Below are 72,089 nucleotides of genomic sequence, written 5' to 3'. Positions count from 1 at the left end.
AGTTACAACCAGAATCAAATTTTCAGATGATACTTGAAGTTTTTCTTAATGAGGATCTTTGTTGCTGTCAAATATGTTTCCACTGTCTCTTGCTGAAGCCAAATATCTTTATAAAAATGCTACAAAAATCATTGGGCTTTGTTTTGTTGGGGTTTTTTTCCCAGAGAAGAAAATCAAATACTTTTATTCTTGAAAAATTTCTGAACTTCCAGAGAAAAGATGTTGATGAACTAAGAGCAAGTGTGAGAAGTATGATTCAAAGAAGGAAATGCTGAATTAGACTATATGAAGACCATGAAATAATGCTTAGCAAGCAGCTGAAAACTTGCATCCTCCCAGATGTCAAAACAAACTGGCCCAGAACAGAAAATTCGGTTCCCACATCTCAGCAAATAACACTTGAGCCATTCCTGATTTTCAAACTCTACATTCCCTTCCACTAGAAGTTTTTTAAAAAGAAGGAACAGCAAAGAGCAAAAATATTACAAAAATTTGCTTTAAATCAAGAAAAAATATAATTCAATACACAACATAACACTAAGGATCTTGAATAATTTGATCTTTTATCGTAGTTCTAACATTCTGTTCAGCAGCAATTAACATTGGCCATATGTCTGCAAGACAGAGCTCTGGAGACAACTGATATATTTTGAGGACACCCTCATTGCTTCCGAGCTTGGGATTGAATACTGTGAGCCTCAGCTCTGACCACTGCAATGTGCAAACCAACTCTTTTTAAAGAAATGTTTTACTTGCAATGGTGCTCCCAAAATGTGTTACATGTAGTACCAAAGGGAGACAGGCCCCTTCAAAGTGGCAAACAGTCTGATAGCGGAGGCACCATCACCATTCTACTGCCACTGATAATGTATTTACACACGTAGCTCACTTGAAAGCTGCTTGCCTTTTACTCTGGAATTGTTTCTTATCCAGACATGTTGTAACAAGTTCAGCACAAACAAGAAAAAAGGGACTGACAGGAGGTGGAACCCAAAATGCTCAAAACCACCAACTACCTTATGTTGCCACTGTACTCTCAAATCAACATGGAGAGGAAACTAATTTGAGAGAGAACAGCAGTAGAGCTGCATCAGCTTCTAATCCCTTTGGGTTTTGCTGGCTGTAAAGGCAGATATGTATCACTCCAAGAGCTTTGGATCAGAAAGCCGGAGCTTGAAACTCAATTACTCTAAATCCCACTATTCCACGGTGATAATTCATAATGCATTTTATGGCAGGAAGCAAATTGGTTGCTGCATAGTACTTAAACAGAAATTTTAAGATCAGAAGAGGATGCAGCGAAGGGCTATTCATACAACTGTCTATTCTAGTTAAACAAATGTGATAGCTGGGAAAAAAACCCAAACAGGGGCAGTTACGACCAGGCTAGTGTTGCCCTATGCTGCAGAACCTTCTCCAGCCCTGTTTCATGTTGGTAGAATATTACCTGCCTACATGAGGACAGATGCAGGCCAGCAATGTCTCTACCCTGGCTTTTTGTCCATTTCCATTCTCACCCAGAGCAGCAGCACCAAAGTGAAAGCTACACAAATATGTAGTGTGGAAATTGGTCTACTCTAATGCAGCCTGTCCTGCTGCCATGATCTGGTGGGGTCAAAGCTTGTCATCCCACCTCACTGCCTTTGAGGGCAGGATTTGAAAGCAGGGCTGCTAGAGTGACTGAACAACTGGATGGTTTTGCTAATGCAAACTGAAAAAAAGCTAACAGGAATCCCCAAGACAGGTCTTCCATTCAGCCTGTAGAGCCACAGTGAATATTCTCAAACTACTGCAGCTGGTTAGGTGAGTTAAGACGCACAAGGAATAACCCCCCAAAGGAGAAACCCAGAAGACCACTTACAACATAGTTACTGAACATTGTCAAAGAATCATCAGGACCTTTCAGAGAGGTGGATGTAGCATGCCTGCCTCTGCCTTGCATTATCCATTTTTCAAACTAATGAGAACAACAGAGATCCTCCAGGCAGAGTAATTCAGGACAATGCTATACCTTTTAAGAAGATATCCATTCCTAATTGCTGAAAAAATAGCTCAGACATCTGGACAGATCTTGTACCTTCAAAGTCAGCAAGCTGGAGTGGCCTCCTGAACTTTATTTAAGGATGCTTTCTACTTGCAGGTGAGCTGGTCAGGTTTTTTCATCATATTAGATCAGCACAAGCTTTGGCAGTTATTTTTAAAAAGCTTTTCCTGCTCCTAGTTTTAAATCCTGTATTTTGTTTTGCTTGGTGCAGTAAAATGTCTCATCTTCTCATCCTCACATAAAACTCCCCTGATACCAAAAAGAGTAATTCAGTTTCTACTGTAATTGTGAGCTTTTAGTAGAAAGACACTAACTGTGAACTTTAGGCAGAGAAGACTGTGCCTGCAGACCTTTTGCAGAGAAGCAAGGCATGCAGAAATTGCTCTCCAAGTAAGGTTGTTAGAAGAAAAAGAGGACACATTTGGCTCAGGAATGCAGCTACAGCAAAACAAGACTGGGTTTAGGAACTTGGGGAACATGGAGAGGGTTTTTATGGTAATAAACAAATTATAATATGCACGTAGGGACTGAAAATTAGCAACATGCTTGTAGAAATTGGGGGGCACATTAGGAGGAGTGATTCCCCACACCTTCCAGGCACCTAAATAAATTATGCCCTCTTTAATACAGAAAAATTGGTGTAAAGAGGTCTTATTTTGGTTTTTGGAGATTTGGTAACAGTGACAGGTAGCAAGTTACTAAGCTATGACCTGTACTTTACATTTTCAGAGTAAACCTGTATTCAAGTCTCACCATCAATTTCAAAGCAAGGAGTAAGTCTGGTAAAAAGAGGACCTTCTAGGCTGACAGTAAATCACATTTTAGAGATTTCAACAGCAAAAAAAAGATCTCCAAGTTTTACAGCTATTTGGTTTCATAAAACTCACTCGGATATCAAAATGTCCTTCTCCGTTGGAGGCTTAAATTCCCAAGATCACTGCCACAAATCACAGAATGATTTGGGTTGGAAGAGACCTTACCTAGTTCCAACTCTCCTGCCACAGGCAGGGATGCCACTCACTAGAACAGGTTGCTCAGGATCCCCTCAACCTGGCCTGGAACACTTCCAGCAATGGGGCACCCACAACTTCTGTAGGCAACCTGCTCCAGTGCCTCACCACACCCTGAGTAAAGAGCATCTTCCTAAGCAGTGGTAACTGGGAGCAAGAGGCTTGGCTGGCTTCATACCAGGAAAGAAGCAAATTCAACCATGTACATTTAGGCCTTTTTGGGTTTTTATGAGTAAGCTCTGGCTTAAAGGCATATTTGTGATGCAGCCAGAATCACATATCAGCCGTCAAAACTAAATTATTTCTGCAGGGCTTTCTGAATGTAGCATGACAACCACATTGACCAATGGGTAAGATTCAGGTGGAAGTCTCGAGTTTTCAAAAGAAAGGCCTTTTTGTAATAATTGCGTGGAGTTGCAACATTTTATACAAAGCCCATTCTGACATAATGAAAGCTTGTCTTTTTCAAGTTTAAAGATCTCCCTTGTTATTTGGAAATTTGGAAGACTGCTTATCTGTCTCCTGTGATAGGCATGCAAAACCCTTCAGCAGTGCTAATCTGATTAGAAACACAAGAGATACCAAACCACAGTGGATGGTCCATACTAAATAATTTTAAAATCACTTTCAGTTGGCTCTCACAAGAGATACTGTAACAACAAAAAGAACACTTGAAGGCTAAAATCAGAATTCATCCCCACAAAAGGCTACTTCCTTTAGAGACGCATGGTAGAAATTCTAAAGAAGACTTCTTTTGAAACATAGCAGAGATTATAGTTTTGGATGAGTAAGAGGAGCTTATCATCTTGCTACTGCTTACCCTACATATCATTAGCTGGTGTGCTTGCCTATGAAATATTTGGACATACAGTGGATGATCTGTGGGAGTCCATCTGGAAATAGGTCACTTTTCTTGTCTGCTTTTACTGGATGATTTCGGAGAAGGCTCATCACATCACTGGTTTGGACCCGTGGATAATTTAGTGTGTTATAGTAAAACAAACTGCTGAGCCTTATTTTCCATCATTTTGCATTCATGTCATTAAAAATGTGTTTAAGTGTTCCAGATGTGTTGCAGAGCAACAGAGCTTCAAGAACCAGATGTTCACCACAGCTCTTCCCAGCAGTGTTGACGGCAGCAGTTTTCCTGGTGGTACCTCACTTGTTTTCAGCCTCATTTCAGATAATAGACACAGAAATTTCTTTATCTTGCTCTTTGGCTGTAGAGATTTTTTTCCCCTCTCTTCCAATATTTTTCTCTGCAATATCTTAATTTGGCAACATATTAAGGGAGATGTCTTAGTAAGTCAGCGCAAAGGGACAGAACAATTTCACCTACGCAATAAGAGATATTAAAAATTCAAAGGCTGCTTTATTACTTGTTTCAGTAGAAGCTAGTTCCAAATTCTACTAGCAAAGCGCTAAAGTTATCAAATACATGCCCAGCTGAGTAGTAAGAATCATTATGACCTACCTAATAAGGATTTATGCTGCACTGACTGGAATGTAACAACAAATCCCAAACACATGGAGGCCATATACTTGGAGGGGAGAGATGTGAATCCTTCCAGGCACATATAAGCCAGAGATGAATGCAAGTGCTAGTGTACTCATACAAACAAAATTGTCCCACTTTCACCATTCTGCCATTGGCAACAATGCCTAGATTATCCAAAACCACAGCCAATTACAAAGCAGAAGAATTATGACTCTCTAAGAATCTCTGTGCTGGAAGCATTACTGCAAGTCATGTTGCTAAAATAAAGAAAATAGCTAGAAAAAGTTAGATTTTTCTTTCTCTATTTTTTTCTTTAATAGAACAGTCTGCTCATTTAGTATTATTATTAGCCCTGTTTATTATTCATTCATTTCTCAAACCATTTATTTTTAACTAGGCAAAAGATCACCAGATCAGGAGAAAGGCTCCATAAATAAGAAGAATGGGACAGAATAGAGCCCTTTCAGACATGAAGCATCTGCTGCTCCCAGGGAGGTACGTGGGTTTGGGATTGGCTTCATGGATGGCCTAAGAAAGCCCTGGGAGTTAGGTTGCAGGATAAACATGTCTATCCAAATCAGATGCAGTTTTGCTTCTCCCTCATCACTCAAACCCAAACATTGTGTTACAATTTAAAGTCCCTGCAAAACATTTCTACTTCCCTTGGTATTATAATGTCTTCTGGTATCTCTTCACAACAACCACCACAAACAAACACAAACAAGACAACAACAACAAAAAAACCCCCCAAAAATAACAACAACAAAACTCAAACCCAAAAGAACATATCCTCAAGCTTATAAATAAACTACAATTTTTTCTTAAATGTTGTGCTTGCAAGGGAGGACTGTAATTACTGCTTCACAGGTACTATGTAACACAGGCTGGTTGGGGCAGCTTTAACCTGTCTTCCACAGTTTGCCTAAAACCCAGATGTCCCATTTGATTAAAGCTTACTAATTATGAATTGCTAAAGAAGGCAGATTTTAAAAGATTGTATCTGACCTATACTATCAGGACACTTTGCTGGAGTAACCAGTCCAGCCAAAGCATCCCTTGTGCAGATGTAACTCAGGAGCAGCAGAACCACTGCATTTGGCGACCCTTCTGAAAGTCACCCTGTAGCTGTATAATAGTTTCACTGGGGCAATTGCATTTGTATTAGGACATTTTCCTGGCCTGGCTCCACTAGCCAGAGATGACACATTCTTGTACCCTGGCTCATATTGCTGTGTCAACAGAAGTCTGTAACATAGATCCCTTCCTAGAGAGGGAATTGTGATTCTCTAGGAGAGGCCCAGACACTCCAGTGCAGACCATTCTCTTCCCTTACACCAGTGCAGAAACAGTGCAAGCCAATTAATGTCTTTGGATATGATCCAAATTTACATCTGTGTAAAAGCAGAAGACACTTAACTCTAAATCCAATGCTGCTGCAGTGTTTGGTACTTGCAATACCAAATTCTGAACTACTTTCCACTAATGTTGACTGGTTTGCAGATGGATCTAGATTCATGTGGGGTTTTTTGCCTAAATTACCACAGTGTTTAGGATTTTTGCCTCAAATTGTTTTGCAATTATCATATGATTTACAAAAAAATGAATTAAAGACTACAAGGGAAATTAGCATCAACATTTGTTTTCACTGCCATGATTTATACCAGCTGCAGACCTGACCTCAAAAACCGACACTGTGTAAGTCAAACTGCACAACACAATGCCATTTCTCACACTACTAAACCCCTTTCTAGCAGCACTGTATTTCTCTTACTCTCTTGGGAGACTCATCAGTGACAGAGTTTGGGGTAGATATTAGTTTCTTCTGGTTCTGTGGACTTGCTACTACCTCTGCCTCATACACACAGTGCTAGCAGGGCCCTTATATTCGTTGGCAGCACTGACAAAACCACTAAGCCATACAACCCTCACACTTTCCAGATTTGCATAGTAGCTCCCAATTTTTTCAGTTGTCACTGCATGGAGAGGTGTTTAAATAGTTCTTTTCTTTCCTGGATGGCAGCCAGCATAATACACAATTTCAGACAGGGTTGATGCAGAAACAATGCTCTGCTTAAAAGTGTGAAAGCATTTCATGAAAGGAAAATAAAAATCAGAAGGAAATGCCTTATTTCTAATGGCTCAATCCTTTCTGCTTTTTAGCAAATGACATCAACAGCTAAACCCAGAAGTCAGAAAGCAAAGCCAAAGCAAACCTGTGAGATTTGCCTTCTGACAAGCACACACACTTCATTCCGCTACCCGGTATGCTGAGCACAGCACCAGAACTAATGACACTGTGAACTGAAAAGAGAAGGGAAAGATCCAGAGGATGAAAGAGAGGGTCTAAGGATAGGGGGGATGAGAATGGATGTAGAGGGTGTAGAGATACACTTCCCACAGCCTGAGCAATTTGCTTTAGCATGTGACTGCCCTGCCATTGACTTACCCGTGCCTGAGTCACAGCTGAGCCTATTTGTTTTTATCCTTGTTCTGATTTAGTTAGAGAACCACAAAAAAGACAATGGGATTTGTGAAAATCTCCTATGGTGGTCTACCAATTCAGGTATCCACTCAGTCGGGCCATGCAAATTGTAAGGCTGGGAAAAAGCCTTTAGAAGTAGATTTCCTGGAAGACTGGGGGTTTACTTCCTTTGCCTGATGACTTGGCTCACTCACCACTTGCACTCTGGAAAAACTATTGTTTCTACTATGCAGCTTTAAGTCACCAGCTAGGTCTTCAACCAATACTTTTTACTCAAGACACACTTGTCATCTCAAACTCTTCTCCCAGACACAAAACAATTGGGTATTTCCCTCAAAAATCTCATATGCTGTTAATGGCATCACCCAGCAAGACTAGAATTTGTGGTGAGAATTAGAAAATTAAGGTAGGAGAGAATCAGAGCTCTGGAACAACAGGGCAGGAAAATGACAAACTCTCAAAACTGAATTTAATAAATTCATCAGCATTCATTTAATTACTGGGAGAAGAGGGGTAAGACAAAATCACCCAAGAGATCCTTTGCAGCCCTGTATTTCAGAATTGATAGTTTTGTGGTGATTTCAGCTGACCACTTCAGAATTTAGTTGCCTATGTAATTGAAATATATTAATGATGTCCACTTCTTTATAAGAGGCACGTTTTCCTAGTACATCTTGCTCTAGCATGAGACAGGCAAGGACACTGGCTTCACTCCTAAATGACTTTTAAGGGATAGAGGAAAGGAACGTTTCTTCTATGTAGGACTCTTGCCAGCAGTTCTGAAAGCTGGAGCTGTTGTCCTTATGCCTAGCAATACACATATGCAACACCCTTTCATTTCACTGTAAGGACCATATGGTCTGTCTAGCATGAACTTGAACCACTGCCATTTCATTCTAGCCTGGCTGTTCTGTAACAACAGAAGAATCAGATTTTCAATCCATTAATTTTGTCAGTAGTGTAGTCTTAAACCTATACCAACTCATCACCCAGCTAGAGGCACGGCCACAGCCAGTGAAGTTTAACTTTGCTCTGCAGCAGCACAGGAAAAAAGTGACCTGCCAGCACTAATCACTGAATGCTTTAGGTTAAAATGTTTGCTAAAAAAGGATACTAGTGCATCCTATGTAATTAATGTTTAGCCATAAGGTGAAATGGTTAACTTGACTCTTCTGATCACTCTCAGAGACTGAGAATTAAGCATTTTACTGTATCTGCATGAAACTCACTGTGAGCAAGAGGTTTTCAGCAGTCAGTGAGATGATGGTCTCATGTGTCAGACAGGGGGAAGCAAACAAAACTGGTGCAAGCATTTACCCAAGAAAATCATAAGAGGATGGCCACACTAGATAAAACTGAGACAGGCTGAAAACTTAATCACATTTGTTTATTATTGCTATAAATAAATACATAACTCCTTCAGAGAAAATTTATAAAAGAGCAAAATCTGGTCAAACACGTGCTCCTTCTGCTTACAGTTTTAAATCTTTTGTGATGCTAGCTTGCCAGGCAATTTAACATAACAGAGCAGCCTTGATGCTATCCCTGTGCAGGGCAAGGAGTTGAATCAATCAGGATCACTAATCACACGAGAAAAAGCCACAGCACAACACTGTAGAAAGAAACAGCTGGCAATAATAAATCTAAATCGTTCTTCATAGAGAGAAAAATGGGATCATGTAGTGATAGACCAACATCTTCCTGAATGCACACAGTGCTTGGCTTTGAGCAGGGCATTTGAGGATCTCAAAGGAACAGCATGGTTCAACAAATGCTTGCTAATGAATGCAAAAGTTGTAAAAGGAAAACTAAATATAAATATAAAAATGCAACTTCAAATTAGCTCATTCTACAGCTTGTACTGAAGTAGCATCTTCCCAGCCACAGTGGAAAAAAACCCAAAAAACAAAAAAACCCCCAACAAATTAGTTGATGCTGCCATCCTTACTTTATCATGCAAAGCAGATAGGAAACTGGGTATTGCTCTCTTTCTGCAGGATCTGTGCCAGCTAGAAAGCATACTATAGCCAGAATCTGACAATTCATTTAGAAATGTTTTTGACCACATAGATTGTAATTACAGAGTGAGGAGCTAGAATATGATGCCTAGAGAAAATGCCCTGTCATTGGTGGCCAAAGAATTCAATGTGCTTCTTTTATCAAAAAACAAATCATGAATGATCCAATTACAGCACACACACCCCTCATTGTCAAAAATAGCTAGTCTCAAAGGGTTGTTTAAGTTAGCAGGAAAATGCAGTGTAAGAATCAATAGCAAAAAGTTAAAGCAAAAAAATAACACCAATTTAGAAATAAGTAACATTTCAGTTGTGACCTATTGGTAAGACTTATTATGAAACGAAGTAGTAAACTTCCTCTTTTTAAAGTTCAAATTATAGAGTGTTTTCATAAAAGCAAGGCATCTCTTGTCTATCAGGAATTCTGTGAAATGGGCTACAGAGAACATGCCAGGTGGGAGATCGGACACAGGCACCTTTCTGTGCTTTTTGGGGTCAACCACACTATGAAATCAGTCATTTCTCAATATTCATCACCACACCCCTTAGTCAATTTATTGCCAAGTTTCCCATGAAAATAAAACTTAGCTTTGTGCTCTACATAGACATGGGCCTGTTCAGCGCCTCTTAGTAATTCTGGAACCCAGTAGCAAAGTTTAATGAATTCAACAAAAGGTAGGTAGCACTGCTAAATATGAAATGCTTAAAGAATTTGTAAAAAGAGACAAAAGAGAGAGGATCACAGAATTACACAGAGAATCAATCAGGTTGGAAAAGACCTCTGAGATCATTGAGTCCAACCCAAGAGCAAACACAACCATGTCAAGTACACCATGGCACAAAGTACCACATCCCGTCTTTCCTTAAATACCTCCAGGGATGGTGACTCCACCACCTTCCTGTGCATGGGAATGGCAATCCATTTCAATGTCTATTCACCCTTTCTGTAAAGAAATTCTTCCTAATGTCCAACCTAAACCTTCCCTGGCGTGGCTTAAGTCTGTGATAAGGTCACCTCTGAGTCTCCTTTTCTCCAGGCTAAACAACCCCAGCTCTCCTCATCAGACTTGTGGTTCAGCCCCTTCACCAGCTTTCTTGTCCTTCTCTGGGCTTGCTCCAGCACCTCAATGTCTTTCTTGTAGTGAGGATTTCTAAACTGATGGAATACTCAAAGTGTGGCCTCACCAGTGTCAGATGTAACTCCATATGGAATTGTTGTGGCCAAAGTGCAGGACCTGGGACCTGCCCTTTGTTGAACCTTCCGCTGTTGGTCTCAGCCCATTGATCCAGCCTGTCCAGGTCACTCTGCAGGGCCTTCCTGCCCTCCAGAAGATCAACACTCCTGCCCAACTTGGTGTTGTCTGCAAATTTCCTACAGGTAGACTCAGTTCCCTCATCCAGATCATCAGTAAAGGTACCAAGCAGCCCAGCCAGTCCTTAACACAGAAGACATCCTCTTAACCCACAAATCTCTTATTCTCCACAGAGGAATGGAACACAGATTTAGACATCAGAGAATCTCCTTGGAAGGACATGCATCGTGCATATACACACTTTGAGAACAAGCCTTTAAGTAGCTTTGCTGTTCATGAAATTGCTTGAGACCATTAAAAAAGCAAATTTTTGCTGTGGCCACGGATAGCATACAGTCCATGTTTATCTCAAAAGTTATCTGGGAGATGTTGCTGTTACGACCTCTTTTCTCCTTAAAATCTATGCCATTGTGTTACTTTTTCTTCAGCTCTACCATTAGTTGAATTCCTTCACCAATCTTAGTCTGAGTAGCTCTCTAAAACATAATAGAGAAAAACATGATGGACAATACAACTTTTACTTATGAAAATTACACATTGAGCCCAAGACTGCAGGGACTTGGTTTTTTTTGAAATACCACTACAATTTTCAGATGATTGCAGAAAGGAATTGTAATAACTAATTTGACTATTGACAGCACTTAATTTTTTCTGAAAACACAACTGAAAAGGATCCCATGCCAGATCCTCTTGCAAGGCTGGGTTTGCAGAGAGCAGAAATCACCTGTTAAAACACTTCCTGCTGTGGCTACACCTAGGAAGCAAACAACTTGCTACCCCACCACCCCAACCAGAATGGGATTGATTACTTCCAGGAGCAAATACAGTCTTCATTGCCTCTAGAAAGTATTCAATTACCTAATTTTAGGTGGAATGCATTACTTCTTAGGCCACTAAAGTTTGCAAAGCTCAATCACACATCTGGCTCCAGAAAAGCTTGAAGTTAGTACAAGACCAGGTTGGGAAGAATCAGCTGCAGCCACTGTGACCTCTTGCAGCAGGGTGTGGAGTAAAGCCATTGTTTGCAGAAATGGTACCAGCATTTAACCATATCTATCATCTACAGGAAGGAAAGTACAATACAAGGAAGGCCATGCTAAGTCCATCCTTAGCAAGCATGGTTTTTTTCCCTGAAGAGATTTCCTCAAACCTGTAACAGGACATGTTTGCCTCAGTTTAATTAGAGACAGTTTCTATCAAAAGATCTGTTTCTGCCTGTTCTGCCAGCAGTGACTAAGACAGGTTTAATTGCACGCTAGGAAAGGTGTGCTGCATTGCTCACTTTCTATTAAGGGAAAAGAAATTAAAGCTGCCACAGGAAAATGGAATGGAGGCACCTCCACACAGCAGCTGGCAAGTGAAGAAAGGGCATTCCAACCACCAAGACATCATTTCCGAAAATCAGACAACAATCAAGTGCCTTGGCCAGTTGCACTGACTGCGGCAGAGGAAGTAAAGCTTGCTTAGTATTTGGTTAAAACATCATATTAGCTTGTTGCTTCCTTGTATTTGCACACGAAGAAAGAACAAGGACAATGAAACAGTAACACAGCTATTTACCAGTGCACGGCCTTTTCTAACACTGGACACACCCACCACTATAAACTGGGAGCCAGAGAGAGACATGGTTTCACAGCAAGTGCGTCAGGAGCAAAAAACTGGAACAACTCCCTGAGCAATCTCATTCTGGACAAGGGCTGTTAGTACGTGTTACCTCAGTGGCAGGGCCGAGGACACGGAGCCACGCTTTCTTGCCAATCCATACTGGCAAGAATACTAAAATTCTGGCCAAAGTATTCTTCATGACACAAAAGAGGAGTGCTACAGATCCCTTTCCCCGGGGAAAAGAGTTACTAACAAGCACAGCAGCGCACTCTGTTCCTCAGCAAGGCTTGAATCACCACCTATAAAGAAGAAAATTATTCTGCTCCTGCTAACAGCTATTACTCGGTACAATTCAGACCAGAATAAATTAACACCAATTAGATGCAATCAGCACTTTCAGCAGCAGTTTACAGGCATACCTTTGCATATGCCTGGCTGGGAACACAAAAAGAGCTTCCTTCTCCCAGGGCTATGGTGGTTTGTCATTGCTGTATGACCATATTACTCAGAGGGTGGGGAATTATCAGGGCAATGACCCAAAAGAATGCTGAATATACATTTACAGCATTGGACTTTCACCTACCCTACCTCTGTTGGTTCATCTTCACAAGCCATCTCTTAGCACATATTTTTTGTGTTTAACAGCCCACAGGGAGCTGCTTATTTAGAAAATACAGTGTAAATGAGGAAACATAATCCATAGATATTTTCAAGATATTTTCTGCCAACACTGCTGCTCGGTTTGTAAGCAATTTATTCCTCTTGGCCTTTTAGATTTCCCATTATATGTAGAATTACCTTGGAACAGGAATGTGAAGTTGGAAACACTGATTTAGGTGCAATGCAAAGCAAGAGTGTACATCATATATAACACTAAGTCCTGTATATTTATGACCCAGAAAATAATAATGTACTACTACAATGCACTGTCTTGCAGAATTTAGAGTTAACTACATATAATAGCTTTAACTATTGGTTCTTCAACAAAAATCATATTTGATCAGTTCTATCTGGTTCTCCTCCCTACTTTTAAAGTTTTTGTAGCTATCATGAATTAGTTTTCAAGAAGAATCTTCTAAGGAAAGAAGGGAAAGAAGTAATTTTTCTTCTCTATTTCTAACACTGTCCTAAAGAGGACAGTATCTTTGAAAAGACTCGGGCATGAGACAGAACTGTGTTTCCTTGCCTGAATGACTTTGAAGCCACAGTGAAAAAATTTAAAAACCTTCTTCTGCCTTATGTTATTGGAATATGTATCCCAATATAACCAGTTAGATGGTGCCTAGGCCAGTTCTGACCTTCGCTGCTGGGCCAGAGGCAGCACTGCGGTGTTTTACCCCAGAGATACCTTGGCTGGCGGCAGAGTGCAGCGGGGCACAAGACAGGACTCCGTTCTCCTCAGGAGAGAGCTTCTGGCGATGGTGAAGAGAAGGAAGGGAGCGGATTCTGCTAGAAGGTAGCCAGATGTTTATTCCATTGGTACAGAGATGACTGCACTGGGCCACTGCTGCTAACAGAATGCCGGCCGCATGGTCTCATTAACCTTATAAGCTCGGGGACAGGGGAAGGGGAGGAGACAGGTGAGTTACCAACCAGGTGAAGGGGGCAGGGTCTCAAGGGAGGATGACACTTAGACAGGCCAATGACCCCCAGGCCTGAGGAGCATCCTTTGAAATCGACGAATCACACGACGCCTTGCTGGTATGTTAGCCTGATTGACAGGGCACACTCAGCAAGGGGGCCAGGGGGCAGGGAGAGAGGCATAAGCACACCTGGGAAGGGACTCGGAAGTTTAAAACAGGATATTGCAACACACCACAACATTATGTTACCTCTGCCACCCCTAAAGGAAGGGCTCTGACCATGAAGATAGAAGAACATCTGAAACCACTGCTAACAGAGCAATCCAGTCACTATTAGCCATTAGAAAAATAAGAGAAAGTCTATACAACATAACATTTAAGATATGTTACACTGAATGATGTGACCTAAATCCTGTTCCATTTAACACTGCATAATTGAATATTCTCTGAAACAGAAATTGGGCTCCTCATGCATAAATAACACTTTCATACAAGCACTTAATGATCCCCATTTCCAAGAGGTTTTAATCCTTCTGCACTCTCTTAGGATATCCAGAATACAAAACACTGTCTTACTGTGCAAAGAAGTCTTCTGAACCATGACAAAGTATCTTCACAGAGATAAATAAATTAAAGTAAGGGCACCAGGACTTTCCCAGGTTGTGTCTCGTCAATGGAAACTCCAGCAATGAAAGCAAAGTTAAGAGTTGATGAGTTAATCATGACCAGCTGGAGGTACTTCAGTCTGAAGATTGGGGCTAAAAAGCCAATCCTGTGTTCAACCTTGCCTCTTGAAGGCCCCCTACTCAATGTGAGCATCTTCTGGACAGCACTCTGAGGCCCCTGCCTCACCTCAGTACACACCCATGCTGAAACACTGGGCTCCTATGGGCACTCAGAGGTTGGGGTCCTGTGTTCCTCCAGCCTTTGGGCACTTCTGGAAGGATTGCACATCACTCAGGACTTCTACACCTAAATCCTATTGTATTCCTAAATTCTCCAACTTAGATACGTTCTAGGTGTAAATTGCTCAGGCTTGACCACAAACAACAGGAGATTAGGGGGGCAAAAGGGGACAGCAATAAAATATCATTGGCCACCCCAATCTATTTCTCTTTTTTCTACAAATCTGCAAGCTGTGTGGCAGGAGCTCATTTACTATTTTAATATCTATACATTACTAATATAATTTACAAAATTCATCTTGGCACCGTTAAATGAGTTCAAAACAAGACTGATGAATGCATACAAACCAAAAGGATCCAAATTAATGAAAAAAATCAACCTAGCCCAAAGCAAACTACAAGCCTTCACGCACTTAGACACCACTTTGGTAACTGTCAGACACCCTTAGTGAAGTCAGTAAGATATTATGTTTAGAAGAGGCTTAAGGTGTGGTTTTAAATCAATTTAATTAAAATAGTACGAAAAGTTGTGCCCATCTTGTTGGATAGGATTAGAGGTCCAGCTCACAAATTAGCCAGGTATCAGCCTAGCCACTGTGGCTGTACATGGAGGCCTAGGCCTGTGGTTAACGTCAGGCACAGTGTGATTAAACCCAGGAAAATCTGGCAAGAAATGTATGTTCATTATCTTCTTTTAAAGTCATTCCCTACTAATAATCAAATTTAATAGGTATGGTGAGCCCTCCAATTAATATCAACCAAGCAAAAAGGAAACTAATATTGTAATTCTAGGAATACAATATTAGAATTCTCAACATTAGTGGGTACCCCACCTTGTAATGGTATTTCATGCAACTTTTATAATACACAGTGACAGTAATTTCCAGATGATTATGTAGATATGAGATGTATCTTAATTTATAGGAAGGAGCTCACTTGGGCAGGTAGTGCTGATGAAGAAAACCAACTACAAATTTGGGGAATGTGTTGCATGTTCAGCATGTAAGCAGAATCTGCCCCTAGAGATTCTACTGAAATCAATGAGCCTTCAGAGAGGGATATTTCCATTCAAAGTTTCCAGTCAAAACATGCATTATTTATAGCAGTAGAACCTTTGCCTGAATATAACACAAGAGTCTTTTGTCAGCTCTGCTACAGCCCTTAACCTATGCTGTGCCTGCATTTTGTGGAGATACTGCTCTATGAAAGGTCTTTCCTGACAGCAAAGTAGGAAGGACAGGGAATGCAAGGACCAGTTTGTTCAAGAGGAAGCACAGTTAACACCCCAATACCGCGCTCAGAGTCCCCTCAGACTCACAGAAATTGACATTCAAAGAACCATGCACACCACCACCACCTTCTTTGCTGGATTACACAGAGAGAAAATAAAGCATACTAATTCAGATATTCCTTGAAAAATTTGGCTTGGAGTCAGAAGCAGACCTGGAAGATTTCTACTATACCTTGCATTTTGACTAGAAAATAATTGTTAGTAAACAATGTACATTTAAAATATTTTCTATTATTCAGTGATAGTTACACATGAAAGTCACATCAGACTTCCACTACTAGCTGTTCCTGAAATACCAAAGTGTGTTAACTTCTAATAAAAGGCTGCTGTTTCAAGATGTCTTAAAAAGCAAACCAGAAATGTCAAAATTATTAATTTCTGCACCAAAATTTTCTTCTTTTTCTAGAGTGCAAAGAAATAATTCTGATAGAATCTGTCATATTCAAATTGAAAGATCACTTACAAGGACATACCAAAATCCTTCACTTTATTTCAGAATAACTATGCTCTCTGGGGTTGGGATAAAGAACAGATTAGAATTTGGCTCTATAAATTATACCTTGTATTTACAAGACCTATTATCAGCAGTCAGTCTTTTCAGTAAACTAATTAATGCTGAATATTTCTGCCTTCTTATAATAGGATAATAAACACACACACAAAAAAGAAATAGAGCACTTATTTTGTATTCAAGGTCTCCTTTCTAATTAACTTATCAAGCTTACTATACAGCCTTCCTGAACAACAATGGGGAAAAAAAATGAGAAAAAACCCCCCCAGCATATTAAAAATTCTAGTGGGCATGCAACTGCAGCATGTTACACTTGCAGCTCTGCTACTCCAAGCTACTCTTGCCTGTTCTCAAATGCTTGGTGCTTATGTGAAAGATGTAAAAACAGGGCAGAATGCTGCCAGAAATAATCTCTAGCCATTACTAGTAATTTAGTAAGTAGTACAGACCATTCTTCACAACACTACTGAATAAATTCCCTAGAAAAGCAGATTCCTTACAACACAATTGCCAAGGTGACACCAAAATGAAAGCTCAATTCACTTACCAACTATTACAAGTCTCTTTGTGCTTTTTGCAAGATTGGGACTGTTGATCTGAGTTTTGGCCAAATTCCAATTTCTTTAATTACATTCCACATAGCTACATCTCCCTCACATCCCTTTGCTGCTGCTAAATGCTATTAAACAACCAACACATTACATCAGTGTCCTCTGGGCCCAACACCAGCAAGGATCAAAACATTTCCCCAGAGCAGGCAGTGGAAAGCCACTGGAATCCTTCAGAATAAAGTACTGCTGTTGTCATAAATGAGTACTTACCACTCAAGCAATTTCAAGTTAAAGAACCATCAGACTGTTGTGCAAACAAGTTAATACAATTCACATGGCAGTATTTTAAGGAAAGAAAACATTTCCCATTAGTAATACTGTATGTACTCAGTTGCAAATGTCCAACTATTATTATTTCAGAAGAGGGATAAAGTATTTATGTTTGGTATGCATCTACAATCTTTTCTGTGCCAAATGTACAACAGGAAGATGAGACTGTGGATGCTTACCAGTTTCTTACTGTGACAATTTTCTTCTCTTAATTTTTTTCTTGAATTCTTTCATTGAGATTCTACTTACAAATTGCCAGTAACTTCTCTCCACATAAGCCTCTAAATAACATTTTCCTGTAAATCAAGAAATCTACAATTTACCTGAAGGAAAACTTTTATCCTGTTGTAGTAGTATATTCTTCACAATTGTGTTTCAGAGAACAGTGTTTCTGTCTTGTAGAAAGTTGTGATACTAGGGTTTTTTATCCCCACAGGTTTTTTTAAACCACAGTCAAATAATAAATGTGGAGTCCTAGAGTAAAGCCATTTTAAAAACCAATTTCTATTTGACTAAATAAGATTCAGGTATACTTAGCCACTGAATTTTTAAGTCAAGTTTATTTGATATCATATTTCAATAGTTTATATTTTTATTTCAACATTGGAAAAGCTTATGATAATATACTCATTTTGTTATAAAAAGTAACCATGGAGAGATTCAGTGAATTTTGTTTACTCCATCGAATGCTACAGCATCAGTACATTTTCCTGAATCATTTACTGTTCTATATAGAGACTGTATTGAAAATGAAAGATGAAAAGAAGAAACCACTTGTAAGGTTCACTGTCAGCTTTGACACATTTCAACTGATCCTGCCTTGAAATGTCAAGCTTTTGATTTGTAAGTAAGCAGAATGTATCAACAAGAGGTAACCAGAACAGAAATCAACACATTCACCCTTTGGACAGGACAAATCCCAGAATCCTCTCAGCATTGGAGTTACCACCTGTACCATACCCCATGCAAAGCACTTTGGAAAGACCACTCTTAGTGCTTTTAATTGCTGCAGAAGAACCATTTCTTCTTTTCTTACATATAACCCCTGGCTTTCAGCACGAAAGCCTGACAACACCAACAACTTCCTCCTTTGCTGGAATGCTTGGGGGAAGTTAAGGAACCTAATGTACCACAGGAAGTGGTTTGAGGGTAAAGATGGCCTGGAAACAGGTTAATGAGATTCCTGAACTCAGGTGATATTCCTTCAGGTATTCTCAAAGAAGTTGCTTGTCAGGGGAAGAAGAGCAGCAAAAACTACGGCCAAACACCTAATCGCCAGCGTGATGTCAGCCTGTGTGAAAGTCCAAGCTCTTCAGAAAGCTGTGATAAAACAGAATTATCTCAGTGATGACTACCACCAGCAGCAGTGAGCGAGCACTGCACAAACACAACCTGTCAATCTCGAGCTGTAGTGCTCACAAATCCAAAATACCCAAACAGTGGGTCAGAGCACGAGCCATCCCTAGCAAGATCTCCTGGCTCTGCCCAGCACCAGAGCAGTTCTCCTGAGCAATTTCACTGACAGCTTGGCTGTATTCCCAAGTGAGAGATTCTACACTAAAGTGCCTCTCCTTTTACACAAGCAAGATGATGCCTTCCACCTTTTTCCTACTACTGGAGTAAGTTAGAGACAGTTGCACCATGTTTTCAGCAGTATTTCTATTTCAGTTGTGCAGCTGTGGATGTATCTGTTCTTTAAAAATAAAACCTTCACAGAGACAATAAAAAAATCTAAACTCCTACAAACAGAAATGTCCCAATTTACTTTACCATCTTAATAGAACCTATACGCATTTAGATCCTTCAGATACAATTGCTCCAGCATGCAACTTCCTACACCAGAGCTGCACACTTTTGTGTGTGCAGATAATTCCAGTCCAGTGTAGTGAAAGCTACAAACTGCTCTGAACTTCTAGTTGTCATATATTCTACCTATTTTGCATTATGACAGAAAGACATACATCAGAATAAAGAACTTAAACATAACACAAATACTGGATTGTGTCAAGGATTTATTCTATATTAAAATGTGAGATTTGCCACACATTTACTATGGGTCAAAATCCTACACTGAGACAGCGTAATTATCCTTTGATACTAATCAAAACTTGAGTTCTTTCATTTTCAGGAATACCAAATCAAGAACCCAAACCTTTGGGTTCTGTCACTTCCCTCATGCAAGACCAGCCAAGAATACAGCTGTACGCAGGTTACAAGAGAATTCAGTCTGTGACTTGTGAGTTAGTCTCAGCACTTGTGACCTAACATCAAACAGCGAGACTCCCAAACTTACCAATCTGTAACATCAACTTCTCTGAATTTAAGGTTTCCATTCAATAAATATTGAGGATCCAGTTATTCTGGCAGCACTCTGCAGACCCACAAGGTAAGATACTGAAAAAAATCACCTATAGGAGGATACACCTACTGTTAGCAAACTGGTGTATTACCTTCTAAATTTTACCTGCAAAGTTAACTGTTGGCAGGCAGTAAGAAATCCTAACAGGTGAATAGCCCACACATTTTAGTGATGTTTCATATGAAATTATGATGTCTTGTAGCAATGCCCATCATTCTCCCAGAGTGTAGAAGGGGACCCACTATAGAGGCCAGATTAAACAATTAAGTTGGCTAAACTTAATTTCATACTGATTTTTAGACTAATAAACCATACTAGTTTAAAAACCTCACAGCTTGTGATGCCAGTATTAATGGGTTTTCTCTGTTTGGGGTAGTGGTACTTGGGTGGTGTTGTTATCCTATTTCTAGAGTCCCATACCTTCTGGGTGGTTTTCTCACACACAGCTCTTCACAGCAGTGTTTCTCCTGCTTCTTCATCAGAGCTCCTCCAAGGCTCTCCCTGAGCAGCCAGCCCATCCCCTTTTATCCCAGTTATATTCATTGGCCACAGCTGTTGCCCAATTAAGGACATCACAGCTGCAGCCCATCAAGAACAACTGGGACCTACCGGGGCAAGGCCTACATACAGATATTCAAGTATAACACTGATATTTTACTAGGACTCAAAGGCCACCTCTACTATAGGGTGGTGGTGCTATTACATGAATACAAGCCACAAAAACCCCAAAACTTCCTTACAAGTATGCTTAATAGGAAAGCATATATCCTTTTCCTTCACACCTAACAAAAAATTTAATTGGTTGATCTAGCAAACAAAAAAAAAATCCATTTTCATACTAAGATTTATACAAAAGATGAAACATTTTCCCATACGTTACTTTAGAGCAGCACAGAACCCTTGCCATCTCTACTATCATCAGAAACACAGAATTTTCAGGAAATTTTCTTGCAGTCTTTGACAGCAAAGCTACAAAAAATGTGAACCTGTCTGATTCTGTGCCATCAGAAGCAGTCATCTGCCTCTTCCAAGTCACTAATATGGCAAATATCTCAAGCAAATTTACATCCCATCTTCTACGCAGCCCTAAGCTCTTGATAAGACAAAAGCCTTAAAGTAAAAGATCATTGTGAACAGCCCAGTCACATACTCACACACATATGTCCAAGTATCAACACATGTAAAGATGCAGTCTTTTCTAACTGAGTATCAAGAAACAATTTCTATTTATTCATTAACTATATGAGAATACTGTATAGGTTTATAGATTACACTTTTCAGGATATTTCATCACTGCAGTTATGCCATCCTCAGTCTTGCTTACACTCAGATCTGTGTGTTATTTCTGCTCTTTACACCTCACTTTTGAACACAGCCCACTGAATCAGCCACTGGGTTCTGTGTGGGTGCAAAGTGTACACTTGGGGACTGGGTGAGGTTTGTCTTGATTTTTCTTTCTTTTTTTTTCTTTCTTTTTTTTTCTTTAGTATTCTTAAATTTTATTGTGTTTTTTATACAATTTCAGAAGTAGAGGGTGTTACATCCTATTGTGCTTGCAAATCTTAAGACCAACACAGACGTGAAATAATCTATGTAAGAAAAAAAAAAGGCAACACAACAAAACCCCAGCCTTAACTGTATTTACCCAATTCAGGCAGTGTCTTTCACAAGTGGCAATTCCAAACATCCCAACTATTTAGGTCAGGAACATTATGCAGATAAGAACTAAATATTTTTTAAGTACAGATTTCACATACAACAAAAGAGTACTTCTAGACAGTGTAATTGTTTACTTTAATGAACACTAGTTAAGTTACTCACTTCCTGATCTCAAAGACTGTCCTTATAAGGTTTTGACTTATTAAAGAAAAATTCTATTCATTTCCAATGGAACCATTTTCACAGCAGAAGTGGGGCATGCAAGTGTTTATAGTATCATGATGGCTAACATGCACCTAACAGGGCAAAGCAGGCTGGTGGAAGGAGGCACATTGATAATTTGCAAGCAGCCAAGTAGTTGGTCCCTGTAAGAAGGACCGATTTATTACAAGTAAATGAAAAAAAAAAGATTCTAAAGTAATACTGCAGAAAGAGACAAAATACCATGACAGATATTACAGAATGGCTTACTTTTAAAAGGAATTTTAGTTGCACAGGACTTAAAGAGTATAGCTCCCTGTCATTAAGTTGTATCCAATCACTAAGGAAATCGTTGTAACAAGTTCAGTAAGTCATCATTCCATTATATGAATTTCATTCAGTTTTTTGTTACAACACTTGGATAATGTTTACAATTCTGCATTTTTGCCCACCTGCCACAAAAGCTAGGAAAAAGTGTTTTAGCCTGTTATTCCATTACCAGATATTGAAAAGCTCTGGGTGAAGAAGGTTACTTTAAACTCAAGGTGTTTTATCACTTTTGATAAATGTGTTTCCAGATTTCAAAAAGACTCTCCAAACACAGCACTAGTTTTGTAATCAGAGCTATCATTATTATGACAGCTAAAGAACCAGAATAGATTAAGCTTTTTATTCTTTGTTACATAAGTAACAAACCCAAGCTAATCAAACCTTCTCTCCACCAACCACTGCACACCTTAAGAAGTGAACTCGTGGACATTTGCTTATCTTAGTTTAAATCTTTCAGCTTTGGGGGAAAAAAAACGAAAAAAAAAAAGACTATTTAGTGTAAAGGGTTTAAACAGACATGAATTTAACATTTAAACATCCGATAAGGCTGCTAAGTACGTATTTGGAACATGTATTTCGGCTTTGCTAGGACCAGCTAGTGCTCCCACTTATCACAAGACACGCCCTGCCAACACTGCAAGAGGAGATGTGTTTAGCACTACCAAGAATGCGATCATTTCCTCAATCCGCGGGGGCGGGGTGGGGCGGTGGAACCAAAACACAACAAGCGAAGTTGCAGACAAATCAGTGAAAAAACTGTGTAGTGAGCCCAAAGCACCAAATTAAGACATAAAATTAGTGAATGAACACGTTTTTGGTTTTTTAATGTAAGTTACTACCACTTGCCCCAGTACCCCTTCACACACATGCACTGATACTGTCACCTACTGGATATTTTTGTATTTATCCCATTAGTGTTCCATTCATGTTCCAGCAAGGTCTATGTGGTAGTTAGATACAGAGAGAGCTGTAAAGAAGAGCCAGAAGGCAATTCCCTTGAGCAAAAAAGGCTGCACAGAGCCAAGGTCCCAACAGGAATATATGTAAATGCTTGGCTTGAGTAGGAGTGCATACCTTAAAGCGTGGGATTTTGGCATTTTTTACAAGCCAGCAGATTTACAGAATTTGTCTGGCAGAGGGATTATTTACACTTACCAACTCTACGAGCTCAGCCAACATTTGTAGGGCCTCTCACTTGCATGTGTTTGCAAGTGCCACCATAGTGGCACAAGAGCAGCACTCACATTTGGAAAGCTTCCCGCCTACCAGGAAATGAAAAGCAATAGGAAGGATGCTTTATCTTCCAGGCAAACGCCAAGTGTGTGGGAAATTCAGGAGAGTATCAGGGGATCAGCATTTACAGCACATCCTCCAAGCCACAGCTCATCTTTCACATGATCCTGTTGCTAATGAAGCATGATCTTAGGCACTGCTCTGGGCACTTAAAGGTTGCAGTCTGTTTTGCCAGCAGCAAACCTACTGCATCTAAATTTGGCTTCAACCACAAGTCTAACCAAGATAGACTGGCCAGAACCATTTCCAAATTGAGTTTTGATATTTTCTTCTGAATCAAAGTTCAGAGGGACAGCTTCAAGTGTATTCTATGCCACCAGCTAAAACCAAACAAATTCCAGAAAGTGGAAATGTAGCAGAACAGGAAATTTTCAAAAAGCAATAGGAAATTACATTAAGGTACAATAATTTTAACTTAATGAAGAAAACACAAAGAATTTTCTGTAAAGCCATCAAGCAGAACATTTAGGTCACAAATACAAAGGAAAAGAATGACTTTCAAAACAAAAACATTGAGAGGCATGTTCTTAAAGGACAGGCCACCCCTTTCATTTACATTCCCACTGACAAAATCTAATTTACAATGTTTAATTTCACACTTGTATGAAAATTCTGAAATATTAGTCTTACAGTGGAGAACCTGAAACGAACCTAATCAGGAAGAAAGCACAGACTGCAAAAATGAGACAGAATCACAGAATGGTCAGAGTTGAATAGAGGACAAGCCCCACATAAGCAAAACAATTCTCATTTTTATGTCCAAAAATAAAACAAACAATGAAAACATTTGAGTTAAAAAAAATAATGAAAAGTGAACATATTTTAAGAATCAAGTAACAATTCTCCTCAAGCATTTCACTCCAGCATAATTACAAGCATCTCTTCTGTACCAGTTCTGCCACTGTTATCTTTCAAGAATTAATGCATTGCATGACCACTGCATAGCCAACATTCTTTAGGTTTACCTCCAACTGTCGATGGGGAAATGAACAGGAAGAGGCTGACATCATGTTCATGAGCAGCTGTCAAGGTAGCAAATTTTATTTTCCTAGGTAATAAGTAGCTTCCTAAAACTAGTTACATGTGCTTGCTGTGGGTCACATAGCAGCATAACGAAGAATAGAAGGCAGTTCAAGATTTGCAATTGTTCTTTTCAACAGTGACTGTCTTCATTTTTTTTTTTTTTTTGCAAGAGTTTAATTTATTTTGCAGGGATTTGGGCACTTGTTTACTTATGCACCTAAACACCATTAACAGTGCCTGGCCACACTGCCCAGACACCTCCCAGCAGAAGCTGTTTTGCCCATCACTTTCCTTCTCCTGTAACTTTTGAAGGCCTGTCAGTTGGCTTCCACATAAGCTAAGAATATTTAATAGAGCAAATGTCTGTCTCTGAAGACATGGCACACTTGCTACCACAGAGACTGAGAGCCATCTGTCCCAGTAGCAAGAGATGTCTATCAGCCCCCTTCACACCCAGGTTTCCTGCCAGGCATCTGCCTACTCTCCTGTGGCACCCTGAGTGATGCCGCGGCTCCAGGATGCAGCACCACCCACAGCACTCCAGTGTTGGAGCGCCACGCTCCTGCCAAGTGACTGCCAGTGTTTCCTTTCTTCAACTCAGGGAAAGGTAATTCTGCCACTAAGGACAAAGGTGGATATTCCCCATCCACTACGCTGCCAGGTCCTATAGGACAAGTTCTCCACAAGCTGTTTTATTTAAGTATTATCACAAGCATCAAATTGGCTCCCACTGTCCTGTCCACCCATTCACTGCACACCCCAAGTAGGTTTTGGGAGAGCTTTAACCCAACATAGCCTCTTTCCATCCTATACATTCACTTAACCTTATTTTCTAATCCTGTAAAATGCTCAATTCAGAAGAAAGAAGGAAAGCTTCACTTTTTAAATACCAACAAGATGGAATGGAGCCAACAGTTCTATAGGGGGACAGAATATAAGTAAATAAAGATAGTGTAAAAAGTAATCTTATCCCTAAGGAGTTGCAGCTGGGCCAATGATCAAAGATTAGGAAGAGGCCTGACTTTAACACGCCACAGCTGTAACCAATGAGAGGAGTGCTATAAAAGAGTGGGTGGCTGGTTGAGAAGGGAACTGGGCTCAGTTGGCTGCTTTGTGAAGAAAAGAAGTGTTAGTGCTTGGAGGAGCTGTCCACAAGAAACCATCAAGAGTGTATAAAACTTCTGCGATAGGAGACAACAGTATGGAACCCCTGCAATAAGATGACAACACAGTTTCAAGCAGATAGTGCTACAAGGTACTTTCTTCTGTGTAAGTCAGAATTTCTAATGTAGCTGCCTTTTTTTTTTTTTTACCCTCAGAATTATGGCTTTACTATAACCATGGCAATGCAAAGTTTATTTGAACAAATCACTTAGTTGAGTCAGAAAGACTGTCAGAGCATCAGTCACAAGAGACTGGGCCTTTGACAGAGGTTCAATGAAGTTCAAAACAAAAGGCTGAAGTAGGAAGCTTTCCAGAAAATGAAAGGGAATGTAGTCAAGGTGGAAATCCAACTCTATGATATTGAAAATCTTCAAATATGCCTATATGTGCAAGTTGATTTTAGAAGTCTTGAGAAGACATTCCTATTTCTAATCTGGCTGTAGAGTAGCAGAAGAGGAAAAAAAAGGTGTGGTTAAAGTCCACATCCCTCTGAACTAGCAAAGACACCCTTTTCAGTTATCAAGGCAGGAACATAAGCAGTCCTTGTCTTTGCAGTGTTTATATCTTTACATAGGTGTCTTCTGAACACAAATTCTAAAACAGGATCAAACACATCCTTAAAGATCAATATCCCAAATTGCCATTAAAAAACCATCAGTTAAAAATTCACCTGTTTTGTTAAATCAGGGTCACAGTGTTTGGTTTTTGCATATTCAACATAAGAGAGAAAACTACCAGTAGGGGAAAAATACCCTTTTTCTCTAGAAATCCTTTTCATGCCACAAAATAATCACTCCTACACAGCACTCAATACTCAACAGTAGAGTACTATTTTTCCTCCCTGAGCAATTTACACAAGTGGTAACATGAAGAGGACATCCATGCAATTCACCTATGTTTGCACCTGCTGGGTCAGAGAGACCTTGTGCCCTACTCCCAGTGAAGGGCCTTGATGCCAGCATGCATTCCCATGGGTTTCTGGAAAGCTAACTACAAGAATGCTTCCTGTCAGAAAGGAAATGAACCCTGTCACAGCTGGAAAATCATCACCTATTCTTCCTGTGTAAGTGGTCTGGAGGGATTACATTTCTCAGTTGCTGTGTTAATTTAGGCTTTTAATGTGTTTTATCATCAGTATCTAAAGCTATTAGGAAAGATTCATACCACTGTGGGAAAGATAAGAGCACAAAGATTCTTATCAGACCTGTATACAATGAAATACTTCAGTTTATTATGTTTCAATTATTTATTTATATTCCCAAAATGCCATGGTTTGCTGTGTTGAATTAAATTCCTAGCAGCCAATACTGCATAATGCAACATGATCATATTGGATTATTCTATTTTGATGTTTGAATGGTCTGCCAAAGTTTTCTAGAATTTTTTTTATTGCTGCTATATGACCTGTTACTCTTGCAGGCCTGCAAATGGAATTTATTTAAAAAGGGGGGAAAAAAACTCCATATGAAAATTATGTATGTGCTAATATACAAAGAGAAAATTCCTTGGAAGGGAAATGGTAAAAACATCTGAAAAAGCCAATGCAGATTACAGATCTGTTGTCCCAAATTCATTGATTTTTCTGGATTATCCCCCTGACCATCCTCAGTATACCTCAGGAACAACAGAGGAAGCACTGGCTGCTCACAAATTCAAGCACAAGTCTTTATGCTTTAAAATCACATCTTTAACACACAATAATTTCAAAGAAAGAATGCAAGCATGGAAGTTTAAAATCCTTGTCCTGTGAAAATCAACTATAGCAGGTTTAAAAAGTGCTTACACACCTATCCAGACTATGGACCTTTCCAGCAAAAGGAAACAATGTCCTTTCAAAACACACTGTAAATAATTAATAACTGAGTAAATACTATTCCCAAAAATATGCAACACATTCATATATTAGATGTAATAAACAAGATTACTCATCCTTTAAACACTCTATAAGGAAATCAGAGCTATTTTAATGACATATTTGCAAAGGCAATTCAAGTCCAGACACTCAGAAAATCAAGTGTTTTAGAATACTATGGAATTAATTTATACTATGCTCAAGACTTCTACTGGTAAAAGTCTTCCTGCTAATTACTTCACAAAGCAAGAATGACTCATAGAGTTATTTTATGCAACAGTATTCAAAACAAGAAAGAGGAAAAAGGGAATTTCATCATCAGTTATTTGTGTGGATCTTTCCTGCACTAGAAAAATAAAGCTTACATTGCTCAAAGAATAAAAGCCCTGGACTTGCATGAGGGAACTTAAATACTCAGGGGAGTTGTTGAAGTGTTTGATGCATAGAAGGTGCTAAATCAGTGACTTCAGTAGAACCATAAAGCCTATATATAAAAATCTGTGATTTAAAGAGTGGGATTTAAGATGAAAGGCAACTCTGAAAGGCAAGTTGTGCCATTCTGAATAAATCTTTGTCATTATCTCCTCCCCTCCTCTTAAACATTTGTAATCTTTGAAAAGGAAAATCACCAGAAAAGAAAAAGTCAAGTCACTTGATAAAGTTTTAGGCTCCATAAAGGTCTCACATGCATTACAACATGATTTTAATGAAAATCATCAAGGCAAGTCTATCAGTGAATCAGTCCTGTTAGGAATTAGTTTAATTCTTCCCAGTTAGCTACTGAACGCTGATTACAGCAGCTGATAGTCACAGAAGCCACTGTGTTTTTTCTTTCTTTATATAAAGTACTGGATAAAATTTAGCAGCTGAAAAGTCTTGACTGCTCTCTCTCTGTGGCTCTTTGTTAACTGCTTGATCTGTAACCTAAACAGAATTACAGCCTCACAATTTCAAGAAATTCACAATGGTATGTAATAATCAGCATTTTCCCTACAGTTTTAAAAGACTCCACTGTACTCCCAGTCAGTAATATTGTACACCTCCATAAAGTTTTAGATGATAAACCTGCACTTTGTGGCTGAAATAATGCAATAAAATTTGGTTATATTCTTTAGCATCATTAGCACTGCTGTGAATTGAGGGTTTTAACTCCCATGCTCTGTCAGCAGAATGCACAAGCACAGAATGTACATGAGCACATTCATTACACACGAATGAAAAGCATCCCTAGATTCAGTGCATTCTTAGTCTTTTCTCTCTCATCAGAAAATAAAACTTTGAGAACATTATTTTGACTTGTAATATATAACTTGATAGAAAAGAAGCTCATGGTGTTGGGTTGCTTGGTTATTTTATCCTCTAAAATATATACACACCTACTGCCATGTCATAAAATCTTAACTCTCAATACTGAACTGCCCTTTCCATAAACTTGAGATAGATTTTGCTGAATATATTCTACTGCTTAACACTGAACAGAATGAAGACTTCCGATTCATGGATTCCAGCTATCGTTGCAGCAAACAGGTTGGAATTATAATTTTAAACCCTCCCGTAGGTATGGAGTCCCTGCTGGGATTCACAGGCAGAGGGGGACACTGGAAAGCGTTTGAAAAGTAAGAAACAGCCCCTGATGTTGTTCATCTGCTGCCCCCTCCTGGAGGAAAACAAACAAAGCGCCAGAGGACGGCCAGGAACACAGCTGGATTTTCAAGTCCAGCACTTTGCTGGTAACCTCCTGACAGCAGATCTTTCTCAGTTTAAAGGAATTCCTTGAAGTTTTGCAGTATCCATAGACTCTAAAATATACTTCCCATGTGCATCAGTTAATCTGGGCATAAGGAGAGGGACGAAGAGAAAATGAGGCTGCTTGCTCTGGCACTCTGGAGCCGTGTGCAGGGCCCAGCCTGTGCTCTCAGTCACAGTGAGCACAGCAGGGTTATCCTCACACCCTTCTGCCACCAGCTATTCCATGTGTGCTGCAGGACACACCACTGAGCTGCCTGTGATTCCCAACAGATCCCATTCTGCTCTGGGGACAAGGCCTTGAGTGGAAAGAATTACAGGACAGCTGCAGGCTGGGACTACAGCCAATGCCACTTTTATGAGTTTGCACCTCAGGGGGACTGTAGGAAATGAAAGGTGTTGACATGAAGTTTGTTTTGCTGTACAAAAGTCAAGCAAAGCTCAAGTAAGAAGTAGGTATGAAAAGTTCAAGTAAATTCTTAATCTCCCTCTTCCAGGGAGAGCTCCAGAGATCCAGTCCATAAAAGCTCATTTTTCCTTCAAAACAGAGCTGTAAAAATCAGACACATTTCATATGTAACCTCAGATAAAATTTGGGTTGTTATACTCCAGTGTAACTCCACAAGCAACTGTTGTAAGGATGTGAAGTGCTTAACATTATACTTCTGCCACTTAAAACAGAGATAATTCTGTTAACTGACTACTTGATTTTAGAGAAGCCCCTAAGGCAGATGCCTGTGTGCAAGGTATGTCATCAGCACACTGGTCTGCTCCCTGCTTGCTAACAAAAATGCTCAGCCCACTTCAGGCAATTAGATCTTTGACTAGCTGAACCCAAATTTCAGTTTTGCTTTCTTTTTATTTCAGAGAGCTGCTAAAACATGCATTTATTTCTTTCCACATGAGCAATAACAACTTCAAATGAGAAAAGCCAGATTTAGTATAGACCAATTATTTAAGTCCTAGAAAACAGTGGGATAAAGAAGCCTTTGGGGAAAAAGCTTTGATGATTTGAATTAATTTATGATACACAACTGTGAAAGTAAGAAAGTGACTTCTTTTGTTAAACTATCATAAAAATGTTTTCTGACAATGTAACAGACATGTATGTCCATAAACAACAACAAAAAGAGAAAACACCCCAAGCCAAATGTACATACTTAGAAGAAACTTGGAGAAAGAGATGTACTCAAGCTTCTCTACCTAAATATTAGAAAAGCTATCAGAATATTTTGTAATGTCAACTCGTGGACAGGTGGCTGCTAGAGATTATTATCTTCTTTATCAAAGAAAAAGAGATCTTTTCTGAATAACAGGAAAATATCAAATGCCTTCTCAAAATCTCTTAGGAAGAAAGGATGCACTTGAGGTAAGGCAAAGTTTTGATGTTAACTCTTACAAGTGCAGATAAGTAGAATTTTACATTAACTGATAAAATTGGTGCTTTAGTTAGTTGTCCTCTTAAAAATGCAGCCATGATGCAAAGGAAGCTGATTTTTCACCTAGTAAACTTGCAGAATTCCAAGAAGTCTCACAGCATTTGTCTTGGCTCCTGAAAGAGTCTATTTCAGGGGTTGTACTTTGTTATTGCCTGCAACAAACTGCAGCAGAAAACCTTAGCTGCACCTTTTGATCAGCAAATGCTTAATTTACTCCAAAGACTGGTAATATCACAAATCAAGTAGGAGGCAGCTCTTTTTATTTAGGCTATCAAAGAGCAACTTTCTTACAAAAATATGTAAGTAAATCAGCAGATAAATATACATGCCAAATATTCTGCAATTAAGAAACAAAATAGCAAGTTTTGCTATAATATTGATCATACCTACTGTACATGCTACACTTATATTAGCTTGAATCCTTCTTTCAAGTTGCTTTTTTCTTGAAACACACAGGATTATCTTCAGGCTTTTTTATTCTCTTTCATTTGTGGGTTTGTTGTTTCTTCACAATAGATTTGTTTGTGATGTCCTTTCAATTGATGTCTGGTTTTGAATACTTCATCCCAAAATGAAGACAAAACAGTGGTAGCAGCTCTGAAATTTTCCATATGCTCCTTCAACTCTTCTCTGGATTGCCATTTAAGAAATAAGCTAAGTAAACTAATTGAAAAAGAAACCCAAAATACATGATAACAATATTTTATAATTCCATCAGTCATGGGAAGACTTAAAAAATGAGATATGAAAATGTCAGGTGATGAAAGACAAAGCTGTAGAGAACATAAACCTTGCTCCTCATTCTGTGCTATGTTTGTGACACAGACATAAAATAGAGCTTCTCAAGAAAAGTAATTTGTTTGAGTTGGTTTTTGTTTGTTCGTTGTTGTGCTGTTTGGGGTTTTTTTAACCTGTAGGGCAAAATTAGATGCAAGTTAAAGATAAGTAATTTTGAGGAATGAACTGCTCGATTTTATTTTTGTGTATACTGCAAATACAATGAATTGGCAAGTGATTTACAGAAATGTTTAACTGCCATTCACACACATCTTGGAAATACAGATTATCATTACTGGATGCACAGTTGCATTATAAAATTGCTAAAGTGCTGCTCAGCACAACAAAAGATAAAACAAAATTAGGTAAGCACAAATTATAGTCATAAAAATGACAGCATTTGAAAAGTTACTATTGTGTTTCATGTACTTGCCATGACAATAAATATGCCTTTCTTTTTAAAAGTGACAATGCAGGAAGGAGAAACATGATTTTCAGGTTTCTCATTTGACCTGAATCACTTTGTTCTACCAGATTACCATGTTTTTATCATATAAAAAATTTATCCTACAATGCACATTTCTAACATTCCTATCTTTTCTAAGTTTCCTCATGTTAACTTCCAGTGATTATAATACATGCAGATAAAGAACAACAACCTTTTAACATAATACGGCTACCATGCTACAAGGAGTTTATTTTCATTATGTTATGAATATCCAAAAATTGTTAAAATAACATAAAATGCTAATTACATCGTTAAGACTAATACAAAGATCAGTGAAATGTCAAACTAAGATATAGTCTTAAGAAATAGAGTGCTGCATAGACTTTTAAATATATAGACCATACTTTGTAAAATTACGAGGGAAAAAGCTCATTGCATGATTGAGAAGATACCCAGTGTTTGTTTCAGAGTAAATTAAATACTTTCAACCATGCAAGTATCATTTGGCACATAATAACTTAATTTGATTCATTTTTTGGTGCTGACATAGTTTGTATATTACTGCTTTTGTACAAGCAACAAAGTACCAAAATACCAAAATTGTCCTTTCACCACCCTCCCAAAAGCTTACAAACAAGATATAAAAGCTGATGTTAGCTGTTATATAAATAAATCAATCTCAAAACAGAAGTACCAACTCTGAAGATAATTTGTAAAAAGCAGAACTTGATCATGTGAGATTTCAGCAGACAGCTGTTTACAGAAAGAAAAATTTAAAGACTTTTTCCTCACCCAGTGTCACCAAGCCTTATTTATTAATTTGCCTACACCTTTTAATGTGATGACACAGCAAGCATCAGATTACAAATACTGCTGGATTCTGGAGTTTCTAGTGACTAAGAGAAAAGGGAAGATAAATTGCCACTTTTGTGACCACGTACAGATTAAAAAATATTTAAGAATATTATTGCTTTTTTCATGTACTGTATTCAAGCATAAACAAACACTTACCTGACTCTCCAATTCAGTGTGCACCAGCATGGTTTAGTCAAGATACCACCAACACATGTAAGGATGTTGTGAGGGAGCTGAAGCCAGGAACTCTGAAGGGTCTGCATGTCACAGGACATAGGGAAGAAATATGTGAACTTTTATGTAGCCACTGTATGGCACATTCATGGGGTATAGCAATGTAGAACCTAGGAACTCAGAACATACAGCAGTACATACTGCTAAAGCAAACAACATTTCTGGTCATTTATTTTAGCACATTAAGGAAAATTCCCAATGTATTTCCTACAACATAATATAAAAGCTGTATTAAAAAACTCTAAGCCTCAACTCATTAATGTTGCTAAGACAAGAAATAAAAATTAAATACTGCCAAAATTAAATTGCAAAAATCAGTTGCCTTGGTAACCTTAATCTCATTGTTTTTTGTATATCTACTCTGCTCTCTCAAGAATAAAGCAAGGCTAATGAAGCACTACCCGTTCTACACACTGAATTTCAAAAGGATCACTGGGAGCAGAAATTTGCATACAGGCAAATCAGGCAATTGAAGATTTTGCAAGTGTACCCACCCACACAGATGAGTGCTTGGCCTTTTGACCTGTATTGAGAGCTCTCTTAATTTCTTCTTTTTTTTTGAGATTTTGTTTTCTTTTCAACACTCGACAAGTTTTTTGTTTCATTTTTGGAATCAAAATACCTAAAAAGTTAAAACATTAACGCCAGGTTTCACATTGGGGAATTTTTATATATATACACATACACACACACATCAAAACCCTCTGATGCTTCAACTAAGTGTCATTTGAGTAATGGCAGCAATATTAAATGGAAGTGACTGCGCACCCTGTTAATTTAATGCTGGTTCACATGTTTGAGACTAAATCCTTCTGTTCACTTCAGACCAAACTGTGGCCCAAGTTATTCTCATTTTCTGAGACTCCCCATTATTTTACAATTTGCCCACTTTGCCATGACCCATTTTCACTTTTCCTAACACGCCAAATTCTACTTAAGCTCATCTCCTCATCTTGTCTTTATCTCTGGCAACACCTCACAGGTTTTCCAGCCCCACTGGTGCTCAGTAGCCAACAACTTTTCTATGCTGTCAACAAAACAATTAAAAACCTTTGCTAGCAAGGTGCCAAAGGAAACTGGAAAGTTTTCCTAGTTCCTGTCCCTGCCTCCCTAAAACAGTCTGTCACAATTAGCTTCCTGCAGTAAGGTATTGTCATTGTTCACTGCATTTTTCAGAGACATTGAAAAGGCCAAATCTCAACAGATTTTTCCATCAGGAATGTGGCCTTTCAACTGTTCTAACAGAAGACACCTCCTGAAGAATGCTTATATATTTCCTTCAAGCCAGGGACTGTTAGGGCTATCCAACCTAGCAACTATCAAATGCCAAAATGAGCTCACCAGAAACTCAAATCAACCTAAGAAGTACTCAAAACCCCCATCATGTTCTGCCATCCAGATTTCCTGCACTGAAGGTTGCCTTTTCTCCTCTACCTATGTAAGAGCTGCTCAGCTGCAAGCTCAATGCAGCTGCCACATCCCAGCCCACCTACTGCCTTGGAAAGATGGGGATCCTTGCTGACTGCCCTCAAGTAAACCCTAAGAAGTCCCTAATCCTTCCTCCCTGCCCTTCAAATCACTGTTCTAATCTATCTCAATGAGTTTTAAAGCCTTCTCCCATCAATTAAAGCAAATATATTTGTATGTACACTTGTATTACACAAATATTTAGCACTGAAAGAGAAAAAAACAACTGCAAGAGAAATAAACAACTGCAGAAAACCTGACATCTTGCATTCAGTACACTTAGAAACAGTACCTGTGCTTGCACAGATGCTTGCAGACCTTGATCCATTCCTTAGCTGTATTGAAAGCCATGGTTTGTTGCAGTAGCTTAAAACCAGAGCAAATATGTTAATCTAAAATAGAAGAAAGACTTTTATCCACATTAAAGTTATTAACATAAATGTTCAAACTGAGCTCCTATGCAGTTTTAAAGTATTTTGTGGTTATTTAGGCAATATGAGGCCAAATTTGGCTGAGATGCACAGCATTAAAGAAGAAAGAGCAATTATTGATTGTGACAACATAATTTGATCATGGAGACTGTGGGAGCAAATCCAAGGTTAGCTCAGCTCTAAGAATGCCTAGTGCACTCAAAGTGTCAAAACAGAGCAAAAACCAAAGCAAACCAAAACATAATAACAAGGAGCTCTCAAAGATTTCAAACCACAATTAAAAATGAGTTAGCAAAATATGCACTTGCAGTGGAGTTATTTTGTTGTTAATTATGGAGCATATGAAAAATATTGAAGGAACAGCTATCTCTGAATACCCAAGCTTCAAGGATTATTTTTAGTGGCAGACACAAAACACTTAATGTGTCCCTTTTCTTCTAAGCATATCTGCTGACAGGCTAAATTTGGTCTGGAGAAAGTAGTGGTAGGAGGCTGCAGGTTTTGCCCAGAGGATTTCTGTTTAAAGGGAAACGCAATTGAGATCACTAACCCTTTCTTGTAAAGGTTTCAATATAAAATAGCTCAGCTTCACAGCAACTTCTGGACATTTTTTTTAAGATTTAAGATTCAATTTGTAGATTGCTTTCCACTAGCCAGCTAGGCTTTCAAGTAGGTTAAAAGCTACAACAAACATATTGTACCAAAAAACATTAGCAATTACAGTGAGAACTTGATACTAAGTTAAACACTAGCTTAGTGCTAAAATCTGTGTTTAAAACTATTTCAAAAATCACCCCCATACCAACAGGAAGCCTCTCACTGTATCAGCTCCACAATCACAAGGAATCAGCAGAAAACAATTTCATATAATTTTACACTAAAGTTTCCTTTAATGGAATGAAACATCTGAAAAACATCAGCAAGCTGAAATTTCTTAGTTTCTTTATTGTTTCTTCTGCACCTCAAAAACATATAGAAATTAGCATGGTGTTAAAAAAATATTTAGAAAGGTTTTCTTTGCTCACATTTATCACAAAAATGCAAGCAATATTCAGAAAAAAATATAAAATGTTTGCAATTCCACAATACTATCAACAGCTAAAAAATTGTTAAATATTTAACTTCTTAGATTTTTTACTAGGAAGCTAAAATAAAGCAAACTTCTGCATGTTATCATAGCAATGAATAGTAATATAACCTTCAAAATGCATTGCCCTCACACATAATGGAAATAGTCAAAAGAGCATCTTAGGAATCCCAGTCCCAGGTTTTCTCACTACAGTTGTAAGAAAGGTGGATTTTTGATCCCCACACCTCTCACCCAAAAGGAATGAGAATATTCAACAGACAATTTGTAATTTGTTAATAAAAAGCAGTTCTCCTTTCACTTAAAAAACCAACAATTTGTATAAGCACTCATACATTTTTTCACTGCTGTAGTCATCTCTGTTTTGAAATAGTGTGCATTTCAATTGGCTTTCCATGTGCTTTCCTTCCTACTCCCTTAGAGAAAAAGTTACATTGGACTGCAGCCTTGTTCTTGGCTTACAGTCACAATCAAGGGGATGCTGTAATTCACTGTGAAGCAAATAAAAACCTGATTTGTTTTTAGTTCTAAAAATTGCCAATTTCTCAATTACTTTTCCTCCAGAAATTCTGCTATAACCTTTTAAAAAATTCTATCTCCTGCCCTGTCAAGCAGTAAAAACCTCAGAACGAGCCCATGTATCCCAAAGACAACAAAGGCATCAAAACCAGACAGTGTAACACATAATGCAATCTAAACCTTTCCATCAAAACCCTTCATAATCTAATCTAAACCCTCCATCATGACACAGATGCCTGGCTGTAACCACAGGATGCCCTGTCATTCCACATTCTTCCACATTCCTAACTTGACTGTTTCCTTACCTGACCACTGCCACAAACTCCAGCACACACCCATGAGCCATCACCTTATTTCACAATCACCTGTTCTTTCACTTGGCCATACTGAGCAATCAGAACCAAAGCAGTATTTCAACCCGTGAAACAAGAATTTGGGTTATGTCACAGCAGCAGCCAGGGCAACCTTGCTAAAATCAATTAATCACTGCAACCACCCACAACACCGAATGGTTAAACAGAAAAATGCCCAGACTACCTTTGTGCACTGCCATTCAAGATTTTTACCTACAGACATGAAGGTGAGCAGTAAATGCACAGTTTTATGGAGGGCAAAGCACTCGAAATTACTAACAGAAGCATTATTTAAGCAATGAGGAAAAAAGTGTAATTGGTACCAAAGTGCCATTAGTAATTAATGCAAAGGGGAACAGAACTAGAGTACTGGAACAATGTTCTTTTGTGATTTAGGAGACAGATTATGCTACTCAAGGTCCTTCATATATCAATGGAGATAATATTTAGCTATAAGAAATGTCACCAAACTCAGAGATAAAAGGCATTCACCTAGATAGAAGTACCTTCACAGAAATGTTTAGAGTCATTAAAAAGCTACTAATACTGAAATTGCTGGACTATAATTATCAACTACTAATAGAAACAGTCATAATCCAAAATATTAAATGAGAAAGGATTTTGCAGAATGAACGTCATCAAAATGTGAACAACACATTTTTAGAATTTTTACAGTTCTTATGTTTTCTTTGCTCAAACCAGCATGAAGATGTTTTACAGTAGCTTCTGATAATAGCATTTACAGTTCATACTGAAAGGCTCCAATACATTTTGACCAAACAAAATCATTTGCAGCAATAAGTTCAAGCTGAGGACGCAATTGGATGAGAGCAAAAAATAAAACCTGACTTACTGGTAAAATCACTGTGTGGGCACATAACCATGTCCTGATAATGCCAAGCAAGCTACTTGAAAATTGCTTATCTGCTCAGTTTCAGAAGATGTGCACTGAGATGAGGTTTCCTCTGAGGGATGTTTCTGTGCACTTTCCAGGCACTTTATAAAGTGATATAAAAGCATTCTTACAGATGAAGCACTGGAAGGTTTCTTTTATCCACATGTGTGATTTTCAATGATTTTCCATTAAGATCTACTCAGTCATGTGACAATAAACACATTTAAAGCCATGATCCACATCATGACCCTTTAAATGGATTTTCTCAGCATCTTGTGGCTCTAATGCTGTTTTCTCTCAGAACTCAGCTTTAAGGCACAAGCCTCTTCCATAGGGTGAGTTGAGCATTTAGATCCAGCTTCCAATTGGATTTTCAACTGATTTTCCTATGATGTTTACACCTTGATTGAGCCTTAGGGGTTTTTTATTTCCACAGCAAATGTCTGGGTTCTAACACAGGAAACATGACAGATGCTAAGAGGCATAGACTGGGTTTGTCTGTCCTTTCCCTTGGAATATGGAAGAGAAGTCAGCACTGCAGGGCTCCTCAAGCTGGAAATAAGCTGCTACTTCTCCAAACAAGGTGTTCATTTCACAGGAGTGAGATGCATGTGGATTATGCTTGGGTTCATGTCATAACACCAAAGACTCTTATTTTAAGGCATCTGACACACAAGCAACAAGAGAGCTATTTTTTGCAAGATTTTCTTTGTTTTTATTCTTTTCATCTCCAAAGCTAATTTTTACCTTGGTCCATTTTAGGGCAGCCTGAAATTCGACATGCCATATCAGTTTCACAGTCCTGATCTTACTTTTTGCAATGTCACTTTCACAGATTTGAGCCAGGGGTTTCCTGATCTTATGTTTGATCCTACTTGTGAAATGGCAGAGCTTGCACCTATGTATCTCCACTAGAAATATTTCCACCAGACCAGGCAATCTGGGCTTCAAAATCCTCAAGCAGAGCAGCATACAGCTGGGATGTTGTGATGTCCTCATGGTGATGTGTGGGTTCATTGACAGAACACATGGATATTCGCAGTTAAATCTGTTAATTTTCCAGAGTTGCAGTTGGTTAGAACATGGAGCTGGTAACACCAAGGTGGTGGGTGCAATCCCTGTACTGGACATTTACTTAAGAGCTGGACTCGAGGATCCTTGTGGATCCCTTCCAACTCAGAATATGTGAGTCTGTGAGAAGACAACAAACAAGAGTTAAAATCTTGTTTGTTGATCACGATCAGTAAGATCACAATTTCGAGTATCTTATCTACAGTCTGGGGAGCAACGCCATCCAGATTCAGATTCCAGCCCTGGGGATGCCTGCAGATTTTACGACTATCTCAAAGAAGTGAGCGTCCTGCACGAGAAAAATGATGCCATAAATGACTGCTCAAATCACCTGTTGAAATTAAAAACGAAATACAGGTTAGCAACGGTACGAGATTTCTGTGCTAAGTTTATAACAGCTCCTGTTAGCAGACAGGTAGTAATGATTTTAAATCTAATACTTATTTTAAAAGGCGAGAACGCTGGTGAGAAACCCGCCCCCTCCAGCCCAGGAGCCGCCACCGTAGCGCACCCAGCCCCAGCCCCGAATCCCAGCGAGCCCTTCCCTCAGCCCGGCACAGCCAGGCCGAGCCGGGAAAGGCAAATTAAGCGGAGAGACGTCTTTCTACGGGACCACAGCATTACAGAACGGCTTGGGTTGGAAGGGACCTTAAAAACCGCCCAGTTCCAAACCCCTGCCATGCGCAGGGATACCCTTCCACGGGACCAGGCTGCTCCGAAAGCTCCCAAGGATGGGGCATCCACAGCTTCTCTGGGAAACGTGTTCCTCTGTCTCAGGGCGCTCACGGCGAAAAGGCCCCTCCCAATACCTCATCCAACCCCGCCGATTCCCAGCCGGACCCCTTCCCGCCGCCGCCCTCACAGGCGGGGTGAGGGGCGGAGCCTCCGCCGCGCTCCCGGCCCCGCGCGCGGGGTTCACTTCCGGCCCCGCGTCTCCCCCCGCCCCCTCCCAGCGGCGGCGGCGGCGGCAGCGAAGGAGTTCGGAAGTTCAAAATGGCCGCCGCGGCCGAGCCCGAGCAGCGACCGCCCGAGTAAGGACTGGCTGGAGGGGGGAAGGCTGCTCGCTCTGGAGCTTTGGGCAGGAGGAGAAGGGAGGTGGAGGGAGAAGCGCGGGCGAGGGGATTGGGGAGGCGGGACATACACACGGGACGGGGACGACCAGAAGCGGCCCGGGTGGAAGTGGTGAGGGAGGAGGAGGAAGGGGCTATGGAGAGGAGGACGGGGGAAGGCGGCCGCGCCGGGGGAGAGGGGTTGCTGTAGGCGCCGCTGGCCCGCGGCGAGGCGGCCCGGCGGGGCCTGGGGCGCTGGATCGGCCCGTGGATTCGGGAGGGCCGCGCGGGGGGAGGGGGAAGGGAAGCGGCGGCGGGCGCGTGTCCCCGGGAGTCCCGCGTGCGCCTTCCCGCCCTGGGGGTGCTCCCGCCGCGGGGAACCGGGATTGCCGCCGGCCAGCCGGGATTGCCGCCGGTGCGGGGGACGTGGGACGGAGGGATGCGCATCTTCCGCGTGGCTGCGAGGCCGCTGCTGCCCGCCCGGGCGCGCAGGGCTCGGGCATCCCTGAGGCCGATCCGGGCCGGCGCTCCCGGGATCCCCCACGCCGCTCAAAGCGCGCACACCCCCTCCCTACACCCTCTCCGAGCCGGGCCGGGGCTCCGGGCCAGCGGGGCTGCCCTGGGGCCGCCGAGCCGCTGCCCGCCCTGCGGCGAACCCTCCTCCCTCCCGCCTTCCCCCGGGCCCCGGCCGCTCTCGCGGTGTGGAAAGTGCCCGTGCTGGGGGAAGCAGAAAGTGATTTGTTGCCGCCAGCCCCTCCTTCCAGCCCTCGAAATGAGTGGCAAGTGGCGGCTCCCGTTGGGAAGCGGAGATGGAGCTGCCGCCTCCCTGCCGGAACGGGGCTCCCGGGCGTGCGATTTGCAGGCGCCCCGGTTTGTGCCGCGGGGTTTGGGCTTGTCCACACTCTCCTGAGTGAACGCAATCTTCTGGAAATTCTGCTGGGAGTTAACGATCTAATGCTTCCTCTATTGCTCCTCTTTACTACATTAATATTTTAGCCATATAAACTGCTTTCTGTGTCATTTTCTCCTTAAAAATTGTGATTTGAGGCTTGATTTTATTGTTTATCCTGGGAGTAGAAAACGGGTGAGGAAAAGCAGTGGGAGTATATGTGAGCCGTGTAAAACACATGCTCGTGGAGAATAGCGTTTAGTATTGTAGGAAGTTAAGTGATAAGGTAGAAGCTGATGATAGGACTCCTGTATGAAGGAAGAGATGGGTGAAATCGCTGCACATCCTTGTGAACTTCCTGTTATTATTCTCCTTGAATTCAAAAATAGGAAAAAGTAGGGCTATAACAAGTTCATGTCACAGTTTCTCTCTATTTAAAGCCATTAGCACCTAAGCATGTAGACATGCCTCATCACCTTCTGAAAAGGCTTTTTCATCCTTGTCATTATATCTCTGAAGCATATAGTGGAAGTAAAAGTTTATCCACGGTTTGATGAAATTACTTGAAATAAATGTATTCCCTGTACATGAGGAAAACTTGAACTGTTTTTTGCACATTAATCAACCTGATGTTATTGTTGAGCTACAAAGACAGCTGGCAGCTGTATTGGCAGCCTGTAGTGGCCTGAGATGCTGCTGTGGTGATGTGTCTTGTCTGGCACCTTAGCTACCAGCTGGCTTTTCCAGAATGTAGGATGAGGTTATTACACAACTCCAAAATACATACAGTAGCAAAATAACTTTCTTAAATATTTTGGTATTTTGCTTTCTGCTGTTAAGAGAAGGAAGGCTTAGCTGGAACAGCTTGAACACATGTAATTTGTATTGTATTTAATATTTTTATAATGTATTGAAGTACTTTTAATGTGCTACCTGGGGACTTACACAGGATACTGGATCCAACTAAAAGAAATTTTGAAGGGCACATAGTTCTCTTAAAATTCTTCTTGTTACATTTCCCTACTTATGTCACAGATAGTCTTGCTCAGGATGGCAAATCCAAGTTGAAGAAGTTTTGCATTTAATGCTGCTTCTTTTTTAAACTTTTTATAATGCCAAGTGCAAGATTAAATAAGCTCTTTTCAAGCCACTTTTTCCTCCTTTGTTCTGATATTCTTTTATCATAATGGTGTGGAGTGTCAGGGGGTAGCAGTTAAGAAAAACACCTTTCTGTGTGCCTTGAATAAACAGAAGTAGTAATAAAAACATCAAAGACAAGCAGCATTCTGAGTTAAGTCTCTCAATATTTTATATTCTTAACTCTTAACAGTTTGTTCCTTTTGGATATTATTCGTTTCATAGCACTAGAGTTTTAAAAAATAATTTTAGCCAATAATTTAGTGTACTTTGCAGAAAAGTCAGCTTTATTTACTCATACAGGAATTTGCCTAACTCGGGCAGGAGAGAGTAAATGTGCACTGCTTGAAGATCCTGTCCTTAATTAGGAAGACACTAATCAAATTCGTAGTGAGATGCTGTCCTTTAGGTCTGGCTTAGAACATGTCTGATACATTTATTGGATCAGATGATTGATCTTATTCTTCAGCAACAACTGAGACCAGTAGAGTTCAGAAGATAATTTCCACATTTCTGTGCACATTCACCCCCTGCTCCTGACTGTCATGTTTGGGGGATTTCTTTTCACCTAATGAGGCTTAGTATACAGCAAAGAGCTATGTTTAAGTTATTAAAGTGGCAACTTGTAAATTTCAAAGCTGTTGTTTAGATGGGGTGAGTTTGTAGAAAAATGAACTCTGGCACCTGTAATATTTCAGAAGGTAAATGTCTGTATTAACAGACAGTAACTTAATTGGTGTTCTGAAGGAGATCAGGAGGTATTTGCTCAACATTGCAAAAACCTCTATTGCTAAGCCAGTTTCAGTGGCTATGGTAGATAATACCAGGAAATCTGTAACATCAGGACTGAATTTTATATTTTTTAAAGATACTGTTTGGAGAAATTACAGTTAATTGAAAATATTCTTCTTAGAAGAAACTGTATGTCTTTATTTTAATAACCTGCTGTAGACTTAGTTTCAGCAGTTTTGGTCAATGGCATTTTACAGGTGTCAAGATTACCACATTTTTTTGAAGCTACTAATCTGCTGCATACTATCAGAAAGCTGCTCTGAAATTAGACTTTCTTAATTTGTCCCATTCCTCAGCAGTGTTTCTTGTATTGCATAAATAATATAAATCTGTAAGAACATTTCTTGAACTTCTAACAGGTGTGTACACTTAGAGAAAAGAATTGCAGCTAAGAGAGTCAGCTCTGGGTGAGATTTTGCAAGAAAGTTTCGTAAGGTGGTCAGCATCATACCTTGAAATAAATTTTGATCTTTGGAGCACAACTGTTTTCTGCCACTTGAAAATACTTGTAAAAGCATAGCTTGGGTTAGGCATTGGAGTGGAGCAGACAGTGACATAGATGGTGGTGTAGTACTGACAAACAAATATTCAGCACTGGGTATGCTGTTAACAGATGGGTCAGAACTGAATGTAAAGGTGTAAGCATGGATTCCATCCGCACTTTTGGTTTTGTCAGTGCATTTGCTGTCTGTTCCTTCTGTACTGCTTCCTTCTGCAGCCATAGCTGTCTGTTCCTGAGGAAGTGTATCTGCTCTTATAACTTACTTAAATTACTGGCACATTTTTAATTCTCCAGAGGTAGGTGAATAAATGCCAGTTAGTTTCTATCATAAAAGGCTGTTTATTTAACATGAGATAAAGGACTACAGTGAGTTTATAGTACTGATCTCTTTGTTTCTTGCAGGGTTGAGGATGCTGAGGCATCGGAGAAAAGTGTGAATGAAGAAAATGGGGAAGTGTCAGAGGCAGACCAACCTCAGAACAAGCACAGCAGACACAAAAAAAAGAAACACAAACACCGAAGTAAACACAAGAAACACAAACATTCTTCAGAAGATGACAAGGACAAAAAACATAAACACAGACACAAACATAAGAAACATAAATGGAAAGAGGTGGCTGATGCCTCTGACAAAGAAGATGGACCAGCTAAAAGAACTAAAATTGATTTTTTGGCTCCTCTGGAAGACTTAGAGAAACAAAGAGCATTGCTGAAAGCTGAACTTGAAAATGAATTAATGGAAGGAAAAGTCCAGTCCGGGATGGGATTAATATTACAAGGTTATGAGTCAGGATCTGAAGAAGAGGGGGAGATTAATGAAAAAGCACGAAATGGAACAAGACCTACAGCAAAGTCAAATACTAAGGGGAAATTAGAACCTGTGGACAATAAAACTAGTTCCAAGAAATCAAGTAAGAGTGAATCAAAAGAAAGGACTAGGCACAGATCTGACAAAAAGAAATCCAAGGCAGGAGTTGACGGAGTAAAAGAGAAGACTACCAGAAGCAAGTCAAAAGAAAGGAGGAAATCCAAAAGTCCTTATAAGAGAAGTAAGTCTCAAGATCAGACAAGGAAATCTAGGTCTCCAATACTTAAGAGGAGATCTCAGGAGAAAAACAGAAAGTCTAAATCTCCTCCAGAGGATAGAAATAAGGCTGATGATAAAAGTAAATCGAGAGACCGCAGAAAGTCTCCAGTTGTAAATGAAAGCAAAAGCAGAGATCGTGGTAGAAAATCTAAATCTCCAGCAGAACTAAGAAGCAAATCCAAAGATAGAAGATCACGGTCCAAAGATAGAAAACCTAGGAGATCAGAGACTGACAAAGAAAAAAAGCCAATTAAATCTCCATCTAAAGATGCTTCTTCAGGGAAAGAAAACAGGTCCCCTAGACGGCCTGGCCGCAGCCCAAAGGGGAGAAGCTTATCTCCCAAGCAGCGTGAGAAGTCCAGAAGGAGCAGATCCCCTCTCTTTAACGACCGGAGATCGAAACAGAGCAGGTCCCCCTCTCGAACCCGCTCTCCGGTTAGAAGAGTGAGGAGCAGATCAGCAGAAAGAAAAAGGAGAGAATCAGAAAGGAGGCGTCTTTCTTCTCCCAGGTAACTTAAAGTGTCATGAGCCACTGCAAAAATGTGGTAGGGGATGAACTATCTTCTAGTTTGGAGTTTATCTCCTCATTTTGTTCAGAAAATAGGTATTAAAAAAGGTACTCAGATAGTGCATTATATCATGAGCTTCCTTTGTGTGTATTCATGGTTTTTTTTAAGGACTATTTTTCTCAGCTGTCAGAGGTGCAAATTCATCTTGTGGTTGTTAAAGTGCTAAGTTATTTGTTGCTCACACTCTTACTGGGAACAAGTTTTGTAACTGTATTCTTCTGTTTAATCAGAATTTGGCTACTATTTTGATTCTTTGTTAGTAGTTCTGTTGCTTTCTGAAACTTCTGTGGAGTGACAATCCTCTTCAAGTGTTACATATTAGTGTTGGCTGAAAGTGGGTAATTAACCCCTCTTTCCCCTCAGGAAAAGCCCTTATGATAGAGTCAGTATGTGTGAAAGTAAGCCAATTTTTATATCAAGATATTCTTCTCAGAGTTGTTTTTTTTCCTTCAAAATACGGTGGATTTTATTTGCTAGTGGAATGGTAATGTTGCTTTGTTATTGGACTGCCATATGTAATTATCATGTTTTGCATACACTTAAAGGAGAAGAATGGATAACTCTTTATTGTGTTGGTGTAGTCTTGGCATTTTTTAAAAAATATTTAGCCTATGAAAGCAGTTACCTTGAAATTTGAATGCTAATAATGCCTGGGTGGTGAGTTTCCAAGAAGAGAACAATATGAGTGTGCACGTTTTTGGAAGTTAATTCATTGGCTGTAAGAAGTTTAAGAGTTAGAAAAGTTTAGATTTTCTACCACGATTTTAAAATTACAAATTTAAAACTTTGTATCAGGGGGTTTAGTTTCACCCAGGCTGAGAACTAAGAAATATGAATTTTAGAATGAATTGGAACCACAAAGCTTAGTGAATAGGCACCTAAAAGTGTGAAAGTTTCAGCCTGAATCACTGAAGGTTACTCTGGTTTCGGGTATGGGCTATCTTTGGGTACTTTGGAGAGTGGCCCCAGTGATGCCAACCCGATCAAGCGAGAATTGTAAATGCTGTCAGTTTATCAGGAATGTGTCGGCCCAACCACTGAGTGTTTCTGGCATAGTAGTTGACTTTTCCTCTGCAACGTTTTGCATCTTTCAGTTTTCATTTTTCTTGACAGCTTGCATTGCAGCCAGCTTGAATGGGTTGTCTAGACACCTATTTCAAGTGATGCATGTGTCTAGAATTTTGCTGTCAAAGTCATACTTCTGTAACTGCGTGGTGAGCAGCATGTGAGTGGGGGACTACTAAAATATTTTCTGCTGGAGGTGTTTGCAGATCAGCAGGAATAATCTTTCCTTGTAAGACATCTAAATTAATTCCACCTGTGGTCGGGGTTTAACTACTTGTAATTACTCAGACTGCCAGAGAATTTCAGGAGCTTTAATGAGCAGTTTTAACAAAAACAAAAATCCTTGTAATTTCATTTTTCAAGTTTGTTTCCAGTATTCTAATCTTGTAAGACACTTCTCAGGTCTTTGACTGAAGTTACTCATTATGTGATGTTACTATGAATTTTTAATCATCTTCCACTTTTTATCTCACCCTTGTGATCTCTGAACTAATTTATTTTTTGTGACAGATATTGTGATTAGATTTTGGCAGTACAATGGCTCTGTTAGTCAGGAAGCCTGGAACTCTTCATCCTGTGCCTTTTTATGTAATATTGTTCACAGGAATGTAATATAAATTAATTGGGCTAAAGGTATTGGCCTGTTCCAGCATTTGAGTGCAGTAATTCCTCGTAGAAACTGCCAGTACTCTGCATAGGCATAAATTTTCATTTTGCCTCACTGTTTACTACTTTTCATCAGTTCTGTATTATCTGATCATTGTCTCTAGTTAATGTAGCAGTCTCAAAACAAACGAAAAAAAGTCGCAGAATGAGTGGAATTAGTCTTCAGACCTAAGATATTTTGTTCATTGATGAGATAGAATGCCTGTTATTCCAAGTTGTTCCAACTTAATTAAAAAAAAAAAGCGGGGAAAAAAAGAGTAGCAACATTTCCTTTGAAATGAAATAGGGTGAAACTATTGTCCAATTGCTAATGCAGCTTCGTAAGAGTAGTTGTTAAATTTATAATTTATATTCTTTCTAGTTTTTAACTGACCTCTTGCTGTCATGCAGTTAAGCTTTATAATCCCATCAAGGATTTTTTTTCCTTGAATAATTATGAGAATAATCTGTTTAAGCAAGAATAAAGACATTTTGAGGAGTGTATATAGTATCAGACTTGAATTATTTTTTAATTTGAGAAGGGATAGTTTAGATTTTAGTTAAGAATTATAGTTTTCATCTGTTGTTTTAGAATGTGTGAAATGTTGAAGCCATGCACTTGTAGTGCCCAAATTGAAACAGCCATTGTTGTCAGTCCTGTGAAATAGCATGATCCTAAGCCTAAATTTCAATAGCATGGTGGGAAGTTGGTGAAATAATTCTCAAGAATAAGAGTTTGGGGTTTATGTATTGTTTCAGTACTGTGGCTGGTAAACATGAAAACAGGCCACTATTTATGTCAGACCTAAACAAAAGCTTTGTTTTAAAACCTCTCTTAGCTTGTTGGTAGTAATTAATGAGCTGTTTCCAGACTTATCCTGAGCTAGAGCTCTGCATGGGCGCACACTTCCCAGGGTGGGGAGGGACACACAGGAAAGGCAGCTGGCTCTGCTGGCTACTTATCCATCCCTCCCTCAGAAGCCCATCTGGTGGTCCCTCACCTGCAGTAAAATTTTCAAGTGAGTTTTTAGAGGGAATAATTTGTTTTCAGCTTGCTCCTGATTTTTACTACCACTCTCTTGCTCTGTTTTAAGAACACGGACCAGGGATGACATTTTGTCCAGGCGTGAAAGATCCAAGGATGTCAGCCCACCCAGCAGATGGTCCCCGTCCAGGAGAAGATCTCGGTCCCCCATTAGGAGGAGGTCTCGAACGCCCCTTCGGCGCAGCCGATCTCCCAGGCGGCGGAGCAGATCTCCTCGGAGGAGGTAAGGACACCCTGAGATGTTAAGTGTATTTTGTAAGATATTACAGGAAGAATAAGTATTGCTATCATATGTGTAAAGAGACCATGTTTGGTTTTTTTTGTCCATATTAATATGTGCTAGCGCAGTTAAATTCATTTTGTCCTCCATTAATGAAATTGTTTCATTACTTGGAATATTTAATGTCTTACTTTTCTGAAAAGATTTTCCTAGATTGTTTTTCTTAAACAATTTTCCTAGGAATCCTTAGGAATCTTTCCTAGATTCCTAAGATTGTTTTTCTTAAAAACAATCCCCCAGTCCAAAATCCGAATCTCTTGTTTTTATCAAACAGGGATAGAGGCCGGAGAAGTAGATCTCGCCTTCGAAGGAGGTCTAGGTCACGTGGTGGCCATAGACGTCGGAGCAGAAGCAAGGTTAAAGAAGACAAATTTAAAGGTAGTCTTTCTGAGGGCATGAAAGTTGAACAGGAGTCTTCATCTGATGAAAAGTAAGACTATATTTCTAACTTACACTGATTATTTGTAATCTGCAGTTCCATTGATTCCAAAAATGAACTTAACATTTATCTTGATGCGGTAGTTTTGAGTTGTCACCTAAAACCATAATCCTGTCTTTGTACTTGTGTTCTTGTCCAATTACTGTTGTGAGAATCTGAAAAACTTGGGAATATGCAAAAAATACCAAGACCTGTTGGCTAGTGGGCAGACCTGTGGGGAGGATGTATCATTAGGTTTTTAAATTCAACCTGATCAGGATATTTTGAAAACTTTTGGCCTGCTTGCTAAAGCTTACTGCTTGAGGAAAAGCTTTAATAGCTGAAAAGATTAACTGCTGTCTGCAAATTGTGTTTATATTTCCTAAACCTCTGCCTATTTAAGAGTATGCATTCTTAATGAAATTATTAAGGAAAAATGATGCTGCAGTGAAAAGGAACAAGGATTTTTTGTTTGTTGCGTTTTAGAAGAGGGTTGTTAATTGTTTGCAATTAAAAATAGAACGCAGAAAGTCTCAATGAGATACCAAGAGATAAGTTTTTCTTTGTAAGGAAATGTAAATATATGCAGTGGGATACGCTGCATAGCTTTCTGAGTCATTTGAACAGCTATTGTTTAATATATTCTGTGCTTTATATGCCAAGCAACTGCACTTGGTAAAATTCAGTAGATAATTGTATGTTTATGAAGTCATATTAAAAAATCATATTTTTGTAGTCTTGAAGACTTTGATTTGGAAGAAGAGGATGAAGAAGCAGAGATAAGACAAAGGAGATTACAGCGACAAGCAATTGTTCAGGTACATGGTTACAGGAACTGACTGATTCTGTGTTTTTAATGTAAAATGTCAGGGTAATGGAAGGCTCTTTGCCTATTGCTGAATTGCAATAGTAATGCCTATTGCTGTATTTTTCCAGTTAGTTCATTGTAAATGTTAGTCTCTCTTAAACTCTATCCTTCTATTGTCACAGCATTGCTTTTAAAACTGGAGTGACTCTTCTGTGAGTCATTTTTTGCTACAGTTAAACATTCTCTGATGGTCTTAAGGCATGTTAAAAATGTTCTTCAGTTACCTTTTTCTGTAGGTTTTCTCCGTAGCTGTATCACTAATACAACAACATCAGTGTAACTGTAAGTTGTATATCAATTAACCTAACCTAGTCAGTTTGTTTTAAGTAGAAGTTGTCCTTGTCGATTTCCAAAATTACGTAAAGCCACTGTCATGTTGTCCTCCCTAAAAGTACCTGTGAGTTGCATGAACTTCATACTCCAGTAACAAGGGAACAGTAATCACAAGGGTAATGTGTGAGCAAAACCCCTGAAAGAAGCTGTGGCCAGAGGGGGTGTCACTGTACAGTACGAGTCAGCAATCTCTTTTCAAAGGTGGGATTTGGCACACAGTTAGAACATTGTAAGCAAAATGCTGTAGTGTATTTATGTAGTATCATGTACAAAATTACTGGCTTTGATGTAGTGCTTATTTTAAATAGCACTAAAAATACTGTTCATGGTTTTATGCAAAGCCCATTGTAAAATCCTTCAGAACTATGACTGAGCCAGACCATATAAATTCTTTTTCAAGACTGGTTACACCTGATGTTGGTGCAGGCTGGAAGCAAATTGTAGAGCTGAATTCCCTAAATGGAAAAACCTCTGCTTGTGTGATTGAATAGTTCAACCTGGACAGCTGAGTGGTAGCAGCATTTCTTCATCTTGATTTTTACCTTTTGGGATAGGAAGTGAGGTCTGTATAATTTCATAGTACCTAAGGGTGACAAAAATTGGAAAGATGATGTTTGAAGTTTTTTAATGCTTCAGAAATTTTTCAACACGAATGAATAAATAGGATTTATAGTTCACATTAAAAAGACGGAATCTAAAGGCTACTTTTCTGTACCATAACACTAATAAAACTGGGAAATATTCTAGAATGTAGGCTATAAAATAAGTAATTTTTCATCCAAGACTGTATTTCCGTGTTTGTGTGCCAGGATGGTTTAGTAATGAATTTGTTGCTGCTCACATTTTGTTGTGCATAACCAAATAGTTAATATTCATTAATAATCTGTTTTTACAGAAATGTAAAGACCTAAAGAACACACATTAATATTTCAGTCTTATGGTCTGGACTGTGATGCATTGTGACAAATTGAATTTTCAGAAGTTATATCCCATTCTGAAAATAATCTCTTGTCTTTACAGACATAAGTGACTATGAAAGCAAAGATTAATGTTTCAGCTGAAAGCTCAAACCATTGAAGGGGTGGATATGAAAATGTTTCAATTGTGATAAATTGTAACAAACAGTGAGATTAAAAAGTAAATTTCTTTTTAGAAATACAAAGGCCAGACAGAAGACAGTAACATATCTGTACCATCTGAGCCGAGCAGCCCTCAGAGCAGCACGCGCAGTCGCTCCAATTCTCCTGACGACATCCTAGAAAGAGTCGCTGCTGATGTTAAGGAGTACGAACGGGAAAATGTGGACACATTTGAGGCATCAGTGAAAGCCAAGCACAACCTCATGACAGTTGAACAGAACAATGGTAAGATTCTGAAATCTCTCAAGTGCTATTTATGAAAGCTCAGACACTTGGCTTAGTTTACTTATGTACTTCCAGACTAGGAAGTAGAATGACTTTTTGGATGGAATTTGTGCATGTTTTTGCAAATATTATGGTGCTTAAAACAGAGCATTGAAATAAGGCTTCCTCATTAGGAAGGATAATATGAGTGGAACACGTTCTCTGCATTTCTGGTAACTCTTAACACAATTTGTGCTTTACATTTGGAAGAGCAAACAAGGATATCTATCTATATAGTTAAGAATTACCCTTCCAAATTTTTCTTTTCACTCAGGCAAGTTGTTTTCTTAGAAGTTTAGTATAGTCCTAGACTTTATTTTGTGAGGGTTGGAAATTAGCCTCCTTTTTTATATCTTTTTTTGGTCAAAGCCACTTTTACAGAAGACTATAGGTGGGTCCGTAGTAATTTAGAATGATTAAAGCTTTTGGGAGTCATTGCTAGTACGTCCATTTTAGCAGCATAGCTAATTGCTCAAATGGGTCTTTTCTTTCTCTTCCCCCCATTGTGTACTCTGTTGTACAGCCATGTTGAAATGAAATAAATTTTGATAAAAACCTGCCTTTTGCCAGCTGCAGCAAAAGGAGCATGGTAGATCTCCCAGCACACCCTGTAGTATTGAAAGGTGTGCTGCTTTTTTGTTGTCTTTTGGAAGTGGATTACTCTAAATCTTCCAAGTAGTGAGAGGTGTGTGCAGTTGCTGTGTGGTTCTATTTGAGCTAGTTGAAGGTGCTCTGGTTTCTCTCTACGGTTTAATTGCAATTGCAATGTTTAACGAGGGCTGGGAGCCTGCCCAGCCCCTCTGAGGGACAATTGCAGTTAGCTTGGATTTGTTGTCCTGTGCCACACCTATCTTTGGGGGCTAAATACGCTGTCTCTAGTGGATGCTTCTCTTCAGAGTAATAAAGCTGCATCTCTTTAGAACTGCTGTACTGCTCTGTAGTTTATCCTGGCGTTCCCTAGAGCCATATATTTTCAGATTGTTCTCCTGCAACATTGGTGAAAAGAACTGTTATAGAGCTTTCTTTGCATACCACAAGTTTAGGTTTATGATGTCTAATAGACAGTGTGTTTTTCCTATTTTGTCAAAGCATGTACTGCTCTAATTTTGTCTATCAAAGCATATGAAAATTTAAGTCTTAACTATGTAGGCATTCTCCCTATGTAAAAAAGATTTTTAAAGTTACATTCACATCTGGGTGGTAGGATTCTGTGTTGGAGGTGGCTGTAACAACAGCTGAAACCAGTGGGTTATCTTCCTCTGTAAGAGTAAATTTTTATTTCTATCCTGACCTCTTATGGGGCCAGAGTAGTAAGTTGCTAAGGAACTAGTCAATAACTCATTGTAGCCCAGTACAGGTAACTGGAACTAAGGAAAGCTTGAGGAAGTTTCTAGGAGAGTCTGCAGCTCAAAAGAGTGGCACTAACTGCCTCCCCATAAGTGTCAGGTGACAGTTCTGTACCTTGAAACAGTGGTATCAGCATGCTGGATGATTTTTTATGCTGTCAGATTTTAGTCTGGTTATTTGGTGTGGAAGGGGCTTGTGCATCACGGGACCTGAAGCCTCCAAGCTGAATTAACTGTTTATTTGTCTTCATTGCGTAGTGAAGGGAGGGTCTCCAGTTTACCATGTTCATGGAGGGCTGCCATAATGTGTGCATGAATGAAATAGTTTGAAGTTTGCTTGCTTTTACTAATGTGTACTTAATTTATATTTCTTTGCTTTTATCTTATCAACCAAGTAAAATGTCTTTGGGATTTAAAGATGATTAAAAGGTGAGAAAGGGATTATCTTGCCCATAACAAAACTGTTTCTCTTTAACACAATAGTAAACATTGTGTTTGACAAAAAGCTGTACGCTGGGTCCTTTTTAGCAGGGTTGGAGAAAATGTTTTCCAAACAAAGAATTTCTAGGCTTTACAACTTTGGCTTTTGGTAAAATATCTCAAGATTAGCAGAAAAGCCTGAACTTGTGTATTGAAAACATGACTGTGTTTTTTTATATAGACACATAGTAATTTTATACTTCTTTCTACACCTATATATATATATATATATATAGTCATTATTTGTAGGGAGCATGTAAGTATGTAGTTTTTTCTTTCTGCTATGTTTACTTGAAAGCTATTGCACATAGTTTTTTAAAGAGGTATAAATTTGAGTTGTTTGAAGAACTTAACTAGTCTGAGTTTTATATTCTAGAATGTGAAATGGTATTTGCTAGAAACATTAGTAGAGCTACCTGTTTGCTGATGTACTGATCTTAGACTATGTTGTAAAGATACCATGTGCCAAATTATACTGGCAACAGAATTATCATTTGACATCTTTTTCATGTTGAGTAATCTGAATTTCATTTTAAGGTTCATCTCAGAAGAAGCTGCTAGCTCCCGATATGTTCACAGAATCAGATGATATGTTTGCTGCATACTTTGATGTAGGTAATTCTTGGAGATGAAATGTATGGGGGTTTTTTCTGCTTGATTTTTGCTAGAGTCACTGTCACTTGAGGGTTGTGAGAACTTTGATTTGTAAAAGCATGTGCTGCTAAGTGACTTGTATGTTCTTAATCTTTTGGTCAGCCAAGGCAGGCAAAGTGCTTCTTCATTAATATTTCAGTGAAATAAAACCTGCTGAAATTAGTGGCAATTTTACCAGAGTTAGCAATTGGGGAATTTACCTGCTGTTTGAATACAATGGCACATGGTAAAAACATGAATCTATTTATAAGTTCAGCTTTGTATTATTGTTACCATGTTGCATGTTCTAAATATGAGCTTTTTCTAGAGATTCATGTGTGGTAAATTAAAAAATGTGTAAAATACTGTAATTGGCTAATGATGCTATGTTGGAGTAATCTGGTGGTTTGTTTGGAGTTTTTTTGGCATGAAGAGATACATTTCCTGGTTTTACTTTAACACTTTTTCATTAGCTTTTCTCTAAATATGCTGCGGTGACCCTCAGATATTGGCAGTCCAGTGACTACTTTCGAGACTTTATGTGCCACTCTTTATAAATCCTCTGTGTTGTAGCTGATGCACAACACTGAGAAATAACTAAAGAAATTTCTTCTTAACTTAAACCAAAATTAACTGGAGAATTTTTTTGGCAGATATAACACAGGCTATGTATAACTCTGGTATACCTCCGACCTGGAAAAAGATGAATACTTGAAGGGTAGTGTGTGTGTGAGGGTGCATTTTTAGAAGTTCAGAAGTTACAAGTGGGGATTTATGTGGCTTGTAAGTGAGCAGCTCCCCCTTCCAGAAACTGTTGTTCAATTGAAAATAAACTTTACTACTCACTGTTTTGAATTTGTGGTTAAAATACTGTCCAGTCTGTTAAGAGATGTCAACAGCAGTTGTAGAAGTGTTATGGTAGTATGTGTAACAGTATGAAACAAGTGGCATGTAATGAACAGAAATTCAGAGCTTAAACAGTTGTGCTTTCCTTGCAAACTGCTGAACTTTTTTTCCATAAACTTACTGTAAATAAGTAGTCCTACTTAGATGGTCTAAAATGTGCATTCTGACGTGACTTACATAAATTCCTTGTGAGTATTAATTGAAACTTTGCCCATTTATGTTTAATAATAATAATAATAATAATTTTGTTGGTGGATCTCATCCTCTTTCCTTGCATCAGTCTTTAGATACTGGTATGTAAATAACATTATTTCTCTCTCCTGCAAGATAAGTGTGTTTGTGTTGTGGAGAGAACAGTTTTTCAGTAGGGAAAAAGGGCTTTGGGAAGTAAACATCAAAGGAAAATACAGAGCACACAAGCCAAAGCTGTCACTTTTCTTTTTATTTCAGAGTGCTCGTCTAAGGGCTGCTGGGTTTGGAAAAGACTTCAAAGAAAACCCCAATCTCAGGGATAACTGGACAGATGCAGAAGGCTATTACCGTAAGTTGTGTTTGTCTGTCTGCAAGGACAGGTGGAGTGAGGGTGCCGAGTGAGGGTCCTCATGTATAAAAATATTGAAATGTTGTTCTAATGTAGATGTATCCCAGATCCCTCTCTGAGTGTGTAATGTAATGGATGAAACAAGCATGCAGGTCTTAACCTCAGTTTTGAAAGGACTCCAGACTTAGAGACTTACCCTTTGTTCCCCATAATTTCCACAAAGCTAGGTGATACAAAACATTGTACACCATGAAATGAAAGGATCTTGCTATTTGCCCTCATATTTTGTAATGATAGAGAGTGGTTTATTTTTCTTGAGAAGTTCCATTATGTTAATCCCTCGTAACTTGAACTTGCTTGGTTGTATCCCTCAGGTGTTAATATAGGTGAAGTTCTAGATAAACGTTACAATGTCTATGGTTACACTGGTCAGGGAGTCTTCAGCAACGTGGTGCGAGCCAGGGACATGGCCAGAGCAAACCAAGAAGTAGCAGTGAAAATCATCAGGAACAATGAACTTATGTAAGTAATGGGGCTTTTTGATGGTAATAAAGCATGTGGAATAGTTGGAAGTTTTTCGTAGTGTGATTTGAATCTCCCTGTTTCAAGTGAAGTAACAGATCACAGCTGTGATTCCTGCCTTTTCTGCTAATATGAGCCAGACAATGGGAAGCGCTTCAGGACTATGTACCCACACTTCTTTACAGCTATCACAGCAAGAAGGCTATTTGCATTTTTGTCAGGCACTTTCTCATTTGCAAAACTGAAGGAACACTGATAACAAGAAACAAGGTTGCAGCTAATTATGAGCCCTACATTTCTTGAGGGGGGAGTTGTGAAGTGTAAAAATTTTATTTTGATGGACCAAATCTATTTGGCAGGCTGTGGGTTGCATCCCAGTCAATCATCTGCAACTTAAAAAAGATCTTCATAGATGTAATTATTTTTGTATATTTTCTAAACATTTGCATGTATATAAAATACATAGAAAGAGATGGTACTCTCACTGTTGAAATACAAAAATAAAAGAGGTCTTTCAGAATGAGTGAACATTAACAAGTAAGATCTCTTAAACTATGGCATTTGAGGACTTGACTTGTCTACAGTACTTGTTTTCACCATCTGCTGCAGTATTTATGCAGTAATTTCTTGTGTCCTCTTCTGTTAATGACAACTTAAATGAAAATCTTTTCCATGTATTTTACCTTGGAAGTTTTAAAAGTTGTCTTACTGTGTATATAACTGGAATTGTTTTAGTTACATGAATAAGTATCCAGAAAAGTTTTAAAGGCAAAAGGGAGATTGATAAGCTGTTTTTGTTTGGTGAGTTGTATAGGTAATAAGCTTGTATGTGTAATTGAATCCATAGTCAGTTCAGTTTGTCTTTTAATACTGTTGTATGTGTTGAAGCAGTTTTTTAAACAAGTAAACTTCTCAAGTGGGTGATGTTTGAAATTTGTCACGTTACAGGACAAAATCCAGTTTTAGCCTTAGACGCAGCTGAGAATGAGGAAAGAATAATTAAGTTGCAAAGGTACAGTGAACATCCAGGAATTAAATAAACTTACCTAGTGTGTAGTCACTGACAGCAAACCATTGTTGTGATTTTGGTTTTTCAGCTGTGGTACATTAAGTATTGACAAGATACTTCTCATTCCTGGATAATTATAGCCACACAAGTGAATGTTTAGATTTAAAAAGATACTAGAATCTAACTGATTTTGTTTCAGAGTCACATTTCTCTGTTTTCAGGCAAAAAACTGGCCTAAAAGAACTGGAATTTTTAAAGAAGCTCAATGATGCTGATCCTGATGACAAGTTTCATTGTCTACGGTTGTTCAGGCATTTCTACCACAAACAACATCTTTGTCTGGTATTTGAGCCACTCAGGTAAGATGACAAATGTTTGGGGTTCTCTGTAAAAGGTAAAGTACTACTGTATGTTCTTTACCTGTCTGGTTTTGGCTGTTGTTGAGATACCTTGTTGAATCTTGTGCCAAGATTCAAGAATGCAAGGAACTTTGAAGCAAAAAAAAAAAATTGTCTGTGGGCACAAATTCAGACTGCTGGACTATTTCTGATTTATTTTTAGCACTGTTGTGAATTTTCTGCCTGGAAAATATTTGAAACAATATAATGTACTAAAGATGGTTCATCTCTCTAGTACTGCTCTTAATGATTTTTTCCTCGTAATGATTTATGTCAGTGTTTCTATTCGTTTTCATAATTCTTCATTTTAAGGGTTTGTGTTAAGATGCATTCCCAGAGAGACTGAAGAAATGCTGTACATTCTGTAAAGAGTACATACAGTAACAGCCTTAGGGAGAAAGCTGTTACAGTGATTCTTGCATGCTCACTTTCTGTTCAAGTAATTAAGCTCTTGTGACAGGTTGATTGTAGATATTGTTTTATGATCAGATGTGTTAATTGCCTTAGTCCCCATTCCTATTTAGAGGCATCAGTTGTTCAAATCCTAAGTTTTTTGTGTATGTCATATTTTAAGTTTTGCCATATTTGGGGTGATAATAAGTTGTATACTACAACAATGCAAATTTTGTGAGATTACTATCATATTTCATTAATAAGCTGTAGAACAAATTATTCTCTTGTGCTACACTATCTTGATAACACACTTTTACCTTATTTATGTCCAGTTATGTTTTTGTCTTGGAATGATGGTCTTTTTATCTGCTGCTTAGGTCACCAAAAAAAATCTCAACTTTTATCTTTTGTGTGCTTCCTTTTTCATTTATTTCTGGAGAAAATTAGTACAAAGGGTTTACGGTTGTTAAGAAAATTCTGTTTGTGTGCAAATAAATCCTCTCATATAAATATTGATAAAAGATATAATCTGAATTAACTAAGTCCAGTGTAGTAAGTAATTACACAGCATAAGACAGATCTGATGACCAGCCTTTTTATTTTAATTCTGTAGCTCACAGAGTGGAATGTTGAATGCTACATTTCTCAAAAAATATGTAAAGCTAACTGGTTTGTTCAAGTTTGTTGTAGAATTTAGGAGATCACTGCCAGTTTTTCTGTTAAGCTTTTTCCAATTATTTTTTTTCCCCCTTTCCCTTAACAGTATGAATTTACGAGAGGTGTTGAAGAAGTATGGGAAAGATGTTGGGCTGCACATTAAAGCTGTGCGTTCCTACAGCCAGCAGTTGTTCCTGGCTTTAAAACTTCTTAAAAGATGCAATATCCTACATGCAGATATTAAACCAGATAATATTTTGGTAAGTAACAAATAATTAAAACTTTTTTTGCATAGTCTGTAGTGTAAAATGAAGTATTTGAAATTCATATCATTCTGTTAGTTTAGGTGAAGTCAAATTTACTGAAAATGTTAAGGGTTCACACTTTGATATAAAATGATACTGTGGTATAAATAGTAAGAAAGCAATACAACACAGCTTCTAAATAAAATCTTTTTCAAACAAACATTAATCTCCTGTCTTTATAGAAAGCAGACTTTCCAAAGCAGGACGTTGTCTTACAGGAGAATTATTTCAAAATTTCCCTTCAAATTTTCCCATCAATAGTTGAGAGATGTTCTTGCTTTCTGTGAAATGGAAGCAGGTTGTTTGAGTCTGAAATGGATATTTTGTTTATGTGAGTGAGATGATGGGGAAAGGTCTTTAATGCCTCTTTTCTGGTAGGGCATGAGAGCTGCATCAGAGGAATCCAGTGGTTTCTTTTGGTTTTGTTGGACATCATCCCTGTGACAAACTCAGATTTTTAATTTATCTGAAATGTTTTCTTATTACTATCTCAGCAGTAAAATCTATGTAAGCATGAGATGAGAAGAATATCTGGGTCCGCCAAGGATGTTTTGTACATTCTTGAAAAGTACATGAAACTGACTTTTTTTTTTTTGTATTTTGTAGGGTCTGAAGACATTAACTCTCACTTTCATTTTGAGCTAATGGATATTTATATTTAACTTGCAGGTGAACGAGTCTAAAACGATACTAAAGCTTTGTGATTTTGGCTCAGCTTCACATGTTGCAGATAATGACATCACACCTTATCTAGTTAGTAGATTTTATCGAGCTCCAGAAATCAGTAAGTGCATTTTGAATTAGCTACATCTATCACTTGCCAGCAAGTGCCAGTATTAGCAGATGAAAATTTGACTTGAATTTATTCTCTAGTCTTAGCAAAACATGACTCTGAGAATACAATGGCTGTCAAAAATTCAGACTTTGAAGGCACATCCATGTGACTCTTGATGTATGTTGGCGATCAGCTCAGTGAGAAGTCATTCTGATGGGTTATAGCTATGTTTCAATTTAGAGGTATTGTTCTGACTTCTTGGATTTTGTACATTTAAAGCTGATCAGTTTAGGTGTTAGGTAAAATCCTCCCTTTCTAAAATAGGGCTACTTCAAAAGCTGAAAGGTTTATGTCCTTCTTTTATGGTAGCTTTTTATTCCCAAGAAGAGTGGCACCAGTATAGTTCACAAATCAGAATTTTTTCATTTATCTGCTTTTGTGATATTATATCAAAGTCTACCTGTATGGAATTAACTGGAATTGCTCTGTTTCAGTTATAGGAAAAATCTATGACTATGGTATAGATATGTGGTCTGTAGGCTGCACATTATATGAGCTTTATACAGGAAAAATACTGTTTCCTGGCAAAACCAATAATCATATGTTGAAACTTGCCATGGATCTCAAAGGAAAGATGCCAAACAAGGTAAGAAAAATAAGTACTTAGTATATGAAACTGCTGTAATGTACAGTAGAACGTACAGTCTTTGTTCTCCTTGAATTCTGTTTCTTATCATATACATCTTTCTTTAACAGTAAATAGTAGACTTTGTTCTGACTGTGTAATTTATACTGATTTAAAATCTTATGAAGTGAAAGTATACAGCTTCTTTTTCATAGACTAAGTATAAAGTGAAAACAGAAACCTTCTAATCACTGACCTGAAAAAATGCGTAAGTCAATGAAAGATACTGTGTCCTTTTTCAAAGGGTTTGAACTGTATCTTGGTATTCAATCTCAACACCTCTTCCTGTCCTTTGGGGTTTTTTTAATTGGTATTAAATTACATATGTTAGCAAATTAATAGACATTGATGTTAATTATGAAATGTGTAAGACACAGAGAACTTGCCTGAAACTCTTGCCTCTTCCTCATTTTCCAGATGATTCGAAAAGGTGTGTTCAAAGATCAGCACTTTGATCAAAATCTCAACTTTATGTATATAGAAGTAGATAAAGTGACAGAAAGGGTAAGTCTAAGTCCTCCATATGTTGACTAACTCATCACTTTTTCCAAGATTTCATACTACATGGTCTTTCAAAAGTACCTTGACTTCCTAATTAAAAACAAGATTTTATAAGCTATTAAAAAGTCCTTTTGCAGCAGTATGGACAGATTACATAGTTATAAAATGGCCAAATAATTTTTTTTCCCTAGGATGTAGGAACACAATTAAGAAAACTAAATTGTATCTGGTAGATATACAGGGTATCTCCATATAATCTGTCCTTGAACTACTAATAAAAGAAATTCTGCCTTTATTTTGTAGAAGGACGTTTTGTATGATATAGTTATATTGTATGAAGTCACTATTAATTTTGGTATCATTTTGACATATTATTAAGAATATTAATATTAATAATCACAAAATAGTGGTCAGATATGGGAACTTTCCATGTGGACTTCCATGTTCTGAGTTATGGGATGTTAGGTTCATGTGTGAACCTGTTTTTGTGGGCTCCCCCTCCACAGTGTCTTTTCCACTCTTTTCTCTGCACATGACGATTTTGTGAGGCCATGTGGGGGCAGGGTGTTGCTGCTCAGGTACAAGACCAGCCTGCTGCAAAGTTGCTGCTGAAGCTCTGTAGAAGGGATGGATAAGGGGTTTGTGCATTACTGTTCTACAAGGCTACCATTTCTGTTTGTAGGAGAAGGTAACTGTTATGAGCACCATTAATCCAACCAAGGACCTATTAGCAGACTTGATTGGGTGCCAACGACTCCCTGAAGACCAGCGTAAAAAAGTGCACCAGCTGAAGGACTTGTTGGACCAGATTCTAATGCTAGACCCAGCTAAACGGATTAGCATCAACCAGGCTCTGCAGCACGCCTTCATCCAGGAGAAAATTTAAACCAGATGAAGAAGTTCAAAGGGTTTGATTAATTAAGATACAAAGACTGAAGAAATTTCACAGCAGTTATTAATGTATATAAACATAAATATTTCCCCTGCAAAGTTGAGGAAGAAATGATACATTTGAATTAACATCAAGGCCGATATTTCTTTTAGAAATGTTAGAGTAATTCTGTTTTGTGTCTTATGTGAAAATTTTCACTGTAGAACTGTTTTAATTGCCAAGACTGCACAAAAGTACAATGCTAATGTATATGGTTGCAGTTCCTATATATTATAAAAAGAAAAAAGCATCTGTTATAAAAAAAAAGAAAGAAAAAAAAAAAGAGAGCAGTAATACTGGGTGGTTGATTTGTTTTTAGCAGACTTGGCTTCATTTTTGTCTTTACAAAATGGCCAGCATAAATGCTGTTTATATTCACATTTTCCTAGGTGTGTGTGTGCAGGCCACAGCAGCATGCCCTTGGTGTAGTCAGTGCCGAAGGGGGTCTGTTCCTTCTTGAGCCTGCCCGCAGGGATGGTCTCCTCTTTTAAAGCAGGTTGTGTACAACTTTCAGTACACTGAAGGTAAGCTAACCCATCAACATCACCGGTGTTTAAGCTGTTATTTTACTGGAACAACTGACAAATGAGAGACAATAGCATTGTGGCAGAATTCCCTGCATGTTTGAGAAATGATCTTGTTTTATTTTCTGGCATTGCAACCGTGGCATAGTTACAACTTCTGTTCTGTTCATCACATTTAAAACTGGGAGAGAGCGCACTTGATGGATAGAGCGCCTTCAGTGTACTGTTTCTTATTACTTTAGTTTTTTTAATCAACTTGCTATAGACTTTGTATACATTTTGTTAAATACAGTTCACTATGACATAGAACCAATACTTACAGAAGAGTTTTCATTTAGTAATTACATATGTTGGGATCTCATTCGAAAGACCTTATATCTAAAGGATAGATAGACAACATAATTTTTAACTATTTGTATGTCATTTTGAAAGTGTACTGCTTTATGCTAAAAGTGTTTCATTTGTTCATTGTTTTCATTATTTGTGATCATGTTGTCTTTCAATACAGGCATAAACCTTCCACTCTTGAACAAAGCAGCTGCTTTTTAAAAGCGGTAATTGCTTCTTTACCTTTTATTTCTTTTGTAAATGAAGCTTTTCTTTAAGAAATGTGACTTTAAAGTGTTGTCTCTTGCATAAAACAGTTGACACTTACTTATTGTAAAGTGAAGATTGTTCTGCTGCATGTAAAGTGGACCATGCAGATTTCTGTATGTTTTCAGTATGCATCATTAGATAATAAAGTCTTTTGTGAACAAGGCATTTGTAGCCATTTTTAAAAGAATCTGTCTTCAGTGATGGTAAATCAGGTAATTTTTAAGACCCGCCCCTGCATTTCCAATTAATCATTTAATTAAAGGGATTATTAAATGTTATGATCTTTGGGAGAGCTATAGGCTATATTAATTGGATATATAATTATCACTGCTTAAAAACAAAGCAAAAAACCCTACAGATACTGTCTGTCTGCTTTCATTGTAATGAAATTATTCCTGTAGGACATGGGATTAAATTCAGGCTTTAACTAATGTTTGTGCTGTTTTTCTCACTTTTCCTTTTTGATGGTGCTGAAAGAGAAAAAAGGAAAGCGAGTCACAGGCCACTCAACGCCTACTCCATGGGTCTGATTTGCTGAGACACCAACTTCACCTTCCTAACAAGGTTATTTCTGACAGCATGTGTAGATAAACATTTAGCAACAAGTTAAAAGAGCTTGAGACAATTGAGTTGGTTATACAGGGTGAGGAAAACAGAAACAACCTTTGCAGGTCCATACTGCTGTTTTAATGTTCTCTTTGACAATGTTTAAAAGTTCATCTTTTCATTTTTTTATTAATATATTCTGACAGGCTGTGAAAACCCCACTGGTTTCACGTACTTTATAATACTTTGAACTAAGAAGGATTTTTGTATCCATCTAGGTACATAATGGCAACAGTCATGCACTCTTAGTGCACTCAAGAATGAGGAAAAATGCCACAAAGCAGGTCATTCTGCTGGTGGGGAATACCCCACCGAGGAGGTGTAATGAACTAACTACGAAAACAAGCAGGAGATGGGTGATTTTGTATACCTATTTGGAGCCTTCAACCTGTCTCTTCTCAATTTATACTGTAAAATCCCTAATAGAAACCAACCTTTCCCTATTTCTACATATTGAGGTATCTTTTCCATACAGGAAATGAAAGAAGTTAGCTTTCATGTTTAGTGAAGCACTGGTTGCTTGCTAGTTAAATACAGCAAGTGTAACTTGCACTTTTACGACAGAGGCAGCACGTCTGAGGGCACTTTTACACAGATGTAGTAATAGCTTATTCTTTCTGTTGCTTTGTACTTTACTAAAATAGGAATATGAAACAATGAAATGAGTTGGTGATACAGAAACAAAGCAGTAGAAAAGATGCCCCTTAATGCCTACAGAATTGTTTTAAGCTGCTCTGGAGAAGCATAAAGTTGCTCGTTTACTTGTTCTTTGTGTTGTAGGTGCAGCTCAAAAGAAGATGAAGGCTACCAGAAGACATGAACAAAGGTTTCTGTCCTATAAAAGATATGAAAAATACTCTTCATCTAGTTCTGTCTTAATCTTTTAGTTTCCAGCATTTCAATTTAGAATTGATTAACACTGCTGCATTACTGATAATTCCTGAAACATACTTGCTGTATTAAAATTTACTACATAGATTGTTTTGTTTCTGGTTGAAGAGATTTTTATTGCAATTAAATGCAGGTAAACTAGCATTACTCTTTAAATGTAGTTTTCATAAAGTGATAGAATGAGCAGTACAAAATCTATTATATTTAGGAAAAAAACAGGCCATTATATTTGGTTAATGTAAATGTGTTAACCAGAAAACATTTAAGCAGGTGATGTGCTTTTTTTCTTTAACTTCAGTAGTTTCATTATTTATTTCAATTCTATCAAACTTAATTATCCTCACAGAGAATAGCTGGCAGGGGTTATTTAGAAAACAAGTGGATTTCAGTCCCCCATCCAGCTGATACTTCTCTTGTTGACAGCAGTAGAAAACTTTAGTTCTGGCTTCAAAAACCTCTGGGCTTGAGGATTTTTTGACACAGTTAAGGCCCCTCTCCAGTTTTGGGCAGTGCCTGTCCCTGTAGCCTGAGGTCTCTGAGTAGCTGTGGCTGCCCCTACAGGCAGCTGAATTCATGGATGTGGCTGGGTGCAAAGAGAACAGCTGTGCAACAGAGGTGAAAAATTTCTCAGCTTATCTAATAGGGAGGATAACTTATCTATTCCTCCTGAGCATAAATTTTTAATTTGTCTTTGCTAGAGGTCCTACCTATAGAAAGTTTGGCTAAATCTACTGTGCTGATTTCTGTTTCCTTCTCCCTCATGGTGACAAGGAGCTTCACATTTAACAGACTCAGTTTTCCAAGCCTTCCAAAAAAACAAGATTCCAGCCCTGTGGAGTTAGAATATGTTTTTATTACCTTGGTGTATACTACTTAGTTTAAAAATTAATTACTGTTCAAGAGTTTTTAATAGAAGATAATGATTCCTTTAAAACCTTTTTAATAATACTTTATCTCCATACATAGGGTAAGTGGCACTAAACATCTGAAGAACCTTTATGTGTATATTGACCCCCATACAGAAGGCAGACCAGACTGTGATACTGCTGGAGATAGAGGGATCTTCTACAGCATGTGTAAAATTGTAATGTGGGTGGAGGATGTTGAGAAGCGGCAATTGCTTGAAATCAATAAACTGTGCTTAAAACTTGCCTTCATCCTGTCTTCTGTTCTGCCTCCATATTCTACTGCAAAGCTGTGAAATATATTAACAACTTTTAAATGCACTAGGAATTAAGTGTAGTTCTTTGAATGGGGTGACTCCTTAGGTGTCAGAGGCATTGGAGAATCTCTGGGAAAAGTCTTCATGAACATGTAAAATGGAGCTTTTGCTAAGTTGCCTCTCCCATAGCTTTGGAAGCCCCTCAGCACCAAAGATTTAATGTGAATTCACTTTTATTTTTACGGTGTCTTTTTTTATCTTTTACAGCAAGGTGTTAACCTGTATTGAGTCAGGGGATGAAAGAATTGGATTGTATTGCAGTGAAGGGAAGCCATATATACTTAATCTTTTTAAGGGAAAAATAGGTGGGGAGTAGCAGCATGGTGAAGTGGGAGGGAGTGTGTGTTTTCATTTATTAACTTGTTAATTATGTATCACATTGTTAGTTTAAGTATGTTTGTGTGTGGGTACAGAAGTGAGACTTAGCATGTGTGTTCTACACTTCTGTGTCTTAGTTTTGTTAATTTAAGTATGTAGATAATTAAAATTTAATTTTAACTTGTGATAATACTTACTCTAATTGTAAAATCTTGGCGTTCCTTCCATCATACATCTATTGAATTCTTCACTGTCTTAATTATTTCCTCATAAACATCAATTTTGATGATTGTGGCCCAGGTATTTCTATAAAGTAGGTATGAGGTAATTATTTATAAAATAATGAAAACCCACAAACATTTACAAAGATTTGGTGTTTGGCTTAAGTTACTGAGAAATAATTTTAAGCTTTCTATGGGAAGGTATAAATGAATAGGCTGTATCTGATAGAGTAACCGTTGATGGTTTAGTCTCAGAAGTGACTTTTTAAGTGAGAGTGCAACAAAAGAAACCAGAAGGGGTCCCTGAGGATACCTGAAGTACACCCAGCCTGAAAAAAGGGACTGATGAAGGAGTTGATAACAAAAGTTACTGGGCACAAGAAGGCAGAGAAGAAACTACTCTTGATTGCCAGTAAGTGTTAAAACCCTAATTCTGTATTGTTAGAGGAAATGGACCTTTTCACAGACTCTTAGTGAAACTCTGACACGTTCAAGGCTTTGAGAGCCAATTTAAACCTGCAGCTACACTAGACCTTTCCATTTGGAGAGGCAGATCTGTCACAGAATCTGACATAGTATCCAGCACAAGCTTAGTTTTTAAGAGGATGAAGTTGAATTCATTGGTTCAAAGACAGGTAACCACCTTAAGTATTCTTCTGTCTTAGCAAGAAAAAGTTATTTAATAGTCTGGGTTTGACATTCTGCATAGTCAGTTTTGAAACAGCTCTTAACTACTGATAGCAAAACTCCTTGTGTAAAGGGGACAGCTCAGCTATTCTACAAATCTTTCTCCTATGTTAAAACAAAGCTCATCTTAAAAATGTTATCCAGACGAGGTACTCCATGTAAAGCAACCTGACATTTGGGCTGCAGCTTTTCCATGTTCCTTGGGAAGGAACAAGGTTTTGCACAATTAAAGCCAAGCTGACCTCCACACCATGGTTACTTGAGTATCTGCTAGTCAACTAGGAAGGCAACACACAATTTTGTAAATAATTTCAAAAAATTTAGTCTGGATTTAATATCCAGACAGATGAGGCCAGCTGGGTTAAACTGGTAACGAACGGTGTGTTCCTTTCAGCCGCTGGGATGAAGATGCAGCATCATGGCTGAACGTGAGGACTGCCTGTAACCAGTGTTCCTTTGGGTGATCTGCACACAGAGTAATGACAGTTTGGTCACTGTGAGTTTTTAAATTAAACCTGAAATGCACAGAATGCCTGTGACGGTGTTCACAGGGGTTCTTGGATGAGGTAAGAGACAAAGATCTGACTCCATGTTTTCAGAAGGCTTGATTTATTATTTTATGATATATATTACATTAAAACTATAGTAAAAGAATAGAAGAAAAATGTTTCACTAGAAGGCTAGCTAAGAATAAAAAAAAGAATGATAACAAAGGTTTTGTGCCTCAGGCTCTGTGTCCAAGCCAGCTGGGCTGTGATTGGCCATTAATTACAAACAACCACATGAGATCAATCACAGATGCACTTGCTGTATTCCACAGCAGCAGATAATCATTGTTTACATTTTGTTCCTGAGGCCTCTCAGCTTCTCAGGTGGAAAAAATACTAAGGAAAGGATTTTTCATAAAAGTTGCCTGCAACAGAATGTCTATCTTTTTTTACCTGTAGGAGGCTTAAATCTGGCAAAGCAAATTTAGGCATAGAGGTTCCTCCTTTTACAGAGAACATCCAGCACTCTGTGACAGGGTAGGAAATGGGTGGTTTCACAAGTTGACCCAAATTGCTTTGTAGCTCATTAAAGCTAATATACCACATCCATTCTTACTTGCAAGTAATTTGCAATCTATTTATAAATGTTTATAAGGCGTTAATAAAAAACCTAAGCTGTGCTTACATGAAAATCCCAAATAATGCCTAGATCAAAACCTTTTTTTTCTTGTTTTGTTTTTTTTTAATAATCCAGAAATCCTCATTTTCTGTAATAAATTACATAGCAGTTGAATACATGAAATTGAGAGCAATTTAGGATATCTCACAGACAATCTGCTCCAAAGACTGCAACTAATCCTGTGTAACCAACCTCCAGATTTGTTCCAGACTCCCACAAGAAGGTGCACACCCACTTTACCTTCTCATGCTCATAGGGGAGGCTGAGGACCTTTTCTGTATTGTTCCTACAGGATTCACAACATCTCTTTGATTTCTAGTACACTGATCACAGAACAGAACAAGCACATAAACCAATATAACAAAACACAAGTAACATCTAGGCAACATCCAGGCTTCCTTCCAGTTTCCCAGCTGCCCCTCAGTGACACAGTGACAGAAATTTGAGGCAGAGTCTTGTTCAAAATATGTGCTGCAATGTTGTGAATTAAAAGCTATCCAAACATCCATAACACAGCTAGATGCCAGGCAAAATAAACAAATAAACTAAAAATCGCAAACCACAGTGTGGTTTTGGTCTAAAAAGTGTTCTAGCTCCAATCTAATTTTTCCCACAACCATGAGCAGTCCAGTGGCCTGTGATGAATCCCCAGTGATAATACACTGGCCAGAAGAATAGGAAGTGTTATCAGGGCCTTTGTCTGTGATAGGAATGATTAAAGAAAATGAAGCTTGAAGGGCACAAGGGAAACCGTGGTTTGGTTTAAGCTGACTTTGAATGCAAGGGGCAGGAGTTTAAAAATTTTTAGTGGTTTCTTGGTTTAATATCCATCACAGAGATAAAATATTATCTGCCTTTGCTAAGCACTCCTTAAGGCACTGGACTTTCACCATGCTTTACAGAGTAGGGAAGGAAAGTGTGGCAGAAGCCCCCATCATGGTTCTCCCAGTTTCAAATTGAGCAGAGACAATCACACATAGATCCATTGCTTTCCTGATTTACTATAGAAGGTGGCACAACTGTTACAAGTTTGTCCTGTAACAGGAAATGTAATATCATAAACGTTCTTCCTAAGTCTTTTAAAATACAGAGTTTGCAGAACACTCACAAAAGCATATTGAAAAGAAAACAACCTTCCAAAACCTGGCCATGTGCTCTCTGCTAGCTACAGCACATAATAGCAAAACCTGGGACAATTCCCCTCTCCACTCGATTAGTATCACATTTCTATGTTTTCCAACAAGAGCAAAGGGTGGGCACATCTCAGAGATGAGACTCTATGAGGTAAGGGCAGGGTTTGGGAAAGGAAAATGTTTAATAGAAGTTTTTGAGTTCTTACTTCATATTGCAGAATTTGTTTGTCCTAGATGGGTAGATCAGCAAGAACTAAATTTGAAACAAACCTATTCAAGGTTTGTTTAAAAGTTAATCATTATTGAAATTGTTCTGAGGTAACAATTTTAGAGCAATTAGGTCAATTCTTAGGGTATCTAACTGCACCATAGCTAAACAATAATTTAATTGTTAGTAAAATCATCAAAAGACAATACAACAGTAGTTGTATGAGTGGAAAGCTGCTTTTCTTCACTGAAATTCATCCTTTTGATTATGAACAATCCATCTCATGATTGTTAAAACGTGGTGTAAGCCACGTATTTTATAAAATAATGTTTTCTTTGACATCCAACTAATTTCCAAACACAATCAGCAAAAGCAGCAGCAGCAAATTATTTCTGTGTGTTTTTCCAGGAAAAAGTACATGTGAAGATACATGCCATTACCACACTTGGGTTCTTAGCAGAACCTGTTGTGATATGCAGGGGTTAATGTTTTTAAACTGAAGGGGAGAGCAGGTTCACACTGGATTTTAAGGCCAAAGTCTTTTACAATCAGGGTGGTGAAACACTGGAACAGGTTGCCCAGAGATGTGGGGGATCCCCTAAGTCTGGAAAATTCGAGGGGATGTTAGATGGGGCTCTGAGCAACCTGATCTAGTCAAAGGTGTCCCTGCTCCTTGCAGGGAGGTTGGAACTAAATGACCATCAAAGATCCTTTCCAGCCCAAACTGTTCTGTATTTCCTGCAGATCCCAGTCTATGCCCTCTCACTTTGATAACCTTAGTGTTTAGTTGAGTGTTTCAGCCAATTCTACAACCCTACAACTGTGATTTAATTTAGATCCCATTTCCTGGTTTTGTTTATTGCAGAGCAGAACAGCACAAAATCCTTGCTAAACTTTAATGACATTCACTGCTGTCCACTTACACACCAAGCAGGTCACACTAATGAAGGAAATTAGATCAATTTGATACTGTTTGTCCTTGACCAAATGTTTTGTTCTATGTCTGTGGATTCTATTACCTTAGAGATTTCCAAGAAATTTCTCCACTTATTTTGTGTACTTACCTGGTACCTTCTTTTACTTCTTTTACAAAGGCAGACCTTGATAAAAAATGGCATTTTGTACTTGTATCACAAAAGAACTGTAAAGTCACACATTTTCAAAAGATGAGGACTAATGGAACAATATCAGAATGTCAGAAGTTGGCTTTTGTTGCTCAGATGCTTTTAAAAAAGTTTTTAAATGTTCCACAGTCATCACTTTAAATGTCAAAATGAAACAGAACAACATTCAGCAGTGCTGTGAGACAGCAAAAAGATTCCTTTGTTGCAAACTGCAGCAACTTAGAAACTGTTTTCTTATCTTCTTTTAGGTATGTTGCTACAAATGCCATGGAATTTCTGCAAATATTTTAATTCCTGTTTTTTAAGCTATGCAAATATTTCACAGGTTTGTAAATTAACATTTATATCACTAAGTAAAGAATTCCATACTTCATATATGTAAATTAGTTACACTACTTTTACCTAAAAGACAAGGTAAAAAATACATTTCTAATAGATATTTTACTTGTTGAAAAATATGAAACTCTACACATCACTAGATATTAATTAAGGTGAACACATTTCATACCCTTAATTTATTGTGAGGGATACAAATTGGTATATCATTTTTTGTGTATACATTCAGGGGAAACAAGGTAAGTGATTATTCAAAGTTCAGGTTGGAGCTCCCAATCTGCATAAATGTTTCCTATGAATTAGAATAGATGGTGCACAAGAAACGTTGTTTGAAATTGAAAGTACTGACATGGTTCTTGCAGTTCCAGGATCTTAACTAAATTGGAAGAGAAAGCCCAGTAACAATGAGACAAAAAACCAAGCAAAACCTCCCTTCCTGCTGTATCCTACTTCATCAATAACTAAAACCAACAATTAGACAGAGAATAAAGATTATCTACTGAAGAAATTATACTAATGATGGGGTTAATGAATTGTATATTTAGATGTCTACAAGCATCTTCAGGGTGCATCAGACTGACATGCTTGAGAGAAGACTCAAGGCTTACTGGAACAGACTGGTCTTTACCTCCCAAATGCCCTTTCTTAACTTTAATTTCTTAACAAAAGAAATTGACATCAATTAATAAAAACCTGTTGAGTGCTCCAATTAGAAAGTACATAAATGTGATTACCTGCTGATATTTAATTCGAGTGCTAACACGTCTTTACGTGCATTGCTCTCCCCTGTTTAGCCTGGGTGGGTGCCTATGACATGAACTACTCAATTTAACTTTATATCATTATTAAAACATTATTTTACCTGCTCAGAAAAATTTGTCTTCTTCCAGGCATAAAACATTCATTTCTTTTGATATTTTAGCTGAAGTAAGGAAAATTTTGTTCAAATATCAGAAATTTGTTCCACAATAAGCACAAGTAACATGAAATAAAACAGGATACCTAATTTATTTGGCCAACAAAGTTCACCTGTTATGCTACACTGATGTTCAGATAACCTCAAATTTAGCAAAAGGTCCACAAGAGTCCTGCAAAAAAAGAAAACAAATTTGAGCTATAGTGGATGTGAAAACATTTCTCAGAAATTATTGACTTACCTTTTTCTCTGGATCTTTTCACTAGAAAATTTTAACATGCTACTAGTGTGTAACTTAGTTTCAGTGAGCTGAACTTGGCTTTTAACATACCTCAGGTGTTGGGTCTGCAGAAACAAGATTTCAGGGGATTTTAGGAAGGGACAAAGGTTTTGGGCTTGCTTTTTCCTCCCCAGGTTTTGCATGTTGCATTCTAAACCTACTCCACCTACTTATGGCTAAAATGTATTGGTACCAATTGATATTGACATTATGTACATGTTATAGGCAATACAGAGAGCATTTTAATATTTGCTTGCTTGCAAATCAAAGAAAAATAAGTTTTAAAGAAAATCTTGCAAATGTAGACATTTTTCTTGATTTCTATAAGATTATACAATGTGCATAATTGTAATTCCTACACCAGGAAAGGTATAAGAAACCTTTTAACAACGACCATAGTTTAGTTTTTCATCATAAATTCTAACCTGTTTGAAAACCTTTTATGACCTTGTTCAGCTCAGAGATCTATGACATTACCTTAATGGAAGCGCTCACATCCAGCTGGAACAATGGAGAGGCACTTCAACACAGCACACTTGTTATGGATATTCACTGTAAATTCAATGTTAGAAACACAAAAACTGGCTTCATAATGCAGCCTGGAGATACTGAGTGTATCACTTATAGGCAGAGTTTTATGGTTCTGACAGACTTTGGATTTCTAATTGTTGGTCTCAAATGTGCTTTTAGTCAAACAGGTGATGTATTAGCAGTAACTATAAAGAACATAATCAATGAATATTGCAGGTTTAATCAGTGTAAGCTTAGAACACCCTATTTTCTGAAGCTTGGTGCTGGTATCTTGCCTCTGGTATTCATGTGGTCCATTTGATTATTTACCTGTGATTCTATACAAACATAGAGGCAGATAATAGGTGTGTGTATCACTGTGCCAAGCAGGACCCAAATCCTATTGTATATTACAATTTTCCTAATTTCCCCAATTGGGAAAAAGGGCACCATCCAACAGTAATGCCTTGGAAGGGAACATTCAGGAACACTTATATAATTCTAACAGTCTAATTATAATAGATATAATTAATAAGTGAATGTATTTCAGAAGAAATTATCCCAAGTTGCTGCTTTGTTGTATGGAGTAAATAGAAATGAAGAGGTTCATCAGACTTCATTGTTCTTAATACCAGACACCCATAAAATGTGTATAAATTACTAAAGATGTTAATTTGAAACAAACATTTTGTGAACATAAAAGTTATGAACTTTCCAAGTGATCTGAGACACTGATTTAGCTTTTCCAAAAGTTAACCAAAACCACACAGGAGTTCCATTCCCTAGAAGTAATGTTGATTTATTCTCATTTCTCACAGAGAGCAGTGGTTTATCTCCCGTT

At 38.4% G+C, this 72,089-nt stretch overlaps 2 protein-coding genes across 11 annotated transcripts; one reads left to right on the top strand and one right to left on the bottom strand.

The window, feature by feature from the left end:
- Positions 1–17,676: 17,676 nt before the first annotated feature.
- On the bottom strand, positions 17,677–40,016 carry LOC135444131 (nascent polypeptide-associated complex subunit alpha, muscle-specific form-like). Of its 6 annotated transcripts, XM_064705357.1 has the most exons (7): positions 39,154–40,016; positions 37,232–38,675; positions 34,281–34,354; positions 33,016–33,143; positions 32,444–32,544; positions 19,435–19,549; positions 17,705–18,461 (listed from the first exon to the last, which is right to left on the bottom strand). In XM_064705357.1, the coding sequence occupies exons 1-2, from the start codon at positions 39,838–39,840 to the stop codon at positions 38,667–38,669; spliced, it is 696 nt and encodes a 231-aa protein (XP_064561427.1). In that variant the 5' UTR covers positions 39,841–40,016; the 3' UTR covers positions 17,705–18,461; positions 19,435–19,549; positions 32,444–32,544; positions 33,016–33,143; positions 34,281–34,354; positions 37,232–38,666. The 6 variants fall into 6 exon arrangements, 5 of the variants coding, with proteins under 5 accessions (XP_064561427.1, XP_064561425.1, XP_064561423.1 ...); XM_064705355.1 differs by lacking the exons at positions 17,705–18,461; positions 19,435–19,549 and adding an exon at positions 30,728–30,837 and having other exon boundaries at positions 37,232–40,016; XM_064705353.1 differs by lacking the exons at positions 17,705–18,461; positions 19,435–19,549 and adding an exon at positions 30,991–31,118 and having other exon boundaries at positions 37,232–40,016.
- On the top strand, positions 39,225–64,278 carry PRP4K (pre-mRNA processing factor kinase PRP4K). 5 transcript variants are annotated; one of them, XR_010439171.1, is made up of 19 exons: positions 39,225–39,375; positions 43,116–44,309; positions 47,174–47,347; positions 47,679–47,834; positions 48,559–48,640; positions 50,177–50,387; positions 52,790–52,863; positions 54,242–54,332; positions 54,707–54,854; positions 56,085–56,222; positions 57,418–57,571; positions 58,286–58,400; positions 58,886–59,037; positions 59,494–59,580; positions 60,260–61,032; positions 61,541–61,586; positions 62,107–62,193; positions 63,016–63,061; positions 64,093–64,278. XR_010439171.1 is itself a non-coding variant. In XM_064705352.1 (15 exons), exons 1-15 carry the CDS (start codon positions 39,338–39,340, stop codon positions 60,461–60,463), a joined length of 3,018 nt encoding a protein of 1,005 aa, XP_064561422.1. In that variant the 5' UTR covers positions 39,225–39,337; the 3' UTR covers positions 60,464–64,278. The 5 variants fall into 5 exon arrangements, 1 of the variants encoding a protein (XP_064561422.1); XR_010439170.1 differs by having other exon boundaries at positions 60,260–61,586; XR_010439168.1 differs by having other exon boundaries at positions 60,260–62,193.
- The last annotated feature ends 7,811 nt before the right edge of the window (positions 64,279–72,089 follow it).

Source organism: Zonotrichia leucophrys, chromosome 2 (genome assembly GCF_028769735.1).
Source record: "Zonotrichia leucophrys gambelii isolate GWCS_2022_RI chromosome 2, RI_Zleu_2.0, whole genome shotgun sequence".
Lineage (NCBI taxonomy): Eukaryota > Metazoa > Chordata > Aves > Passeriformes > Passerellidae > Zonotrichia > Zonotrichia leucophrys.
Note: the sequence above shows the minus strand (reverse complement) of the source record. Positions and strands in the feature narration are given on the sequence as shown.

What these genes read in the sequence shown, in the direction of transcription:
- PRP4K (XM_064705352.1), top strand. Translation starts at nt 39,338, where the DNA reads ATGGCCGCCGCGGCCGAGCCCGAGCAGCGACCGCCCGA. An exon ending in AGGCGTCTTTCTTCTCCCAG is followed by an intron (nt 44,310 to 47,173) that starts GTAACTTAAAGT and finishes CTCTGTTTTAAG; the next exon opens with AACACGGACCAGGGATGACA. An exon ending in TAGATAAAGTGACAGAAAGG is followed by an intron (nt 59,581 to 60,259) that starts GTAAGTCTAAGT and finishes TTCTGTTTGTAG; the next exon opens with GAGAAGGTAACTGTTATGAG.
- LOC135444131 (XM_064705355.1), bottom strand. Translation starts at nt 39,840, where the DNA reads ATGCGCATCCCTCCGTCCCACGTCCCCCGCACCGGCGGCAATCCCGGC.